Genomic DNA, 66,047 nt, shown 5'->3' with positions numbered 1-66,047 from the left:
AATTGCTATTCTGTTGCCTTTGTTTCTGTGTGTGTGCATGCCCACTTAGGGTACAGCATGTTTCAAAGGTTCCCAAGGAACAAAATCAGAGCTCATCAGGCTTGGGGCAAATGCTTCTACCTCCTGAGACATCTCTCACTGACCCACAGATTCGTAGATTTTAAGATTTATTTTATTTGTGCCTGTGTGTGCATGCCCATGACTAAATCCATGAGTGCAGTGCCTGGGATGAGCAAAAGGGGGCGTCAGTCAGATCTCCTGGAACTGGAGTTATGCCCGGTTGTGAAATGCCATGAGAGTGCTGGGAATTGAATCCCAGTCCTCTGCAAAAGCAGCCAGTGCTCTAACCACTGAGCTGTTTCTTCAGCCCCTTGGGCTCTTTTTCTTCCTTCCTCCATCTTTCTGACCTGAGAACCCAAGTTCCAGCCCTCCAGGTGACCCTGCTCTGATGACAGTAACAAAACGGGGCAGGGCTGAGGGCCAGGAGCAGCTGGGGATTAGGGAGGTAGCTGGAGTTCGTGTGCACAGAAGATGGGTATCAGGACCTCCAGGAGTTGCTTCAGGCACTCAGGGTGCCCATACTTGGCTGCCAGGTGAAGGGCATTGTAACCTAGGGGGGAAGAGAAGGGCAGATGTCCTCCAGCTGTGACCAGCTCGCTCCGCAGCCTGAACTTTCAGACTTGGCTGCTTTTTAAACCATTCTGTTTCCAAAGACCTTTTTACTGCTGTATTTGTTTGCTATCTTTGTTTTTGAGACAGTGTCCCAAGTAGCCCAGACTGGTCTGGAACTCACAGGGATCGACTGGCCTGTCTCTGCCACCCGGATGTTGCAATCAAAGGTTTTATTTTATTTTATTTTATTTTATTTTATTTTATTTTATTTTATTTTTTAGCACAGTCTCATATACCTCAGGTTGGTCTCTAGTTCATAAGTATCTGAGAATCACCTTGAACTCCCAATCCTCCTGCCTCCACACCAGTGCCAGACGACAGGCGTGTGCCAGTGGTATGGAGGACAGACCTCAGGGCTTCCCTCTTATTCGGTGAATGTCCAACCTACAGCGCAGTGTGGACAGCCACACTTGTGGTCCCTGCCCTAGACAGCCCTGCCGCCCACCCAGGGGCGTGTCTGGAAGTACCTGCTCCGTCCGTGCTCATGACGTCGGCACCCTGAGCCAGCATCACCTCCAGGCAGCCCGCCGAACCCCTCATGGCTGCTAAGTGGAATCTGGAGGCAGGAGTCAGGGGTCAGACCCAGAAGTGTCCAAAGCCACCCCAGCCCAGGCTTGGACACTCACGCAGACTTGCCCTCGGGGTCCAGTTTTGTGGGCACCAGCCCCTTGTGGGCGATCAACGAGGCCACTCTGGCGACATCGTTGTTCTCCACAGCCTGAAGCAGGCGCTGGTCGCTTTTGCCCCAGTCTTGGCCCTGCAGCGGCACACCCAGAAGTGCGAGGGACCGAGTGGGCCACTCTCCCCTCCCCACCGAGGAACAGCTGCTCCGGGCTCTCACCCACCCACCCCTGGGCACTTGCCTGACGCCTGCCTCTGGCTGCGGGTTTCGGGATAGGGCACGGGCCACAGGGCGGGCAGGAGCCGAGGTCGGTGGGGCTGAGCCGGAGCTGTGGGGTAGGTGGTCCTGGGCTGGGGGCTTCGAGACGGCGTCTCTGAAACCTGCATCCCCCAGCATGTATCTCCAGGCCCACCACCAGAGCGGCTTCCAAACACCAACCCTCAAACCACCTCCCCTCAGTGTGCCTTAATCCTAAATTGCTTTTGTTCTCAACGGGGTTTCTCTGTCCTGGACTCGCTTTGTAGACCAGGCTGGCCTCGAAGTCACAGAGATCTGCCTGTCTCTGCCTCCCCCAGTGCTGCGGTCACAGGCATGCCTCAGAGCGCCTGGCTCCAGCATTTCTTCTGTGGACCAGGCTAGTTCAAAACTCACAGAGATAGGCCTGCCTCTGCCCCAAAGTGCTGGGATTAAAGGTGAGGTCCTCAATGCCCCAGCTCTGGTTTCGGTTTTAGAGTAACAGTCGGGTGTCATGTAGCCCAGGCTGGCCTCAAATTCCCTGTGAGTCAAGGATCACCTTGAATTCCTGATGCTCCTGCTTTTCCCTCCCCAGGGCTAGGATAAAAGGTGTGGACCGTGGGATGGAAACCAGGGCTGGGTGGCTACTAAACTCTGCCCGCTGGGCCGTCGCAAAGCCGTTCACATGTATTTTACTGTTGTTTAGTTTTTTGAGACAGGGTGTCACTATGTCACTCAAAGATCCCTGCCTCAACCTCCGAATGCTTCTGCAAACCATCCTCCAGTGCCCCCTGAGCCCACGACCTCGCCCCCGCCCTTCACAGCTGCTTTGCCAAAGCTCCATCATGCCCCAGCAGCACGGACAGTTCCCAAGTCACTGTCCGCAGTGTCCTCCAAGCCGGGCATCCCGCAATGCCCTGCAGACCCCAAGTCCGCACAGATTCCCAGGGCGCCGCCCTCCGCGTCCTGCCGGGGGACCCCAGGTGCCCCGCCAGGCCGAGCATCTTCCCAGGAGTAAGGGGAAGGCGCAGAGGGACCCAAACGCCTACCGCGGAGGACGTAGCAGCGCACAGGCACAGCTGCTTCATGGCAAACGGGAGAACGGCGGGGCCAGGACAGGCCGCTCCTACCTCCCCAGGCTCGTGGCCCCGCCCTCATCCTCCAGCACGGGACCCTCCCCCCTCCTCTCAAGGTTCAGCACCTTCTCCACCTCTGACCGCCTCGCCAGGCACAGGCCCCGCCCAGCTCCTCCCCCACCCCACACGCCACACCAGCTCAGGCCCCGCCCACATCCTTTCCATCTTCCAGGCTGCTTCCCCTTTCCCCAAGAATTCCCACCCCTGGTGTGGCCCGCTCTCCCTCATCCCACCTGCAGGCCCCGCCCCCTCTCCTACCGCTCGGTTCCTGTTGGGTGCCAGCCCGCTAGCGCCTCACCTTGCGCTTCTTCCTGGCAGGTGGCCCATTATCTTCCATTCATTCATACATTCACGCCTATCTTTCATTCATTCGTTCACCCATCATTCCACACACTCATTCATACATTTGTTAATGTTTTCATACACCCATTCACTCGTTCATTTCCTCACCACCCATTCACTAACCCATCTTTTCATTGGCAGATGCATTGGCTCACTCATTCCTTCACCCACTTACACATCCTCTCTCACCCATTCACTTCTTCCCTGGCCTACCGGTCCATCCATGACTCCTTCATCCTTGGCTCCCGTCCAGCGGCCCTCGAGACACTTGAACCCCAAGCCTGCCCCGCTGGTATTCACCTATGGGATTGACCTAGACCTCACCCGCCCTCTTCACATGCGCAACGGGTTTCACATAGACTTGCCAGACAGCTCTGGAGACCGAGTGGAGCCTGGGCCAGACGCGCCTCCCTGCACAGGCCCGTTTCTCAGTGAGCATACAACAAAAGCTTCACGTCGCTCAGCAGGCACGCGGAACCGGCCCTGAGCACAGCTCCCAGGCTGGGCCGTGGGAATCAGTGCATGTATCATTAGATCAACTGAAAGAGAGGAACGTGCAGCCCCCATTTCTGCTCCAGGGTCTTTGAGCACTTCTCCCGCCTTGTCTGGAATTAGAGCCCTCCACAAAAGACCCACAGAGGCATCCCTGGCCCACAGCCTGACACCCAGAGGAAGGGCAGGGGAAGTTGGCACCATGTTATTGAGTGATTGCTGAATGCCTTTGGGGACAAGGGAACAGGCAGCAACACAAGAGAGGAGCTGTGGAATGGAAGTTGCCAGAGGGGCAGAACTTGGAGTGAAGTGAGGAGCTTACTCGGTTGCCTTGCACACACACACACCACCTTTTTTCTAAGAGAATACTGAGCACACCTTTAATCCCAGCATTTGAGAGGCAGAGGCAGGAGGATCTCTGAGTTTGAGGCCAGCCTGGTCTACAGAGTGAGTTCCAGGACAGCCAGGGCTACACAACCACCACCTTTAAAAGTATCTGTCATTGCACTGGAGGGATTTTCCTCAAATAAGGTCCAAAGATCAAAGAGGGTGCCCCCATAATTCCCACTGTATGCAAGGGAAACTGAGGCCTAGAGCCCACTGCACCCTTGCAGAAGTCTTGGAGGACAGCATGGGAACTGGGGCCCAAGCTAACATTTGCTGGGCTGCAGCCTGGCATTTGGCCACCACAGGAGGGGACCCCAAGGCCCAGGGCGGCTCCCAGGCAGCCGTGGGTGTTCGCTTTCTTCCCTAGGGGCTGCAGTGACAAAAGCCGGGCTTCATTCTGGCTGCCCAGTGGAAACCGGAGAAGGGCGGGCAGAGGTGGTGCAAGCTGGTGCAGGCTGGGAGGGGAGGTCCAGACCTGCCATCTGCTGCCCAGGCTGGCCCAGTGCCAACACCCCTGCCCCTCCCTACCTTGACACTGCCCCTTCAGTGCCCCACAGAGACAAACACTCGTCTCAAACTAGGTGTCTCTTGCCAGAGGTGGGATGCAAGGTTTTGAAATAATTAAGCTTTTTAAATAGATGGATCTTTTTCGAGACAGTTTTTCTGTATAGCCCTGGCTGTTCTGGAACTCACTCTGTAGCCCAGGCTGGCCTCGAACTCAGAGATCAGCCTGTCTCTGCCTCCGAGTGCTGGGATTAAAGGCGTGCGCCATCACAGCTGGCCTAATTCAGCTTTTCAGAAAATAGGTTTTTACTAATTTAAAATGACAGCAACGCGTGTGCACACACGCACGGAGGCAGAGGGCGGGGGCCATTTTGTGGAGTCATCTTCTCCTTCCACCATATGGGTTCTGAGGACTAAACTCAGGAGAGACGGCTCAGCTGTCAGAGCACTGGCTGCTCCGCAGAGGATCCGGTTTGGTTCCCAGCACCCACATGGCGCCTCACAACCACCTGTGACTCCAACTCCTTAGTGACCCGCCGCCCCTTCTGGCTTCTGGGGGAATTGCACCCGCGTGCACAGACGGACATTCGGGCAACACTGCCCCCACACAAAATAACAAACTATACTTCTAAAACCCTCAGGTCTGCATGATCGGCTGCAAGCACCTTTCCCCGCTGAGCCATCTTGCCAGCCTTTTGCAATGACTTGGTTTCCAACTGACTGTGATAACCAGAGATTCTAAAAAAAAAAAAAAAACTTACCTGAGGCAATGAGGGACCAGGTGGAAAATATTAGGGACCAATCCAGCCTTACTGTGTAGGAAAGCATCTGCTCACTCTCTCTCTCTCAACAAACCCTTCCACCGCCATTCCCCCTGCAGGTCACACCCACTGGCACTCAGCTCCCACAGGAGGCAGGCGTGTCGCTTTCTAGCTGTGTGACTTTGGAGGCTTCCACACCCTCCCTGAGGCTCCCTGCATGTTTCAAATGCTGACGATATAAGTTCATTCCTTGAAGACTCAGTGTGAGTGGGCGGCCAGGGCTCACAGCGCAGAGCACTTAAATTCAGACCAATTAAAATGAAAACGGCTGGAGAGAGTTGGCTGTCTATCAGCGACTCCTTGCCAGGATGTGCAAAGGCCCTGCTTCCACCTGGGGGGGGGGGCGGCAGGGGAGGGAGGGAACGAGGCCACGGTGGCCACTATGACCTGGAGTTGGGGTGGGAGAGCAGAATTGGGCCGTCGGTGGGCCCAAGTGCGAGGTCTGGATTTGGCTCTGAGAAACTGGACCACGAGGCTGGGGCCAAGGAGGTGGGGAGAAGAAGGTAGAGCCTAGAGACAGAGCCGTGGGCCCGCGGGTTCTGAGCCAGAGTCGGGGCTCGAGCAGGAGGTCAGACTGGTGGACTCATGCCCTCCACCAGGCCTGCAGACTCACCTCTGTCTTCTTGAACCGCGCACGGAGGGTCTTCATCACGCCGGCTGGGGCCTCTAGTCCTGGAGCTGAGGAATACGTGGGTGGGTGAGGGATGCCGTGCCTGCGTGGTTAGCCACAACACAGCCTGGGCAGATCGCCTGTCTGCTGTGTATCGTGCAGTTACTCGCCCTCTCTGAGCAACCTGTCCTCAGCTGTAAACAGAGACAATGACTCCTCCGTGGCTGGGCAGCTGTGAGTACTCTCTGCAGCCCCCGGAAGCAGGCTGACGGACAGTAATGCTCACGCATCACCACAACCACCAGCAGCTCATACTACTCTGCTGCCTGGTATTTGTGCAATGCCATGAACTAACACACACACACACTTCTCTGTGTAACTCCTGTTCATAGAAGCCCACGGGCTGACCAGTGCTGTCTGTCTCTCCCAGATGGAACCAACTCTACCTTCCAAAATGGAGCATCCTGCGCTCTCCCTGTCTGGGTCTCTTCCTCTACCTCTAACCTGGCTTCTCAGGTAATGGCGCTGCAGGGGAGGGGACACTGCACAGTCAGTCCTTGCAGGAAAGTCCAGTCCCAACTGTCACGGCTCTTGGTAAGCGAGAGCCGTCTATTCCGGGCAGATCCTCCCACCCCACCCCACCCACCCATCATCCACCCATCATCCACCCATCATCCATCCACCCATCCATCCATCCACCCACCCATCCTCCCACAACACCCCCACCCATCCACCCATCCATCCATCCACCCACCCATCCTCCCACAACACCCCCACCCATCCATCCACCCACCCACCCACCCACCCATCCATCCACCCACCCACCCATCCATCCATCCACCCACCCACCCATCCATCCATCCACCCACCCACCCATCTACCCACCCATCCATCCACCCACCCACCCACCCATCCACCCTACCATCCATCCACTCACCCACCCATCCATCCACCCTACCATCCATCCGTCCATCCATCCACCCATCCACCCATCCATCCATGCATCCATCCATCTGTTCTTCCACCCATCCACCCACTGATCCTGCCTCCTCTACTAATCAGTGTGACGGTTCATTGTCACCCCACACTGTAAAGTTCAATCACACCCAAGGGTGGGGAACAGGACACCCAATAGAGTCGTCTACATGTTTCCAGTCGGGAGGGAATGTGTCATGGCGTTGAAGAAAGCCTGTGAATTAGGGTCTCCCTCCTGGAAGAGGTGACCGCAGCCCAGGTCCAGTGGCCTGTGGGTTCACACAGTGGTTCAAGGAGGAGACTGCACACTGCGCCAGGGCCGCGACTGGCGGGTGGGGTGTGTGTACCTGTCACGAGCGTGCAGGTGGATGTGTTCGGAGTGTCGCAGGTAGCACCCCACGGCACAACACCAGGACCCAGGCCTCCCCTTCCTCGGGACCCAGGGCAAGGTCTGCCTTGGCCTCCCTCACCCTCATGCCCCTACCTCAGGGCACTCCAGGCTGGAACCCAGAGTCCACCGCAGCCTCTCTGGTTACCCGCTCCAGCTGCAAGCTGCCAGCAGTAGAGTCGGGGTGACACCCGATCAGGTTGGGGGGGAGGGTGGAGCGTCTGTCCCGGGGGACGGGATGAGCAGGGGAGGAGACAGCTGCTGTTGGCCAGCGTGCTCAGGTGGGCACGGCCTCTCCCATTGGTCTGTGCGCTCCTGCGTCCTGGAAGCCTTTCTGGGGGTCCCCACAGGGCGGTCAGGAGGCTCCTGTAGTCACGTAGTGCCCTTCACCCGGGGCCCTACGCACCATCACCATGACCTAGTGCTGTATCTGTGACCACCAACAGGCACAGGGGTCAGGAGGGTGCCTCCCAGTCTTTAGATGGCTACAGATTTGTGCGCCCTCGGTCTCCCCTCTTCATCTCTTTCCCTGTAAGTCTGGGCACCTCTGTGTGGCTCGGTTCTGGGGATCTGACCCCCAGGATGCTGTGTGCCATCGCAGGAAGCGCACCGCAGAAACTAAACGGGAAATGTTAGCAGGAGTCCAGGGATCACCCCTCATTTTAGCCTAAGGCGCAGAGTCCCACGGCAGAGCCCCAAAGCCTAGGGTCTCATGTCGCCTAGAGTGGCTTCGAACTTGCTGTCCCTCCCACCAGCACGCGGGCGGGACTCTGCCCACGGATTTCAGCCCTAGGGGGATTTGCTTTGGCTTGGTTTCAGAGTTTTGTTGCCGATTTTGTTTCTGTTTTTGAAACAGGGTCTCACTACACAGCAGTGGTGGGAGCGGGGACTCCCAATCCACCTGCCTCAGCCCCATCAACTTCCCGGCCCTGGTCCCCTACAGCCCGCGCCCAGGCCTGAGAAAAGCACAGCAGTCAGCGAGGCGCATGCGTCCTAGGGAGGACGCTTCTTTCCCCAGCCTACATCCCACCCCGGCTCGGAACTAGAGAGGGCGGCGCCTCTTTCCCTGCCCCACTTCCGGCGGAAAGCGGCCTCAACAAGGGAAACTTTATTGTTCCCGTGCGGCGGCGCTTGCGACGATGTCGGTGAATTATGCAGCGGGGCTGTCGCCGTACGCGGATAAGGGCAAGTGCGGGCTGCCCGAGGTGAGGGCCGGGGGGTCCGCGTCTCCGGAAGACCCTAGGCGGGCAGCGGCCGGGCAGAGCGGGGCATTGTGGGAACAGCAAGAAGCGCAGAGTCTAGACAACGAGAGGGACTTCCCCGGAAGGAGGGGGCGGGAAGTGACGCCCCCTGCTTGTCCCGGGTGACACAGAGAGACCTGGGACAGGGAAGGAGTGAGGGGACAAGACCCAAACGCCAGGCCGGGCAGTGGGCACTGTAATACAATGAGGGTGGTGGGGAAGCGACCAAGTGGGCTTGTCAGGGAGAACTTGGAGCTGTGGGAAGGGCAGAATTCTGCGGGACCGGAATTCCGCACCCGCTTCTGGGGGGCATCCCTGTACCCCACCTCTGGCTCTCCTCGCTGAGGCTGGGTCAGAGGGACTCCGAGGGTGGGACTATCAGTCTTTATTGTTTCTGAGACGGGGATGTGTCCGGAGGGTCTCTTTGTAGCTCAGGCCGGCCTCGAACACACAGAGATCCTCATGCCTCTGCCTCCTGAGTGCAGGTATTAAAGGCCTGTGCCACCGTGCCCTGCTAAGAGCCTGTAGACAAATGAGGCCGCATCTTGATGTAAGGGAGAGAGACAGGAGTTATCTAAAGTCAGGGGTCAGGGATGACGTCACTGGGGTCATGTGAACCACCACCTGATGGAGGCCAAGGAGAGCGGTGCCTTCTGGAACAGCAGGCTGGGAAGCAGGCTCAGCACGTGCTGAGGCCCTGGGGTAGGACAGAGCCACGGGCCTTTTCGGCTGGAACTGAGGGATGTTGGGGGGTATGGGGCGACAGAGCGTTGACCCCTGCCACTTGGGAGGCACATGTTGACCGCTCCTGCCCTCTAATCCCCCAGATCTTCGACCCCCCAGAGGAGCTGGAGCGCAAAGTGTGGGAGCTGGCTCGGCTGATGTGGCAGTCCTCCAGCGTGGTCTTCCACACAGGCGCCGGCATCAGCACCGCCTCTGGCATCCCCGACTTCAGGTCGGTGAACAAGGAGGGGAAACTGAGGCAGGGCTCTTGCTGATACCTCTGGGGACTAAGGTGAGGTGGGAGAGGGACCTTTCCGTTTTCCTATGCCTCTGGAAGGCCCAGCAGAAACTCCACTTGCCTAATAGCTGCAAGGGATCCTGGAAAATGTACTCTTCGTGTGGCTCAGGCCAGCCCCTGGGTTTTGTAGGGACGGAGTGGCTTTGTTGTCCATAACCTTCTGTGGCTCCCTATGACCACTGCAGAGCATCCTGGGATACCAAAGCCAGTCCAGACTGGTCCTCAGCCGCAGCTCCCTGAGCTCCCTGCCTTTGTTTACCTCCAGGCCCTGAGCCTCTCAGCCTCCTTCATGAAGACTTCCTCCTCTTTCCATAGAGCCCTTTCCTACCTGGCTGCCAGTGTCTCCCCCACAGATTCCATAACTGACGATCAAGCAGAGCTGTGGGCCGCTGGGACCCCAACATCACCCAGCCTGGGCTGTCGTCAGCACTAATGGGGAGAGTCCGGAAAATCAATTTTTAACCTCTGTGCCCTTTTCTCTTCCTCCATCTGCTCGCTGTCCTCAGGGGTCCCCATGGCGTGTGGACCATGGAGGAGCGTGGCCTGGCGCCCAAGTTTGACACCACCTTCGAGAGTGCGCGGCCCTCGAAGACCCACATGGCCCTGGTGCAGCTGGAACGCGTGGGCTTCCTCAGCTTCCTGGTCAGCCAGAACGTGGATGGGCTGCACGTGCGCTCTGGCTTCCCCAGGTCAGACGGGGGCGGACCGAGGAGTGTGGCGCTGTTGCCTCCCCCTCGAGGAACAGGGTGCCTGAACTCACAAGCACTGGAAAGAGTTGGGAAGGCCAGAGCCCAGAGCAGGGCAGCACTTGGTCAGCTGGGGGGTTCTAGGCAGAGATCCATCTTCCCAGCCACACCCCAGCCCCTCACTGGGGGCTTCTAGGCAGGTGCTCTAAGGCCAAAAGATTTTTTGAGGGGATGGGGTTTCCAGACAGGGTTTCTCTGTGTAGCCCTGGCTGTCCCTGGAACTCACTCTGTAGACCAGCCTGACCTCAAACTCACAGAGAGCCGCCTGCCACTGCGTCCCAAGTGCCCAGCTGGCCAACAGGTTTTTGTGGTGGGGAGCAGGTGTTTGTGGGTTGGGGAAGATAGGATCAGCTGTGCCTGCAGCTGTTCCTCTGGCTGGGACAGGCTGGGGCAGCCTCCCCTGAGGTGAGGCTCCAGGATGGAGAAGCCCTTGGACCTTGTGGGTGAGCAGCCTAGGAAGGCTTTCTGGAGGAGGAGACTGAGCAGCTGGGCCAAGCCTCCGGATGTAGGGTCCTCACTCACGTCCTCTTGAGCAGGGACAAGCTGGCGGAGCTTCATGGAAACATGTTTGTAGAGGAGTGTCCCAAGTGTAAGACGTGAGTGTCGAATATCGAGGTTGGGGGGCGGGGCTTTGCCCAGCTTTCCCAGGGTGGGCACCCCTCCCCATCCTCATCCGAGCCAGCTCAGGGAAGGCCAGATGTCCCGGTATCCCGGGACAGGCAAATAAAAACAGAGCAACAAGGGTTGGTAGGCCAGCAGGCAAACCCTTCCTCCGCAGCCCCCCAAGCGAGGAGCTACTAAATGGGGAGACGCAAGTCATGCCCTTGGAAATGAGGGGTTCTCCTAGCCCTGCCCCTGCTGTGGCTCCCTGTTACGTGACAACGTGCTGTGCACAGCAGAGCCTCAGGGTGTTAGGCAAGAGCTAAGGCCCCTGAGCTTTGTTCTGGGGCAGGTCTCCCAGAACCTGTGCTTAGCTCCCGGGTCCCCACGTCAACCTCACTGTGCGGGGTAACAGGCCTGCCCCACCGTGCCCTCCTTGTTACAAGGTTCTGGTGACTGAACTCAGAGCCCACACTAGCATGCCCAGCACTCTGTCTGTCTGTCCCTCGGCTGTTTGGCTTGCTCTGGGGTTCGGGGGTTGAGCCTGGTTAGGTTACACCACGCCAGTGCCTCGAGAGACATTAGAAGCCCACACTCTTCCTCCTGTACAGGCAGTACGTGAGGGACACAGTTGTGGGCACCATGGGCCTCAAGGCCACAGGCCGGCTCTGCACCGTGGCCAAGGCGAGGGGCCTTCGGGCCTGTAGGTGAGTGACTCTCCTCACAGCCTACACCGGTCGGGAGGTGAGGGCCCCCTGACTAACTTCCCTGACCTTCCACAGGGGGGAGCTGAGGGACACCATTCTGGACTGGGAGGACTCACTGCCCGACCGCGACCTGACGCTCGCTGACGAGGCCAGCAGGTGGGACTGGGTGGGGACCGGGACGGCTGCATAGACTTCACAGGAGGTCCGGACTCGGGGTGCCCCCCATCACCCACCTCCGTGGGCGGGATGGGTTCAGAGGAAACCCTGAGACACAGGGCGGTGGGAAGGTTTGTTTGCGTTCCTGTTTTCGGGGGTTTTGTGCTAGTGGGGAGAGTACTGAGCTGAGCCTCCTGTGCACTAAGCGAGTCCTCTGCACGGCGCCAGCGCCTTGTTGGGTTCCGGTGGTTCTAGGCGAGGCTCCACCCTGACCATGCCCCAGCCCTCGCTGGGGAATTCTGGGCGGGGCTCCACCCCGGCCACGCCCCAGCCCGCAGTGGGGGGGTTCTGGGCGGGGCTCCACCCTGGCCACGCCTCAGCTTTGAACCCTCCAAGCGGCCGGCCGGACCCTTTGCCTTTCTTTTTTGAGATGTCTCAGTGTGGAGGGGGTGGGGGCGTAAGCTCACTAGAGATCTACCTGCCTTTGCCTCCCGAGCGCTTCTAGACCTGACTGAAAGCGTGGAACTGCTGAACCTCCTGCCTCGGCCTATGGAATACCCAGGACAACAGGCCTGTGCCACCCAGCCTGGTTGCCATTATTTTTTAAAACACTGGATAGTGGTTCAGAGTGGACACGAAGACTGAATCTCGGCTCCCAGATACTTCCGATCCCTGCTGGGTGCGCCGAGGGCTGGAGCCTGAGGTGGGCCTGAGCCCGCTTTCTGCTTCCCGCTGCAGGGCCGCAGACCTGTCCGTCACCCTGGGCACCTCGCTGCAGATCCGCCCCAGCGGGAACCTGCCCCTCGCCACCAAGCGCCGCGGGGGCCGTCTGGTCATTGTCAACCTGCAGCCCACGAAACACGTAGGTGCCAGCGCCCCGCCCCGCGCCCCTGCACCTCCTGCAGTGTCCCCCGCCCGGCAGGCCTGACCGGCCTTCACTCCACGCAGGACCGCCAGGCCGACCTGCGCATCCACGGCTACGTGGACGAGGTGATGAGCAGGCTCATGAAACACCTGGGGCTAGAGATCCCCGCCTGGAGCGGGCCCTGCGTGCTGCACAAAGCCCTGCCGCCCCTGCCGCGCCCGGCGGCGCCCGAGCCCCCCGCACACCTCAACGGCTCCTACAAGCCCGACCCCGACAGCCCCGGACCCCACAAGCCGCCCAAAAGAGTGAAGACGGAGGTCGCCCCCAGCTGACCCGGGCGTGGGGGCGGGAGGTGCGTGGATGATCACACGTGTAGACGGTTTTAAGTTTATAACCTGGGGACCTGGGCCCCGGGCTTGCACGGGCCATGCCCCGGCCTTTTTCAGATTTTTCTTTGAGACCAGGGCTCCCGAGGTTGCTCCGGCTGGCCTCAAACTCACGACTGTAGCCCAGGCTAGTCTAGAGCCGTGCCTGCCTCAGCCTCCACAGCAGACGGGACGGCAGGTGGCACCACCATGTCCTGCACAACGCCTTCCTTCCCAGTCTCACTGTGCCCATGTCCAGGTTTCTCGGGGCACGGGGAGTCCCACACTTGGAAGAGGCCGTGTCCCAGGATCCACGTGCCTCTCCATGAGCCACACCCCGCTGTGACTCAGGATGTGCCGGGAGCGGCAGCCACACACTCCGCACCCCCCTTTTCTCCCCTCCCACCCGCCCCTCACCCTGACCCCACCTGGACACAGAGCCGCCAGGGACCCATCTATGCATAGAGAGACAAGGGCCCTGGGTTTCTGAGAGCACCCTTGCAATAAATAGAGAATTCCTTCCATTTCTTTTCAGTTTTGTTACATTTAGTTACTTCATTTGTGCATGCGTGTGTTCGCGGCATAGGGTCATGTGTGGAGCTCAGTGGACACTTTGAAGGGGTCAGTTCTCTTCTACCGTATGGCTCCTGGGAATGGAGCTTAGGGCATCAGGCGTGGCCACACCTGACCAGCTGAGTGCTCTCGCAGCCCCACCTGAAAGCGTTAGGCTGCGCACCCGGCCCCCACACGGAGTTCTGGAGGACCTGAGCGCTCAGTCTTTGGGGCAGGACCCGGAGAAATGGCCAGGTGCTGGGGATGGGAGCTCTTAGTTGAGATATCCGCTGACCGCTAGTGAGGTGGGACCGGGCGCGCGCCCAATCAGGAGCACCGACATCGGCTCTGTCCAGTCAGCGCAGAGCACAGAATCATGATTCTGCCCCGAGAGTGGCAGTGGGCGCCACTCACTCCCCACCCCCACTTTCCCACTTGTAGTGGCAGCTGTATGGTGCAGAGACGCCTCAGAGATCTTGTTCACTATGAAGGCATCTTCATAATCAGTCCAAATCCTCACCTGGACCGGAAAGTCCCCTCCGCAGTCCTGAGAGACAGTGTGAACCCAGCAAAGTCTGCATGCAGCTGTTATCTTTCACGGCACACCCTGGACACAGCCATCGGTGCCAGGGCAGAGGTCAGGTTTGCAGGTCATGCTTCCTGGGCCTCTGGGTCCTCTCCCGGAAGCTCGGGCCCCACCAGGTGCCCAACCCTGTTTCCACATCTCCCGCTGCCGCCCAGCGGGAAATTCGCTGTTCTTCCTTGGGAAAAGCTGGGCAGGCCAGGCTGAATCCGGGTCAAACGTTCTGCTTCCCTCTGGAACAGCTAGACCCGCAGAGGGAGGGCCGCGAGCCGGACTCCCAATCTTAGCTGGGGTTTGGAGGAGTTTTCCATTGTGTAACAAGTGGCAAAGCCCGCGGTGATACCGCGGTGTCACAGCCCTTCAGCTACGCCGCTGTGCCAGGATGGAGGCCCTTAGGTCTAGCGGCTGCTTGTGGGGGTCAGTGGAGCGGGCTTCAGCAGTGACAGAGGCAACGAAGCTAAAACCGGGTCCAGGGGAGGCTCCTTTAGGGAGGAGGGGAGCCCTTCTTTCCTCAGACGCCCGTGGTGGAAGGCTGAAGAGAGAAGGTTTATTTCCTGAATCGGGGACGTTATAAGCCGTGGGCAGTGGGAGGTTTCCGGGGAGAGTGTGTCTGATTGGCTGGGGCGAGGGGTGCCAGGCACACTTCATCTACACGGGGCAGCACAGTCCTACCATAGCGGAAGGCAGCACTTCCTTATCCTGTGGGCGTGGGGGTTGGGAGAACTGCTACAGCAGTTAGAGGTATGGGAAAAGGTCATTAGTTGAAAGTTAAGATCTCATTAGCATATCGTGGAATCCCAGGAATTCCAGATGATTGCTGAACAGGGTCTACTGGAAGAAAGGGAGTTGAGCCTGTTTTTTCCCTAAGGACAAGTGACAGCAGGCTTTCCCGACGTCAGGCCAAACACACTGGAGAGAAGCCTTCCGGGTCACCACTCCACAGACACGGGCTATCACACACAATGTAAGGAGTGTGGGAGGCCATTCATCAGCCATCCCTCAACTTCTCCAAGACAGGATAGTATGCGCTGAATGTCAACAGTGCAGGAAAGCCTGCATTCATGTGCAGTCTTTACCAAGACAGGAAAGGGCACCAGAGAGAAACACAGATGTCAGCTGTGTGAGAAAGCCTTCAGGTGAAGTCCACACAGGAAAGCAGCCGTGTGAGTGTCAGCAACGTGGGGAAAGGTTCAGTTAGCCAGTATCCTGTAACTGGTCTTTGATACTTTGTGTGAGAGAGAGACCCCTGAATCTAATTTCTTCTCTTATTGTTTCTTCTTTGAGCATGACTACTAACAGACCACAACCAATGGCCGCTGTTCTGGGACCACCAACCCCACCTCCAGAGGGTATGCATTTATATACCCTCTGAAAAGTTCCCAGAATTGCAAATGTCACACAGTCGAAGAAACTATCTGCAGCTGGCAAAACCACCCCTTGCTAGAGTCCGAGGCAAATCATAGTCAGCTGCTACCGTCAAAGAAGCCCCATATCCCCACACTTGGGATTTAAATGAAAACACCTTCTTAGAATATGTGTTTTTTTAAAGTAACCAAAAAAGTATTTCCTTTATGTGTGGGGGTGTTTTACTGTATCTGTTAACGCCTCATGTTAACAGGGCCAGAAAGGGGCATCAGATCCTCTGGAACTGGAGTTACACATGGCTGTGAGCCCCCATGTGGTGCTGGGAACTGAACCCAAGGCCTCCGCAAAAGCAACAAGTAACTGGTGAACCATCTCTCCTGTGTGCACACACCACCACCATTTTTCAGATAGGGTCTCGTGTAGTCCAGGCTGGCCTTTGCTACATAGTGAGATACATGAGAATTTGTCTAAATCGTAGAATAATAGTCAGAGCTGTGTAGATGTTTCGGTGGGCAAAGTTCTGTGCAAGCATGGGAACATGAGCTCTGATCCCCAGCAACTAAGTAAAAGCCAGCTGAGGCTGTGAGCGTCTGTAACCCCAGTGCCGGCTGGACAGAGATAGGAGGATTCCCTGAGGCTCAGTGGACAGTCAGCCTGAGGGAAGCCATGACATCCAGGTTCAGGCAAAGACCCGGTCTCAGAAACTGAAGAGGGGCTACGGAGATGGCTCAGTGGGTAAGGGGGCTTGCTACACAAGTGTGAGGACCCCGCACCACATGTGGCCTTGTGGCCTTTGACCCCAGCGCTGTGGGAGTGGAGACAGGAGGATTGCTGGGACTTGCTGGCTGCCAGCTTACCCTAGGTGCATCAAAGGAATAAGGCTGGGTGGACCGATCAGGACGCCAGCGTCCTTCTCTGCTCTCCATGCATGCACAAGTGCAGGCCCCTCTAGTGCACATGTGTGAGCATACATGAACACACAAAAGGTGAAGGATAGACCAGAGCACCGTTGTTGGCTCTGGTCTCCGTGTGTTCACACATGCACGCCCTCACAGGAACACATGACTGGGGCTGGGATTTCCCCTCCCGGGGCCCCCTCCTCAGATGCTTATGAAGTCCCCCTGTGTCTATGAGCACAGTGACTGCAGGGCGGGATCCAGAGCAAGATGTTTGGGACTTTGTCCAGACTGTGCCGTTATGTAAGCACTTGAACAGATGCTGTGTAGTCAGTGTTAGGATACATGCATGGGCTGGGGAGATTGCCCAATGGTTAGAGCACACAGATCCAAAGCCCTCTTCCAGCCTCAGTGGGCAATAGGCATACAAGTGGCACACAGACATTCATGCAGGCAAAACTCCCATGCACATAAGATAAAATAAAATAACAAATAAACTGTCATTAAAAGAAACAACCACTGGGGGCTGGAGAGACAGCTCAGCAGTTAAGAGCACCGGCTGCTCTTCCAGAGGTCCTGAGTTCAACTCTCTGTCTGTAGCTTCAGTTCCAGAGGGTCTGACACCCTCACACAAACACACATGCAGGCAAAATACCAACGTACCTGAATTGAAAATAAATTTTTATAAAACAACAACTATTAAGAGAAAATTTTAGTTTTTTTTAAGAATAATGTACTTTTTTAAAGACTATTAAATTTGTCTACATCAACACACACATAAACCACACTGACCTTATAGTCCAAAATATAAAGTAAACACAGTATAGCTGATAGCTGGCATAGTACAGGACAGGATGTTTATTAACTTTTTCATCAGAAGCTTAACAAGAGATTAAAGCCCTCTGACTCTGTACTGTGGCTCTGGCACGGGAGAGGCAACAGCAGGGTTGAGCTGGGTTGGGCTTGCTGGCAGAACAGTCATCCAGCAAGTGTGACAAGGCCCTGGCTTTGATCCACAGCGCCCCCAAAATGAAAGAACAAGAGAAAATGAAGATGGTGCCATAGTCATAATTGAAAAGAGCTGGAGAGATGGCCCAGAGGGAAAGGGTGACCACTGCTCTTATGGTGGACCTAGAGCATTCCCAGCAGCCACAGGAGGTGGCTCACACCCATCAGGTCTATGAGCTCTGACCCCTCTGGCCTCCAAAGGCAATGACACTCATGTGCACAAACCCAAACAGACACACATATAACTACAAATGAAATAAAACTTTATATATATATATATATATATATATATATATATATATATATATATATTGAGAAGGCCAGGTGTGTTTTGTGCACGTGCATAATCCCAGAACTTGGGAGGCAGAGGTATGGGGATGGATGGGGCTGGGGGTGGACTGAAGCTTGAGTCTCCTTCAGCTACATAGTGGGATCCTCCCTCAAGGAGCTTGTAGGGATTTCTGCCTCCTCAGAGGGCTCACAAAGAAAATAGATGAGGTGACACAGCTAAGGTTTTTCCAGGTCCTCCAAGGAAGAGGGATGTGCTTTTTTCCCACTCACCAGAGGATGCTTCTTATGAGCATGATGTTCTATGTGGGTTGAGGCCACGGTCCGAGGCTTTGCTTGTCCAGCACCCCACCACCATTTCACACTCCAGCAGTGGTCCCTTGCAGGTGCTTTCTATCATGATTTTTCACATCCTCGAAGGGATGGAATAGAATGAGGGCTTTGCCACACTGCTGGCATTCATAGGCTCTCTCCCCGGTGCGTGTCCTCATGTGGATGCTGAGGGATTTGGAAAAGCCAAAAGCCCTCCCCCACCATGCACATGTGTGTGGCTTTGCGAGCGGTACATCTTCAGGTGCCTTTGGAAGTAGGCATGAGAGCTGAAGGTTTTCCCACACTGCTCACATAGCAGGGACTGGTGCCCAGTGTGCGTCATCAAGGACTCGGGATACCTGAAGGCTCTGCCGCACTCCTTGTATCCATAGGGCTTCTCCTTACTGTGTGGTCTTCCATGCTCCCTGAGGGATGAGTAGCAAGAGAAGGCTTGCCCACAGTGTGGACAACACAGTATGGCTCCTCTCCAGTGTGTGTCCTTGTGTGATTACAGAAGTGGGAGGGGGACCTCAAGGCTTTCCCACACACCTCACATGTGAGAGACCAAAGAATTAAAAATTAGTGGGTATTGGTTTATAAGCCTGAACAAAGGCCAGCCAAATGGAGACATGTCCAGCCACTTCGGGGACATGTCCAGCCTTACTGCATTCTTTTCCTGACCACTAGAGATAGTTACTAGGAAACCAGCCCAGATGATCTTGATGCCTAAAGTAAACCAATCATTTCAAATGTCAATTTCCCTTACCCAATCATGTAACGCCAAGGCATGTAACTCCCTGCTTGTGGTTTTGCCCTTTAAAAACCTTGTTCCCCTAGACCGAGGGACTGCACTCCTCCTATCAACCAGGGAGAATGCTTCAACCCAGGCTTGACATTGTAATAAAAAGATCCTGATGTGTTTTGCAGTGGAGTCCATTCCTGGTGGGTTTTGGGGGTCTCAGGAACTGGGTATAATACATGCATGGCTTTTCTCTCCTCTGTGTTCCTTCATGGAGGAGGAACAAGAGAAAAACATCCCATGTAGAATCTGTCCTACTAGAACTCTGTATGCTTTTCTCGGGTTCCTTCCCAGAGTCTTCACACTTGTGGGCACTCTCCACAATGCCAGTCTCCACCTGAGGGCATTGGCATGAGGGAGAGAGCAGGCTCTCCACAGTTCTCACCAGGATGTGACCTGTGTCTTTCGAGGGGCATTTTCTGGTTCTCAGAGGCCCTCCAGAGCTTTGTGCCATCACTGGCTCCACCTTTAGTTGGGACACTACAGAACACAGCAGGACCCTCCCTGGCCAGAGCCACCTTCATCTTCACACTCTGTCTACCACAGGATTGCCATTCAAAGCAGGAAGAACGGTTAAGGAGTCATTAGAGATCACAAACGACTTTAATTCAATGAATAGCCCCCCCCCCCCACATAGTCATGTGTTTGAATGCTTGACCATAGGGAGTGGCACTACTAGGTGTGGCCTTGTGGGAGGAAGTGTGTCACTGGAGGTGGGTTGAGGTCTCCAATGCTCAAGCTAGGCCTAGTGTGACAGTCTTTTCTGTTGCCTGCCGGTCAAGATGTAGAACTCTCAGCTCCTCCAGCACCATGTCGGCCTGCATGCTTCCATTTTCCTGCCATGATGCTAATGCACTAAACCTCTGAAACTGTAAGCCATCCCCAATTAAATGTTTCCCTGTATAAGAGTTGTCGTACTGGGGCTGGAGAGATGGCTCAGAGGTTAAGAGCACTATCTACACTTCCAGAGGTCCTGAGTTCAGTTCCCAGTAACCATATGGTGGCTCACAACCATCTATACTGGGCTCTGATGCCCTCTTCTGGCCTGCAGGTGTACATGCAGATAGATACATAAAATAAATAAATAAATCTAAAAAAATAGTTGCTATAGTCATGGTGTCTCTTCACAGCAATAAAACTGAGACATTGTGTCTCAGGGAAAAAAACAAAATTTGCATTGTGTGGCGAAGACTTAGTGGGTAAAGACACTTACTGCCTATCCTGCTGGCTGATGTGAGTTCAATACTTGAAGACACATATATAGTTAGTTAGTTAGTTAGTTAGTTAGTTAGTTAGTTAGTTAGTTAGTTAGTGAGTTAGTTAGTTAGTTAGTGTGCTGAAACAGAATCTCACTCTATAGACTGGCCTCAAACTCTCAGACATCTTCCTGCCTCAGCTTCTTTGAGCATTGGGGTTAGGGGAGGGTATAGCATGCCTGGCCTCTGGCATTCACTTGTGTCCACATGATCTGGTGCTGTAGAACCACGCCCACAGATACACCCAGAAATGAGTTTTAGAGATGTCTAGTTGTGACTTAATCTGATCAGCTTGACAGCACTAACCATAACATCTGCACTAACCATCAAGCCCACACTTGCCCTCACATCTGGAGTTCACTCAGTTCTACTAAGATTATATGAATCTGCACGTGTGGAGGGGAGAGATCGGCTGGAGTCTTCCTCAGCCACACTCCACTTCCCCACCTCTGCCTGGGGTGCCCTCACCTCAGATGCCTCTGCTTGCCCTGACACCAGTCTGCAGAGCATTCACCATCACCGATTGAGAGTCTGATGGTGTCGCCGTTGGTTCTTTTGTTCCCTAGGAGATACTGTGGAGGGCTAGGCAGACTGCTGCTGTCACCTCGGCTGCAGGGATCTGAAATAGTGCCAATGCCATCTTGACCAAAAATGGCAAAATGAGTAAAGACGGATGATAGGAAAGCCCTTGACTAGCACAGCATGTGTGGGGCTCTCAGTTCAATCTCTAGTACAGAAAGCAAGGAAGAAAAAGATGGGAAGGAAAGGAAGGAAAGAACAAGGGGAAGAGAGGAGACGATGGATGTAGCTTGATTTGGCTACTTTGTGGGTCCTTCTTTTTCCCACCCTTTATCCTCCCTGGTTTCACCCCCTTTTACTAGATAGGAGAGGAAGAAGAATAGAGGGAAGACAGACACACAGAGAGAGATTCTTGAATCTAATTTCTTTCTTCCTGCTCCTTCTTTGGGCACGACTCCTAACAAACCAAAATCAACCCTCCTGGAATGAACAACCATCCATTTATTGGCGCCCTCACATTTATATACCCTCAGAAAAGGTCTCAGAATTTCAGATGTCACACAATTGCAGAAACTATCTACAGCTGCCAAAACCACGCCTCTGCTACAGCACCAGGTAAATCATAGTCAGCTGCTGTGAGCAATCTGAAGCAGCTCATATCCCACACCTGAGATTTAAAAAAATATAATAATATTTCTGTGTTTTTTTCTAAAGATTTATTTATTGGTTTATTACGTATACCTGCATGTACACCTTCACACCAGAAGAGGGCACCAGATCTCATTACAGATGGCTGTGAGCCAGGACCTCTGGAAGAGCAGCCAGTGTTCTTAACCTCTGAGCCATCTCTCTGGCCCCCTATTTCTGTGGTTGTTTTTTTTTTTTTTTAAAAAAAAAAAAAAAAAAAAAAAAAACAAAGTTCCAGAATTCTCACTACAGATAGGGAGAGAAAGGGTGTGGCCAGCAAGGGACCTTGCATTGGTACAGTGCACACACAGGCAAAACCTAGCGAACATGGAGAACGATCAAGTGTTCTTGATCAGATGAAGAAAGATCAAGTGTTGGGCCTGGGAAGGGAAAGCAACCTGTAAGGTGCTTGTCCCTCCACCATGAGGGCCTGAGTTCAGTTCCAGCACGAGGAAAGGGCACAGGAGTAGCCCTGGGGATTGCTGGCCCTGCCCCAGAAACAAGGTGGGGAACATTAAGAAAAGCATTGCTGTTGCTCATTAGGGGCTCAGCGGTGTGGGCTGGGGATCAGGGAGGATGAGGGGTGAAAACAGCCAGAGCACAGTATAGGCCTGCACAGAGATGGGATGGAGGAAGACAGAATCCTGACCTATGGCCTCCACACGCACATACACAAAACACACATTAATCATTTACTTCAGTCAGACTTGCCACACCTTTAATCCCTGCACTCAGGCAGATCTCTGTGAGTTCAAGGCCAGCCTGGTTTATATAGAGGGACCCTGTCTCAAAAAAAAACAAATAGTATCCATTTAAAAAGCACAGTAAAACGTCCCCCGGTCCTTATTTCTTTCTTTCTTCTTGTTTATTTATTATTTATACAGCCTACAAGCCAGAAGACAGGACCAGATCTCACTATAGATGGTTGTGAGCCACCATGTGGTTGCTGGGAATTGAACTCAGGACCATCTAGAAGAACAGCCAGTGCTCTTAACCACTGAGCCACTCTCTAACCCTGGTCCTTTATCTTAAGAGAGCCTTTGCACTCTGTGCTGTAGGGTGCTGGCCAGACTCTTTTCAAATGGATTCCAAATTTTAAAAAAAGATTAATTGAAGTATGCGCGAGTGTGTGTATGTGTGTGCGCGCACGTGAAAACGGACGCGGGTGGCTATGGAGGGCAGAAGATGTCGCTGGATCTCGAACTGGAGTTCCAAGAAGCCATGGCCACCTGTGGTTTCTGGAAACTAAACTCAGCTCCTGTGAAGAACAGTCAGTGTCATCCCCGCACTCAGGAGGTGGAGGCAGAGGAATCAGTGTTTGGACCCTATGAGCTACACAGTAGGACCCTTCCAAGACTCGAAGGCCACACCGCGCACTATTTGGCTTTTAGGGTAATTTAAACCGCAGGGGAGCTGGAGCCTGGGCCAATGGGTGAGCCACTCTGGGTTTTCGGGGCTCGGTCGATACGCATGGGCCCGAGGTTCGCTGAGCACAAAGCCGGGGTCGCATCTGTGATGCCTGCCCTGGGTCGCCAGAGACCGCAGGGTCCCTGGTGCTCGCTGACCCGCCAGCCTTAGCAGCAACTGGCAGGTCGCGGCGAGACAATGTCTCAAGGGGGAAAGGAAAGTGGTGGTAAAGGGCTACCGAGGACGGACACCCGGGGTTCCCTCTGTCTCCACACACGCACACTAGGCATAGTTAAGGTCTTGTGTCTGTGCAGAATTGGCACCTGGACCACGGGAGAGCCCCAAATCCAGAGGCTCACGGGCTCTCCGATGTGGTGACAAACCGTTTTTGCAGAATTCGCCCACATCCTGCCCTTGAACCTCGCTACACCTTTACTCTGAGGGGCACGTAAAAAAACGTGACTCCAGAGGTCTCTCCTTCCCTGTGGGTGTCGGGGCCCGAACTCAGTTCATCACGCTTGGCGGCAAATCCACCGTCATCCACCGAGCCCTTCTGCAGGCCTTTAGTTTTCTATATTTACTTATTTGCATGCTTCCTGAGGGAGCACACCTCCAGCCCTTCCTTACAACCTTCCAACACCGACTGCCTGGGCATCTGCGGCCCAGGTGCAGCGCTGACGCGCACGCGCAGCTTAGTGGGCTCCTGGTTCCCAGGGAAACAGCACCGCGTCGCGTCCCTCGTAGCTCGGCGGAGGCCCACACAGCTTGTCCTCCGCGGCGGCTAATCCTACCTAGTACCCTAACCAAGCTCACCACCTCCCGCAGGCTCAAATAACCACGCTTTATACCCAAACCCGCCTGACCCACTCCCTCCCCAAACTACCGGAAACCCTTTCCTGCCCTTTGACCTCGCCATCGACCTTTAACTTTTTGGACCACAGGCGACGCCATCTTGACACAGTGGTAGCCGCGCGTTCACGGCTCAGGGCACGTGGGGAGGAAGAGGATTGTTTAGGGGTCAAAAGCCCGGTTGCGACAGCGACGAAGGCTGAGGCGGCCAAGCACTACGTTTCCGCTCCCAGCTCTCTTCTGGTCGAAGTTCACAACCAGTTCCGGTCATCCTCCCCATCCTGTTCCGGTTCCAGCCGACTTCCAGTTTTCCGTACAAAGGACTTCCGTTTCGCAAACGGAAGTCAAGATTGGTCTGGGCTATGGGACTGGTGGACGGCTGGAGGTGGGCAGGCCCGTTCGGCCCGCCGCTCGCCGACCCCAGCACCGCTAGGGCCCGCCTCTGCTCCAAGCTGATTGGATAGGGACGCTCCTTTGACAGCTCATCCAAGCAAAATGGCCTGGTGGGCGGGGCTTCTCCTTTGCCCCGCCCCGGGGCGCGGCTACGACAGATGGGCCCCGTGAGGCCTTTTCCAGTTGCCGGAATGCCCTAGTCGCCGAGACCGCTGAGGTGCCTGTGCTCAGGCCCGGCTCGGCAAGGGGCTCAGCGTGTTGGGGTGCTTGCAGCCGAGGCTGACGACCCGGGTTGGAGTCCCGGGTGGTGGGAGGTTGAGCATTGAGCCCCGCGGGGGTTCAGACTGACTTCAGGTCCTGCGGCTCTCGTGGCCACACACAAAATAGACTGAGGCTGGCGAGAGGCTCAGCGGTTAGAGCGCTGCCTGCCCTTGCGGAGGACCGGGGTTCGATTCTCCGCACCCAGGTGACTCACACGCGCCTGTAACTGCAGCTCCAGGGATCTGAGCTCCCTTCTGGCCGACACGAGCACCGCATGCACGCGGTGCGCAGACACAAACAAAGCTTTTACCTAGCCCTCCCTTGCTACGACCTTCCCTTGAAAGCACACATTACGATCAACGCGGGGCATCGTTCCTCCTTAGTTTTCACTTTGTTTCCTCATTTTAATTTTATTTTTTGTTCTTTTGAGACCAAGGAGGTAGACCAAGCAGGCCTCGAACTCAGGGAGTCCCTGTCTGGAGCGTGACCAGCAACGCCAGCCGCCTCCTCGCCCCCCGCCCACCCTCCAGCCGGCGCCAGGCACCCCACTCTTCTCCTCCCACGTCCGCAAGCCTGTGGGGCCCGGCTCCGCCCAGCAGATGGCGCCCGCGCTCGCCCGTGCGCGCTGGCCAGAGCTCGGGAGGAGCTCTGCATGGCTTCCAGAAGGAAAAGCCTCTACCTCCTGTCGGTGACAACTGGGGTCACCCTGCACCAGACGCCCCAACGTGCTCGCGTGTCTCCAGCAAATATTCTATCAACGTCTGCGCCCCAGACTGACCCCAGGGGGTCAGGAAGGAGGGAACAGAGCACGGAAAATTGTGAGTGTGTGTGTGTGTGTGTCCTGCTCTCCTGCCTTTTGGGAACCCAGGTTCAGTTATTCCCAGAAGCTGACTCCTGAGGATCACAAAGTCCACGCGCATTTGTATATAAAAATAAATTTTAAAATAAAAAGGGCTGGGCATGGTGGTGCAGAGGCAAGAGGATCTCTGTGAATTAATACCCGGCTGGGCTGCAAACAGAGCGAGTTCCAGGACGTCCAGGACTACACAGAGAAAAGCCGTTAGGAAAAAAACCAACCAAACCAAACCAAATCAAAACCTCGAATAAGTAAGTAAAGAAATAACACAAATTAAAAAAGAAAGAAAGAGAGAGAGAGAGAGAAAGAAAAAAAAAGGAAGACAGGAAGGAAGAATACAGTGGGGGTGGAAGCTGGAGAGATGGCTCAGCGGTTAAGAGCATTGGCTGCTTTTCCAGAGGTCCTGAGTTCAAGTCCCAGTACCCACACAGTGGCTCACAGCCATCTATAGTGAGATCTCATGCTTGCCTCTGTCCTGTGGATGTACATGCAGACAGGACACTATGCATAATAAGTAAATATATCTTTTTTTAAAAAAAAAAGAATACAATGAAATTAAATAAGTAAAATAAATGAAGTAAAATCAATAAAAGAAAACACAATAGATAATAATTAATAATAACAAAGGTTCTGGAGAGAACCAGAGCACTTCGGTGCGCTTCTGGCTCTGGAGCATGCAGTGCGGTTCCCAGCACTCCGGTTTCCAGCTGCACAGCGTTAGATGCTCTTCTGGCCTCGGCAGACAGCTGCACTCAGGCTCACACCCCGTGCAAACACACACACAATTAAAAATGGTTAAATCAACATTTAAAAGTAAGATATAGGAGGCGGTGCCGCACTCCTTTAACTCCAGCACTCAGGAGGCAGAGGCAGAAAAATCCCTGAGTTTGAAGCCGGTCTGATCTACAGAGTAAGTTCCAGGACACTCAAGGCTACACAGAGAAAAGAGAGAGAAAATTTAAAGTAAAACAATAACAAAGCAAATAAAACAAATTAATTGTACATCATGTACAAGGCCCTGACTCTGTAGGACGAAAAAAAATGGGAGTTTTAAAAATTTTGTTATTATCATTGTGGATGATTTGAGACAGGAGTTCACTATGTAGTCCAGGTTGGACCTGAACTCACAGAGATTGCCCAGGCTCTGCCTCCCAAGAGTGTGGGGATTAAAGGCCTCGCCACCAAAACTGGCAAAGGAAACCTTAATTTTCAGACATGGATGGTAGCCATGATTGAATATTGTTGTATCCTGAGCTGAGGTGGTGACATCATCTCAAGTAAATTACTTGTCAAGCTCGTAATACGTATGGCCACCAGAGGGCGCGAGAGACCGCCTCCTTCAGCTTACAGACCCGGACCTGGCCTCTGGGAATGAAGATCTAGTCCCACTGATCCCATGCCGTCACAGTCCTGGCTGAAATAAATAGTGATGTCTTGCGCACAGACCTACCTAGCATGTAAAAGTCCTGGCTTCAGAAGCAGAGCAGGACCAGGAAAGAAACTGAAATATAAATGTCACTGGGTGCGGTGGCGGACGCCTGTAATCCGGCACTCAGGACGGCAGAGGCAGGCGGATCTCTGTGAGCTTGAGGCCAGCCTGGTCTACAAAGGATGTCCAGGAGAGCCAGGGCTACACAGAGGAACTGTGTCTCGAAGACCAAAGGGGCTGGAATATATGTGTGTGCGCCTATGTGTTTATGTGTATATATGTGTGTGTGTGCGCGCATATATATATACATTCATACATATGTAGCCTTTTTTCATCCTTTTTGGTTATTTTCTTAGATATATATTTATTTATTATGTATACAGTATTCTCCCTGCCTGTGTGCTTGAGAACTGGAAGGGGGCTCCAGATCTCGCTGTAGACGGTTGTGAGCCACCATGTGGGTGCTGGGAAGTGAACCTCCGGAAGAGCAGCCGGTGCTCTTAACCTCTGAGCCGTCTCTTCAGGCCCCTCTCTTAGGCTCGTGGCAGCTCTGTAGTTGCTAGTGCCAAGCGCCCGTCGCCATGCCTCAGGAAACTGAGGAAACCCAGGACTTTCTGCTCACAGGCCTGCGGAAGGGTGCCAAATCTGCCAAGATCAAGAAGAACGAGGATGGTGAAGTTCAAGGTTCGCCGCAGCAGGCACACCTGCTCATCTCAGCCGAGAAGGCGGAGAAGCTGAAGCGGTCCCTGCCCCTGGTTTGACAGTGAAGGAGCTGAAATGAGCCAATCGTCTGGAAAGGGGGGAGGGGGCGGGGCTAACAGTACTTGATGCTCCCACAGAGGACCCAGGCTCCAGTCCCAGCACCCACATGCCACCTCCAGTTACAGGGAATCCAATACCGTCTTCTGGCTTGATTCCAGGCACACATGGTGACATGCGTGCAAAGCAAACATTTACACACATAACTTTTTTTCCAGACAGGGTTCCTCTGTGTAGCCCTGGCTGTCCCGGAACTCATCTATAGCCCAGGCTGGCCTCAAACTCACAGAGATCCATCACCTCCACTTGGTTTTAAAATATATATTTTTTAAGCTGACAGTGGTGGTGCATTCCTTTAATCCCAGCACTGGGGGGGGGGGGGGGGGGGGGGGGCGGGGGAAGGAAAGCTCTGGGGGGTGAGGGGGGGGGGGGGGGGGGTGCAGGGGTGGAGGGGGGGGGGTGGGGGGGGGGGGGGGGGGGGGGGGCAGAGGCAAGCAGATCTCTGTGAGTTCAAGGCCATGTGGAGTGAGTTCCAGGACAGCCAAGGCTAAAACAGAGAAACCCTGTTTTGAAAAACAAAACAAAAATTAAATTAAAATATTGTTTAAGGATTGATTGATTGATTTTAAGAGTGCTCTAGCTGCATGTACACCTGCAGGCCAGAAGGGGGCATCAGATCACATCATAGATAGTTGTGAGCAACCATGTTGGTCCTGGGAATTGAATCCAGGTCCCCTGGAAGGACAGCCAGTGTTCCTAACTGCTGAGCCATCTTTCTAGCCCCTTAAAATATTTTCTTAATGAGGGGAACATTACTGTGACAGAGGCCTAATTGAGGTACAATTATTTATTCACATGGTTGGGGGTCAGGGCCCACCTCCTAGGAATGAAAATGCATTCTCACTTACACTGTGTGGGATTCAGAGATCAAGGTCAAGCCATCCAGCTTGGCAGAAATCGCCTTCATCCACTGACCCCTCTCACGGCCCTCTCTTCCCTACAGAAACCAGGCTAGCCCCAAACTCACAATTATCTCCCGCCTGTGTCCAGAGGGCTGAGATCACAGACCCCGTGTTTTCATTCTCCATCCCACATGCAGGCTGGGAGGCCGCGGTGCTGTGGGTAAGGCGGTCCAGAGATGCCACGCCAACCTGGGCCACCCTCAGCTCACTCCAGGAATTAGCTGTGTAGCCCAGGATGACCTTGACTCTTAACTCTCCTGCCCCCCCACCCCGTACTGGGGTGATATGTTTGACCACATCAGGTTCAATCGGTGCTGAGGATAGAGCTCAGAGCACGTGCATGCCAGCAGGGCTGAGTCCTGGCCCTCCCGCCTCGGCTTGCAGAGGAGCCAGGCCTAGCCTGGATCACATAGGAGGTCATTGTCACCTCACGGGAGGCTCATTTCTCACAGGGAACTTTTGGGGTTCTCAAGTTCCTGCCCCCAGTTTGTCTGCGCACCCAGACATGAGTTGTTGATTCCAAAGCTGAGCACCCAGATTTTATTTATTATTTTTGAATTAATATTTTTAAAGAGTTATTTATTATGTATATAATAGTGTATGTATACAATGTTGTGTCTGCATGTCCACCTGCACCCCAGCAGAGGGCACCAGATCTCACTATAGATGTTTGTGGGCCACCGTGTGCTGGGAATTGAACTCAGGTCGTCTGGAAGAGCAGCCAGTGCTCTTAACCTCGGAGCCATCTCTCCAGCCCCTGAATTAAAATTATGCATTTTATTTTATGCGGTCTGACGTTTTGCCTGCAGGTATGTGTGTGCACAGTGAGGCCAGACCTGGGAGCGACGGATCCCCTGGAACTGGAGTTACAGGGAGGTGTGAGCCAAATGCGGGTGCTGGGGCTCGAACCCAGGTTCTCTGAAACGGCAGCGGGTACTCCCTCCATCTCAACCAGATTTGAAAGATAATTATCTGGTGTGCGTGTGTCTGCGTCTGTGTGTATGAACACCGCGCGTGGGAACGAGTGGGTTCGCCGCGCACCCTGCAGGTTCCAAGGATCAAAAGGCTAGGCCGCAATCACCTCCACCTGCTGACCCCGCTCGGGCCGCCCCAGTCCTCCCAGCTCCCAAACCACCGCACCGGGAACTCGCGGGTTAAGCCGGGGCCTGGAACTCGGTGATTGACAACCGCGCCGCAAGCTGAGCAATGAGCATCCGGGCTCGCCGTCCACGTGGGCTCCCGGCGTCCTGATTGGCCAGCGCCGGCAGGGGGCGGCTGGCGGAGTCCTGAGCCCACGTGCACCTGTGGCTCGGTTCCGGACGAGCGTCCCCGAGTGGGCGCGGGTGGGGCGGGTCCAGAGGCGGGGCCGGGGCAGGCGGGGCGGGGCCGGGGCGGGGCCGGAGGGGTCAAATGGCCCGGGGCCCCGCAGGAGGGGCTTCCTCCCGGCCTGAACTTGGCTGACCTCCGCGGCTTCCTCTGGGAGCCTCCGGGCCTCCCCATCCTCGGAGGTGGAGGGTGAGGGCGGGCGGTTTGCGCGGGTGGGGGCGGGAGAAGGAGGCGGAGGGGGTGTTGACCCGCACAGAACCGACTGCAGCGGGGAGTTTACCCAGGAGGAGTGATTTGGGAGCAAACCAAGGGTCGTTTCTCTTGTCTCCTACTTTTTTTTTTTTTAATTGTCTTGGGTTTTCGAGACAGGGTTTCTCTGTGTAGCCCTGGCTGTCCTGGTCTCGCTCTGTAGACCAGGCTGGCCTTGAATTCCCAGAGACCCGCCTGCCTCTGCCTCCCGAGTGCTGGACTAAAGGCGCGCGCCACCCCTGCCCGGCTCTGAATTTGAACTGTTTTAAGTGTGAGCACCCCTTGCACGCTTAATGACTACGCCGGGCAAAATCTTACTAATTCACTGAGACCCTCGCCGACTGGCCACACTGCTGAGTGCTCCCGCCGGGCAGTGGAGGTGCCTGGGACTCTAGTCTCGGTGTCTGAAGGGATGAGGCCCCGGTGCTCAGCTCGGGTTTTCTGAGAGCGCCGCCCCCGTAGGCGGCTAGTAAAGCCGGGGCTTAGGGAACGCAGAGGCCGCGGGGATGGGGAAGGGGCCTCCTCGGCAGCGGGCTCCTGACGGTGGAGAGGCTGCAGGGATGGGTGGGGGTCGGCTTTTTTTGTCTTCCGAAAACCCGTATCTGCTCCCTGTAGGACTTACCTGACTCGTGACCTCGAGAATCCTCGAGATGGCTTCCCAGAGCCAGGGCCGTGGCGACTTGGGCGGAACGTTGGTAAGAGAGGGTGGTGAGGGGCGCAGTCGGTTCCTCTCCTCACGGGCCTCTGTGGGGTTTCGGAGATTGGGTCTCCCTGTCCCAGCCTGGCCTCGCTAGGATGACAGCCCAGCACCCCAGCCCGACCCCCTTGCAGCCTCTGCACCTGTGACCCTGCCTGTGCAGGTGAAAACAATAGAAGGGGCCACACTTTCCCAGTGTCAATCACCTAGTGATTAACCCTAGGGTTTCACCTGGTCCCGAGTGCGCGGTGAGGGTCCGCCCGCTGGGGGCGTGGTCATGGTGACCCCGTGATGGACAGGGGTCGTGGCCAGGGGAGTACTAAAGGGTAGCGGAGTTAGGAAGGTGGGGAACCAGCGCTCCAGGATCTAGAAGGTTCTGCCGTGCCCTCTGCACATCCAGTCTTCTACCCAAAGAGCCCCCGGGCTTGGAGTTGGGCTTCGCACCTTGTAGTATAGGGGTGTCTGGGAGTTGGGGTGGGGGCTGCAGACTTTATGGTTCTGACCTTTGACCTTTCCAGCCTTCCAACTTCTTGAACCAGTTTTTGTCTGCTGTGGAACAGCTGAGGGAGGACTTCAACAGGTGAGGGCTTCCCTCAGGGCCCACAGCTGCGGGTTGCTGATCCCAGACAGCCAGAAGTACAGCCTGGGTTCCAGTGAACTGTTCATTTTGCTTTGTTTTTAAGCCAGGGGGGTGATTTTTATAGTAGTTCAGGCCGAGACGGGAGGATGGCAAGTTCCAGACCTGCCTGGGCCACACAGCCACCAAAACCTGTCTTCAGAGAAGCACTGAAAAACACTTGTCCAGCTTGTGCAAAGGCCTGGGTCAGCCTTAAGGGTTTGGATGGCATCTTCCCCTCCATTTGCAGATTAGATTAGGTGGCTCATCCTTGTAAGGATTCTGCCCTAGAGCAGATGCATGAGTTTTTTCTAAAGGATCCTCAATTGCTTCCCCCCCCCCCCCCAGGGGCTTCTCTGAAATCATGGTCCGGCTAGACAGCAACACAAGCCTGGTGAGCCTGAGCGGAGGCTAGGCCCATGAGGGTGCCCAGCTCTTCTCCCACCCTACCCCCCACCCAAGCCAAGGCACCTGTGTCCCCATCCGACTTTCCTCTTGCCACCTGGCCCTTTCTCAAGGGCAGTGACAGGAAGGAGGCGCTGCCGAGGGCCAGATGTCGCTGGCCAGAAGCCAGAGCCAAGACTGCATCTCAGCAGGAGGAGGGGGCATGGGCAGCAAGGGGGGGGGACAGGAAGCCCCAAGAACATGGTTGTTCATTCAGGACACTCAGCAGCAGCCATTTGCCAGCCAGCAGAGGTAGCAGGGAAAGAGCCAGGACTGGGCGCTGAAGGGGCCCAAGGTGGGAACCAAGAGCTCCAAGGCGGGGACTGCGCTGTGGGCTGCAGCTGAAGGCTGCAGCTGAAGGGGGGTCAGGAAGATGCACTCAGTAGGTCAGCAGAGGCAGAAAGGATGTTCTGGGAGAAGGGTGTTTTTGGGCAGGAGGGACCAGGCATCTGCAAAGGCTCAGGGCCAGTCTGGGCAGGGACGGGAGGCTGGAGGACACAGGGGTGTGACAGAGAGTTTGGGCGTTGACCCTGTGGTTGGTGGGAGTCCTGGAAAGCTTCAGTGGCCTCAGGGGCAACAGCGGTCACTCAGGGGATGATTGGCAGATTTGCAGGACCAGCTGCTGCCTGAGATATCCTGGGAAGTTTCCGGCAGCTCCCGGCTTCTCCCCCACCCAACCCCTGCTCTATGGGGCTTTCAACCCCACCCCCTTCAAGCCTCACTCTCCAGTCCCTGCTGTGCCAGCGCACACGCCGCCCCCCCCCCATCCCCTGGGAGCAGCAGGAGGGAGCAACAGCTCTCCCTTCATTCACACTGAGCTCCAGGCACACTAAAGTGCCAGTAAATTGCACATTAATGAGCCAGGGGGAATAGGGAGGGCTCCCCTGGGCCCTGGAATCCATCATCCCCTCCCTGGGTCTCCCCTGCTCCCCTACACCCACCCCATCCATTCCAGGGGCTTCTCCCCACCCTCCCCAAGGGCTCCACTCCCTCCATCCCCCCCCACACACACACACTCTGGCTCCAACCCTGGTGTTCTCCCAAAGCTCAGGGGAGGAGCAAAGCTGCTGAACAAATGTCCCCTAGCTGCTGCTGCTGCTGTTGTTGCTGCTATTTTGAGTCTCCAGGCCTCAGTTTACCTGTGTGCAAAGTAATACTAAAGCTTTGAGTCTTGCTGTGGAGGGGACCAAGGGCTTTGTGCATCAAGGGCTGTACCCCAAGCCCTTAATTGTGTTGTTACTGTTTTATTTTTTTTCTTTAGTTGAAGTTTTTGTTATGAGACACAATCTCAAACTCGGTATGTTGCCAAGGATGACCTTGAACTCCTGATCCCCTGCCTCAGCCTTTGCAGGGATCAGGTGTACACCACCGTGCTTGGATGAATAGGTGTGGCTTAGCCCTGAGTGCAGAGAGCTCGCCTCTATCCAGCTCGCTCCCCTTCCCCACATTCGGTTAAGTCCAACCCTAACTTTTCCTAGATGGAAAATTTATCCCAGATGATGGAGACCTTCAGTAGGTCCCAGGGTGTGCTGGAGAAGGTCAAGGTGAGTGTCCATCCTGGGGCTGGAGGGGGCAGGCCGTGTCCTGTGTCTCAAGAGGCTTCACGGTCTCTGTCCAGACCACCCAGGGCTCAGCTAAGGAAGAAACCAAGCAAGTCCCACAGGACCCCAAGTTAAAAGCCACCCCAAGGCCTCAGCCTTGCACCAGAATTCGGTTCCTCTCAGATGCTGATGAGCAACAGGAACAACAGCCCGTCTGGGACAGGGAGCCCCAGTTCTGGCGAGACAGCCTGACCCAGGAACTCTGGGAACTTTACAAGAACCAACAGGGAAACGGGGGTGAGGGTCCCTCAAAGGTGAGGGGGAACGAACGCCTTGGTGTCCCAGCCACAAACCTCACCTCTCTCTCTCTCCCTCCCTCCTCCTTGCCTGTTGTCATGGCACCAGAGAAGCTGCTGGGATTGGTAAGTACCCTTGACGGGGACCCCTGGGCTTTGCCCCAGTGTTCCCCTGCCCTACCCCTGTACCCTCCCACCTCACCCCTGCATTCTGACCCTCCACCCCTGCCCCCGGTGATGTGTCCCCCAGCTCACCCAGCTCTGGCCCCCAGGAAAGTAAAGATTCAGGCCTGCATGACTCTAAACTGGACCGCAAGCTCAGGCACAGGAGCAGTTTGAGTGACTCTGGTAGGAAGGCTTGGCCACAAAGGGGCGGTGCCCCCAGGGGTGAGGGTCCTAAATCCTGCCGTCTCACAGCTCCCTCCATCCTGACCACATCTCCCTCAGACCTGCTTGATGTTCCCCAGAAGGACATCAGCCAGTTGCAGTGTGAGACCCAGGTGAGCGGGAGACCTGGACAGAGGCGGGGAGGGGAGTCACAAGCCAGCAGGGTCAGTTTCTTTCTTTGCACCACAGGAATCTTCTGGAAGGGCTGACACATTTCTGATGCCCCTGTGAGTATGGGTTCTATTGGCCTCTGCAGGGAGAAAGCAGGCTGCCCTGTCGCCCCTAACTCCCAGCCCTGCCTTCCACTCCTGCCTCCCGGTCACTCTCCCCTGTCCTGCTTACTGGCGGTAGAAGGTGAGGGGCCAGTGAAAGGACTCAGCAGGTGATGGTGCTTGCTTCCAAGCCTGGACTTGGGTTTGATCCCTGGGACCCACCTGGTTGGAAGTGAAAAATGACTCCCACAAGTTACCCTGCCTGCCTTCACATGCACAAATTAATGAGTAAACATAAGAACAACTTTTAAAGGGTTGGAGAAGGAATGTCTGCTTAAAACTCAGCACAGATTCTCCCAATCTTGAAGAAAGACAACTTGGAGAAGGGAGTCTAATAATCAGGGTCCTAAGGAGTAGGTAGGAGTTTAGTCTAATTGGGTAAAGCATTTTTAAAATAACATATACAAGTGTTCTGCCTGCACACCAGCAGAGGGCGCCAGATCTCATTATAGATGGTTATGAGGCACGTGTGGGTGCTGGGAATCAAACTCGGGACCTCTGGAGGAGCAGCCAGTGCTCTTACCCTCTGAGCCATCTCTCCAGCCGAGGCAAAGCATTTTAAACAGAGTGGGGGAGCACAAGCGACTATGGCAAGAATTGAAGAGTCTGGTTGGAGCCCGGGGTGCCGGCACAAGGCACGAGTTTGGCTCCTAGCGCTCAAGAGGAGGCGGGAGAATTCAGAGCCAGCCTTAGCTGCATAGTTGGAATAGAACCTGGACTAAGTGGCACCCTGTCTTGAAAACTTCATGCCCTGTGCCCCCCACCCCCAGGTCATGGGACTCCGAGGACTTGGAACACAGCTGTCAAAGGCCTGACGACTTGCTCTGGCAATCAGGTGGTGTCCCACAGGCCCTGCAGAAGGTGCGTGTGCTGAAACACCAGGACCTGCTGTTCTCGATGGCCGTGAGCTGCCTGACGCAGCACGTCTTCACCTGCAGCCGCCGTGGCATCAAGGTGTGGAGCCTCACGAGCGAGGTGGCCGAGGACAGATTCCCCGAAAGCTACTTGCAGTGCAGCGGCCAGGTAAGGGGCAGGGAAGGTGCCTGGCAGGGGGAGGATGCCGGGAGAGCTGCTGGTGAGGCTGGCCCTCCACTCACGGGGACTGTCTTTCGCAGGCCAGTGGGGCCTACCTGCGCACCTGCCTGCTGTCCGCCAATAACAGGAGCCTGTTCGCGGGTGGACACAACCTGGCCTGTGTGACAGTGTGGGATCTGACTGCCCCATCCCTGTACGAGAAGTGCCAGCTGCCCTGCCAGGGTCTGTCCTGCCAGGCGCTGGCCAACACGGAGAGCAGCGTGGCCTTTGGTGGCTTCACAGACGGCACGATCAGGATATGGGACCTACGAAGCCAGGGAGTGGTCAGGTGGGGGACACGGGGCCAGAAGCACAGTGAGCTGAGGCCCCGCCTCCTGACCATGCCCCTGGTCCTCCTTTTATCTTTTGTTTAGGAGAAGTGTCTCCTGTAGCCTAAGCACAGAGGCTAACCTTAAACTCCTGATCCTCCTGCCTTCACCTCCCAAGTTGAGAGAGTGCCTGGCTTATTCATCGTATTACTTGTGGGATGGGGCTCAGGGCAACCTGCCATTTACCAAGTAGATCCTAGAAATGGAGCTCAGGTTTCCTTACCCACAAAGTCACCTGGCCAACACTTTTATTCAGGTTACCTCACCCGGGTCTCAACGTGTAGGCCAGGCTAGCCTGGAACTCAGAGATCCCCCTAGCTCCAGAGTGCTAGGCTGACAGGCTTGCGCTGGCGAGACCTGCTCAGTTTTTAACTTGAGGTCAGATCCTAAACTCACTCTGTAGGATGGCTCTAACTTGCCTCCTGAGTAGCTGGGATGACAGGTTTCAGTCACCATAGCCAGTGTCGGGTCCCATCCCCCATTTTTGAGGCAGGGTCTCACTGTGTATCCCAAGGCAGCCTGGAACTCATGGCAAGCCTCCCCCCTCAGCTGCCTCAGTGCTGGATTTGTAGGTGTGTCCCACCACACCCATGTTGGTGTGGAGCATACACTCCCCTTTAGGGGCAGGGACTTGGGGCTGACCTCGCTGTCCCTTCTGGCCAGAGGCGGAAAACTGCCTGGGGGTTGGGTTGGTAGCAGGGCTTTGGGGGACCTCGGACAGATTCCCAAGCCTAGGCTTACGCCTTTGCTGTCTCTCTGGCCAGGGACTTAGAAGGCCCTGTCAGTGCAGCCAAGAACCTCATGGTCAAAGATAACAAACTCTGGACAGGGGGTCTGGACGCCTCTCTGCGGTGCTGGGACCTGCGGACGGCCAAGGTGGTGGTGGAGTGCACATTCCAGTCCCAGGTGCACGGGCTGGGCTGGGCAGGCGCGGGCCTGTGGGTGGACTCATCGTGGGGAAAGGGGGCATCCCCAGATCAGCTCGATTGACTTTGAGAAGTCGCTAGGGTCTGTGAAACGCCTTGTGCCATGCTGCATATGGTGGTAGAGGCTGTCATCCCAGTACTCAAGCCGAGGCAGGGGGGTGAAAAAGTGAGTCCGTCCCGAGCTACACAGTGAGAATTCTGGCTCACACAAAAAAGGGAAGGGGGCAGGGCTCAGTGGTAGAATGCGTTTCCACCATGCCTGCAGCTCTGGGTTCCATCTGCAGCATCGTGTCAGCTTTGTCACCCAGCACTGGGAAGCTGGAGGTCAGGGTCAGGAGGTTGAGCTCATCTCCAGCTACACAGTGCCCTGAAGGACAGCCTGGCTACATGAAACCCTGTCCCACAGACTGTCATTGCAAATGTTTTATGCTGGACTTCAAGGCTAGCCTAGGCTACAGAGTAAGACCTTGTCTCAGTAAAACTGGAAAAGGGAAACAGACTCTTCCCTCTTTTGTTTTTGTTTTGTTTGTTTTTTGAGACAGGGTTTCTCTGTATAGCCCTAGTTGTCTTGGAACTGGCTATGTAGACTAGGCTGGCCTTGAACTCAGCAGAAATCTGTTTCTACCTTCTGAGTGCTGGGATTAAAGGAGTGTGCCACCTACTACCCAGCTCTTCACAGTCCTATTTTAACCCTGTAAAGTTTGTGGCCTTGTGCCTCTTTTACAGATCAGCAAAGGGGCAAATGGGGACTGACTGTGTGACAGGAAGCAGCGAGGTGGTAGCCAGGCTGTTGAGTCCTGGGGTCCTTGCCACCTGGCAGGCTGGGGTCTGATCTCTGCCTCTGCCCCATTGGTCCTAGATCATGAGCCTGTTGCACAGTCCGACGGAAGACTGGCTGCTGCTGGGCCTGGCCAGTGGCCAACACTGCTTGTTCAACAGCAAGACAAGCCAGGTGCAAACTGCGAGCACCAAGGACAAGACCATCTTAGGCCTCAAGTTCTCCCCAAACGGTGAGAAGGCCACTGAGGCTGGGCGGTAGTGGTGCACACCTTTGATCCCAGCACTCGGGGAGGCAGAGGCTGGCGGGTCTGAGTTCCAGGGCAGCTGAGTCTACAAAGTGAGTCCAGAACAGCCAGGGCTACATAGAGAAACCCTGTCTCAAAAGCAAAAATAAGTGGCCACCCACTGCTCTGACACTCCCTCACCCTAACACCTTTTGTTGCCATAACCTACCTGCAGGGATCAGGCATTTGGGCTCATCTCTGGCTACTTGGGGAGTTTGAAGCTATCCTGGGCTGTGTCATGTCGTAAAACAGCAAAACATAACAAAAGACAAAACAGGGAAGCTTTTATTTGTTTTGCCTTTTTGTTTTCTGAGGTAGAGTCTCATGTAGCCCAGGCTAATCCTCTTCTCACACTGTCAGCCTGCCTGCCTCAGCCTCCCGGGTGCTGGGATGACAGGCACCCAGCGGCCAGATAGTGGGTGGGTGGGGTCACCTGTAAGCTCACTGTCCCCTCTGCCTCCCAGGCCAGTGGTGGGTGAGCGTGGGGATGGACAACCTCATCACTATCCACAGAATGCCCACAGGAGCGAAACTCTTGCAGGTACTTGGGGGGGGGGGGAGGTGCCTGAAGCTCTGGGTGGAGAGGAACTGGCCTCTGTGGGTCCCCTGGGCTCACCCAGCATGCTGTCACACAGGTCCGGGAGGCTGGCTCTGTCACATGCTGTGACGTGATAGACAATGGCAAGCTGGTTGTCACAGGATGTGGGGACTGTGCCTCGGTGTACCAGATCAAGTACTGACAGCTTCAGCCCCCTCCCCCGTCTCTTTCCCCAACTGCACAGTGGTGGGTGGCGGTGGGTGTGAAGGGTTTACAATGATCCTGGAGAGTCCCATGGGCTGTGAAGACCCCTCATCACACCTAATAAACCAATTGAGAAGGCACAGATGGCCTGTCTGTCCTCTGAAGGGATACTGGTCTGTCCATCCCTTCTTTACCCAGGTTTTGGACAGACTTTATGGCTCTGAGCCTTCCAACTTCTTAGTTCTCTATTAATCCCAGCACTCTGGAGGCAGAAGCAGGTGATCTGATCTCTGGGGGGCAAACCAGACCCCCACCCCGCTTTTTGTTTCTAAAGAGAGCTAGGAAGATCACTCAGTTGGTAATGTATTACCAGGCAAGCAGAAGGACCTGAGTTCGAATCCCTGATCCAGCTTTGAGTGGCGGTGGAGGGAGTCTGGAGCTCGCTGACCTGCCTGCCAGGCCACGTTAGGAGGTCTGGATGCTGTTTGAATATCGGCGTAAGAGAGCAATAGAGGCCGGCACCCAGCGGGTCCCTTGCCTCTGAAAGCTTGATGCACACACAGAGGAAGGCGGGTTGATGAATAGGTTATATTTCCCCAGCCAGGAGGGAGGGAGCCAAGGTGTGAGCTGAGGGAACTGTGTCCCGAGTGGCCGTCCAGGACAGGTGACCTGGAGATGCAGGCCGATGGGCTCAGTACACCACCTCATACACAGTGGCCTTCTTGTCCCCCGAGCCTGTCACGATGTATTTGTTGTTCCTGGAGATGTCGCAGCTCAACACAGAAGAACACTCTTTGGACTGAGAGAGAGGGGAGAGGTGAGGGGCAGCCGCGCTTGGCCAGAAGCGACCAGGGCCTTCCAGCAGGGGACCTAGCTAGTGTGACAGGTGACTTAGAGATGTGCCCAACCCATTCCTTCAGATGGCTTCACAGCAGAGCGCCGCCCTGCTCCCACCCTTCCAAGTGCTGGGATCAAAGATCTGGGTCACCGGATCCAGGGCGACGCTGGTACCGTCACATGTGAGGGGTTGACATAAAGAGATTCCACATCACTAAAAGGGTCTAACTCAGAACAGTGCTACCCTGGATTGGAGGCTCCGGGGCAGATGTGAAATTTGAAAGACCACTGTGGGTACCACAGAAGGTTTAAGGGACTTGGCAGAAGTTGCCCTGGAAGCCTGGGACTGAGCGGGGAGAGCTTGCCCAGCACTCGTGCGGCCCTGGCTCCATCTACAGCACCCCCACGCCTACCATCCCACGCTCAGGCAGCCGAGGCAGGAAGGTGAGGTCCAGGCCCCTCTCCAAATTTCGCTTTGTCTACGCTAGAGAAATGAAAATCCAGAGGGAAACGCAGCTGTGCGCTGCAGCAGCTGTCGCACTGGCTGAAGGGAATAAAAGGCCCCAGCACACACGGCGTGGCTAGCCATGAACACGAGCATGGCCCTGACACCGACAACATGGGGGGACCCTGGACATTGTGCTCAGCAAGAAACCCGAAGTGCGGGGCTCCATGACAGGAACCGTCTAGGACAGGAGACTGCAGAGACAGCGGCAGTTGGGGGAGGCAGTACCTGGAAAATGCTGGCCCCATACGGTGTCCTCCAGGCGTTCAGCAGGTTGTCCTTGCCCGTGCTCACGAACCAGCGTCCTGGGGAGGGGACAGAGAGGAGGGAGGAAGGGAGGGCCCAGGATGGGCTCAGCTACCCCTGGGTGCCCCAGTGCTTCCCACCCCAAGCCTGCTACTCTGCAGTGTCAAAAAGCCGAGCGCTGCCCGTCAAGCCCAGAGAACTGGCTACATTTCTCTATGGGTGCCATGGATGGGGGGAGGCTGAGGCAGAAGGATTGCTGCGAGTTCGAAGGCAGCCTGGGCTTCCCAGCAGACACCGTGTCTCAAAATTCAAAGTTGTCTGCTCGTATGAGGAAAACATTGTGTTTTTGAAACTGTTTTATCTTTGGTGTGTGGGGGCCAGAGGTCAACACGGGGTGTCTTCAACAGTTCTGTTTTTGAAATGGTCTCTCTGTGCAGCCCTGGCTGTGCTGGAACCCACTCTGTAGACCAGGCTGGCCTCAGAGATCCGCCTGTGCCTCCCCAGCGCTGGGCTTAAAGGTGTGCGCCACCTCACTTGGTCCATTTTCTTTCTGTGACATCCATGTGTCTGGGCGTTAGACTGGCTTTGACCTCAGTAAGCGGCTGGGTGGACAACCCTGGCTAAATCGTCTAACGAGAGCCTTCGGGACACCCCAGCCTTCCTTACAGCCTTCCCGTCCTGCCCCACGGGGTCCCCTGGCCTGTACCACAGGAAGCAAACTTGAGCGACAGCACGCAGCTCTCGTGCAGGCGGAGCTGGTACTTCTCCGGCTTGCGCACATGCAGGACCTCCACATGACTGCTCTCCATCCCCACGGCCAGCCAGTCCTGGTTGGGACAGTGGCCCAGCGAGAAAATCTAGGGCAAGAAAGACGGTGCTGAGACCTCCGGGCCACTCGTGACGCTGGAGACCCAGGGGTGCCCCACGTGAGCATGAGAAGGTGGCCAATGGTGGCTGTCGCACTTTAGCACTAACGGGAGATGTGCATAACGGCAGGATGCTGGGCAGAGGGCGCCACACAGGCGGCTCAGGGGCCAGGGCTGAGCCTGGCTTCGGACTGATGGTGGTTGGGGGAAGAAAGGGAAAAGAGGCTGAGCACTGAGTCACTCTTCCCTTGGTGGTGGTCATTGTTATTTTGTATTTTTGAGACGTTCTCACTATGGCTCTGGCCAGCTTGGAACTCGGCATGTAGCTTTCAGGCTGAATTCTCAAAGATCCACCTGCCCGCCTCCCCAGCTGCCCGCCTCCCCGCCCTGCCCGCCTCCCCGCCCTGCCCGCCTCCCCGAGCTGTGTCATCACACCCAGCTCCTCCACCTTGTGTTTGAGGCAGAGGCTCTCCCTGACCGTGGAGCTCATTCAGTGGACTGATCTGGCCCTCCCCTGCCTCCACAAGCCTGGGGTCACAGGCCGGTTCTTTATGCCTGTAACTGCCCAGCTTCTTATGCAGATTCTGGGGACTTGAACTCAAGTCCTTGTGCTCGCTGGGCACCTTTGCCCATGAGGCCATCTCCACAGACCCGGTGTCCTGTCGTGGTTCAGGCTGGGGAGGGGCAGGCTGGGTGAGGCCCAGGATGGTGGGGGCACCTGGGAGCTGAAGTCATGCTGCTGAAGCTGGCGCCCCTCACGTAGGTCCCAGCAGCGCACCGTGTTGTCCAGGCCGCCGGTCCACAGCCGGGTCCCATAGTCCGATATGTCAATGCAGCTGGCCCCGTCTGTGTGGCCCTGGAACTGTCTGCGGAGGGAGGGCAGGCGTCCAGGTCTGCAGCCAGCTGCGACCCCCCACTCCCGGGCCGCCACACGCACCTGACCATGGCCTGGTTCTGCAGGTCCCAGACTACAATGTTGCCGTCGCTGCAGCAGGAGAAGCAGACCTTGGCGTCGGGGCTGACGGCCAGCGCGTAGCAGGCCGGGGCGGAGGAGGTCAGCTCTGCCTTGATGCGCGGCGTGGGTGCTGCCAGGTCCCAGATGGACAGGGTGCTGGCCTCGCCGCCTACGATGAGGCTCTGGCCGTCGGGGAGCAGCTTACAGGAACGGATGTAGTTGTCGCGGTTCTGCCAGGGCCAGAAGCAGGCCAGGGGGTTGGCGCTCTGCCAGGTCTCCACAGCCCCGTCCCCCCGCCCCGCTCGGCCCCGCCCATACCGGCCCCGCCCTCACCAGGCAGTCCAGCTGGGCCACGGGTGTCTTGCTGCCCGGCTGGCCCACGTCCCACACCTTCACGCAGCCCTTGCCGCCCGTGTACACGTGCTGCGTGGAGCCGCTGATGGTGACGGCACACACCACCTCGCCGTGGGCCAGCGTGTGCAGCTGCCGGGCGTGGCGAGGGATGCCGGTGCCCACCAGGGCGTCAGACGGGAAGGGCACTGGCTGCATCTGGCCATCCGCGGACACGTGGAAGGAGTAAGCCCTGTGGAGGCCGCGGGGACCGGAGGGTGGGCGGCCCGGCCTGGCCCAGCCCTGCACAGGGGCCCCGGATGGCAGGGACAGGTACTCAGGGTGAAACACAGGCATGTTCCCAGGGACCCTTGCCTCCCACACGCCTTGGGGACGGCGCGGCCCTGTGGTACTCACGGCTTAGCCCCGGGGATGCCAGGCAAGGAGATGGACGAGCCTCTAAGATGTGGGTGTGACTCGAATGCCATCTGCCGGAGGCCAGAGACGTGTCCCGGGGCAGGGCGTGCAGCACCCTTCACCCAGGTTCCAGCCCACACCCCTCCCCAGTCAAGCAGAACCCCTGCGGAATGACTACTTGGGCTTTTTAAATAGCCTCCTGGGCAGGCTCTTGAACCCAGCCTTAGCCCCTCGAGTGAGGGGCTGGGAGCTCAGCTTCCCACATGGACGCTGGACGGGGCCTCCTCTTTCCCCATTCTTTTCTGAAGTGGGGGTTTATGTGGGGGCTGGCCTTGAACTCCTGATCTGCCTGCCTCCGCCTCCTGAGTGCCGGGGGGGTGACAAAGCGGCACCACACGCCCAGTTCAGACGGTGCTGGGATGGCGCCCCAGGCTTTGTGCGGGCCAGGAAAGCACGCTTCTTACTTATCCTGGCTTCTCCCTCTCCCCCCCCCCCCCAGCTCTGCTGACCATCCTTGGTGGTCTGGACCCTGAGGACTCACCAGGGGTGAGCGTCCATATGCGACAGAGCTGCTGACCTGGGGGGACAGGTGGAGGCTGACGTAGGAGCTGGGCACGGACAGGTCCCCGTTGAGGGTGCTGTGGGCCAGGCTGAAGGATGAGGTGAAGGGGCTGGACAGGGTCAGGGGGCTCCTCAGGGCTGAGAAGGGCCGGGATACACGTTCAGACACTCAAATCCCGCTTTCCCTGCCCTCCAGCTGGTGAACTCCTACACGGTCTTCAAAACCCCAGACCCACAGAGAGGATGAAACCAAGGAGCAGAGAGCTTGGGCCACTAGCTTGAGGTCACAGAGCTGGTGAAGGCACACACTTGTCTCACAATCAATCGGGCAAGTCGCTTTGACTCTAGGACTCAGTTTCCTTTCCTAAGCAGTGGCAACAAGGAAACCCAGGCCCAGAGCAACATCTGGCTGGGGGTTAAAAGAAGTTGTAGGTAGGAAATTAGGGGCCTGAGGCCCAAGCCACGAGCCTCTCTCACCCTTTGTTTGATTTACTTTATTTTTTTCAGGCAGGGTCTCGTTATGTAGCCCAGGCTGGCCTTGAACCCTCCCCCACCCAATTAAATGCGTATGCCACCCCAGCCTCTCTCCCCCTTTGTACCTGGTACACTGGGCAGGCAGGGACTCACCGATGCCATCTGAAGACGGAGCTGCCTGAGCCGCTACCTGGCAGAGGTGACTGGCGGAGCTGGGCCCCGGGGTGGATGAGTCCTGGGGTGGGGAGGGGCCACAGGACCTGGAGGCAGAAGTGCCCGTGGGAAGATCCGTCTGTGGAGAAAGAAAGGCTCCTGTCACTGCAGAGCCCACTCTGAGGCCAGCAGAGGAGAGCGAGGGTGCGTGCACACGCACACACACAGACAGAGAGACACAGACCCACAGACACAGACCCACACCCACAGACCCACACCCACAGACACACACAGACCCACAGACACACACACAGACAGAGACACAGACCCACACTCACAGACACAGACAGACACAGACCCACACCCACAGACACACACCCTCAGACACACACAGACAGACACAGACCCACACCCACAGACACACACACAGAGACACAGACCCATACCCACAGACACATAATCTGTGTTCAGTCCCAAACCCCCCACACAAAGAGACACACACACACTCAGACACAGACATACACAGGCACAACACATAGACACACAGACACACAAACACACACACAGACACATGTACATACACACAGAGAGAGACACAAACACAGACACAATCTGTGTTCAATCCCAAAATCCCACATGGTAAAAGGAGAACAGACTCCCTAGAGTTGACCTCTGACCTCCATACGCACATACAACACTTGTGTTCACACAAACACACACAGAGACATACACAGTTTTTAAAATGTTTTTTATTTGTTTTTTGGGTTTTTTTTTTCAGGTGGGGGGGTCTCTCTGTGTAGCCCTGGCTGCTCTGGAACTCACTCTGTAGACCAGGCTGGCCTCGAACTCAGGGATCTGCCTCTGTCTCCCGACTGGAACTAAAGACGGGCCACTACCACCTGGCTTTAAAAAAAGGTTTTAATTTAGAGACAGCCTTCAATCCCAGCACCTCAGAGCAGAGGGAGGTGGATCTCTGTGAGCTCCAGGCCAGCCTGGTCTACAGAGTGAGACCCTGTCTCAAAAACAATTGAAGAAAATCACAGGCTGCCAGAGCAATGGGGCCTTTGGCTCAAGCGGGGTCTTCAGCCCCAGGCGGGGTGCATCACCCACCTCTGTCCCTCCCCAGGGGGAGACTTGATAAATCGGGCGCTAGCCAGGCCTCTGGCTTTCGGAGACATATTTTGTGAGGCAAGGACTCAGGCAGCCGAGGCTAGCCCTAAGCTGACTTTGGATTCTGGATCCTGCAGCCTCCAGCTCCTTGGTGCTGGCTGGCCTGCTGCACCCCGGGGGACTCCCCTCACCATCTGGCCTGGCTGACTCCCACACAGGTCCACACTCTGAGGTGACCCTGGTGGTCTGAGGGACGCCTTGGGGGCTTCTCCAGAGGGCTAGCACGGCCCTGCACCCCCAAGGTCTCTCTGGGTAGGGAGGGGATTAGATAAAATGGGAGCACACTATGGCTGGTGGTTGCCATGGCAACCTGCAGTGGCGGAGGCCTAGAAACAGATCATCTCTCTCCCCCGGTAAAGCGGAGGGCAGAGGGTCTGGGCAAGACCCCGGGAGGGAGTGGGCTTCTGGGCCATCTCTGCAGGGTGCCAGGAGTACCTAACACTGGGGACAGAGCCTCACACCAGCCAGGGGCCGGCGCTGGGGATCCGGCCATTGTGGAAAGTGAGTGACCCCACTCGGGTCCTATTTCCTTGCCCAGCTTGGTCACTAAGTTGCTTTTAAAATGGTTCCTGAGGCTCATCAGAGTCTTCTGGGGGGGGAAAATGGGCCCAAAGAGTCAAGAGAAAAAAGTCATTAGTCACTCAGAACTGGGGAGGTAGAAGCAGGAGGTTTAGGATTCAATGCCATCCGAGACCATACGAAGAGTCGGAGGCTGAGATACTGTCTCCAAATAAAACAAAACGAAAACAAGCGGACGACGCTGTGAGAGCCCACACTGCCCTAGCCTGGTTGCTTTGTCCTGTGTCTGTTTCCAGGCCACCCTGCGGTGAATAAAGTGAGTTTCACACCCCCCACCCTCTTCCTTACCAGGGCCAGGTCTTTGCTTCTCGGGAGCGGTGAGCCCAAACTGGAGGCCAGGGAGGCCGGACTGTCTGCAAGGTCCCTGCGAGCAGACATGCAGACGGGCCCCTTTCCACAGGGGGTGGTCTCAGGGCTGGGGGGCTCTGAGGGTTGGTCCTGAATTTGAGAAGGTGTCATTGAGGGGAAGCTTGAAGAGGGACAGGCTCCCACAGCCGCCACGTGGCCCTCCACTCCGCGGGAAACTGGGAGCCTCCACGGTGGGGCTTGGCCTCACGACTTCCACAGTCCCTCGGGCCTCAGTTTCCCCACCTGTGCTGTAACTGGCATTCCTCCAGAGTCCTCCAAACAGCCTGCTCCACACTCCCCAGTCTAAGTGTGCCAGACACAGCCAGGAATTCCGTCCCTCCCTTGCCCAGCCAGGACCCACTGTCTCACCTCGTCCACGACCAGGTTGTAATCACTCTTGTCTTCATCACTTTCCTAGGGGAGGACAGAGAGTGCTCAGCCTCGGTCATGCCCCTGCCTCCACACCCATGCGCAGCCCTCTCCCCGCCTCAACTCAGCACAACTAACCTCTCATGCAGGCTTGTGGGTCCATCTCCGACCCACTCCCAAGCCGCCCCCCTCCCCCGGCCTCGCTGCCTTCAAGGAGCTGGCCCTCGCTTGCCCGGGAGGCTCCCTTCGACCTTGCGACCTCTGTTCTATAACCCTCTCCGGCTCCCACTGCCCTCTGGAGGAACACTGAGTTCCAGCTTCACTCCCAGATGCTGGACCTGATTCCGGACCCAGACAGCAAGACAGACCACACCTGGAGGGGCCTGAATTCTGAATTCTGCAGAATTGCTGTCTCCCACTTTCCTCCCAAGCACACCTTCCTTTGAGCTGCTGAGGATGGCGCCCAGGGTCTCCTGGAAGCTCTCTGTCCCTAAGCCATGTCCCCAGACTCTCACTGGGGGATTGTAGGCGGGGCTCCACCCCTGAACACGCCCCCAGCCCCTCACTGGGGGATTGTAGGGGGGCTCCACCCTGACCACGCCCCCAGCCCTTTCACTTGGGGATTCTAGGTGGGGCTTAGCCGTGACCACGCCCCCAGCCCCTCACTGGGGATTTCTAGGCAGGTGCTCTCCCTCTGAGCACTGCCAGCACCTCAGCCCACAGTGGAAATATATCAGGACAGCTGCATGGCCCATAGGCTACAGACACTTAGCAGTGAAGCCTAGTAGGACGAAGCGTTTTTTGATTGGCAGGTGCTCCACAAACTATGTGAGGCTACAGAGGGCTATAGAGTGAGCATCACGAGTTCCCATGGATCTGACCAGGAGCCAGTCTGGGTCCATCTCAGTCCACCCCAGTTCTCTGCTTCTCTGTCCCGAGCTCACATAAGGCCCTGACAGATCCTTGTCTTCTCTCTGCTGCTTGCCATTGCCACCACGACTGCTAGGGTGCTCCTCTTCCACCAGACTCTCAGGAGGGGAGGGTGAAGCACTCTACAGGGGGACAGGAGGGGGAACAGTGTAGGTGGGTTCTCAGACTATTCTCAGCCGACAATGAGTGACCCTCACTGGGGAATTCTAGGCAGGGCTCCACCCTGACCACGCCCCCAGCCCCTCACTGGGGGATTCTAGGCAGGGGTTCTCTCTCAGTCTCAGTGCTTAATTCTCTGCCTCTGTAAGCTAATGCAGCAATAGATAATCCTATTGGACATGTGGGGAAACGGAGTCCCATGAAAATGCATTACAGTGGGACTCTTAACCCACCAAACACCGATAGCCACCCCTTGAGAGGGATGGGAACTCTCAGCAGAGCCAGACCAAGGCCGAGGAGAGCCTGCATGAGGACCCAGGAGGGTCTTGCTGAGGCACTCCAGTATAGCAAAACTTAAGAGACTGAGGCAGAAGGATTGCCATGAGTCCAACGAAGCGTGGACTACAAGCAAGACCATGCCCCAAATTAATAACCATAGCTGGCTTGGTGGTGTACAATTCTAATCCCAGAACCCAAAAAGCAGAGGCAGGGGGGTCTCTGAGCTGGAGGCTGGCTAGGGCTGCATAGTGAGACCCTGTTTTGGAATAACGGCGCTTGCACCTCGTCCACCAGGCCCAGCACCACGTGCACAGGGTGTGGTGGCACAGGGATCATCCAGCCCCAGGCGGTGAAGGCCTGGGGACTTGCCGAGCAACCCCCCCCAACCACATGAACATAGGCAAATTGTCACAGATGTCACTCACCCTGCTCACAGCTCTGTCCACTGGCGAACGGCAGGAAGCCAAGAGAAAACAGACAATTAAGGGTTGGTACAGGGCTTCAGAGTACAGAACAGCCCCTTCCCGGTCAGAACGCGCTGCCGGCCTCCCACATCCCGGGGAGACGCCCAGAGACAGCCAGAGGTGTTCCCAAGGAGACCCCCACAGATGCAGCCTCCACTAGCCATTCTCCTCCCCTCCAGGGTCGCCCTGGCCACCCACTCACCTCTGGACCCTTCGGGGTCCGAACCCACGCGGTCTTCCTTGGCGGCAGCCGCCAGCTGAGCCTGTGCAGCCAGCGCCCCGGACAGGGCCAGCAGCCCCGTGGCCCCGGCACCCACCAGGCCGGCCGGGCGAGGGGTGAGCGGCGCAGGGGGAGCGTGGGAGAGCGGCTGGAGCTGGTTCTGCTGCTGAAGGGGGAGAGGACAGCGGCGGGGGGCGGGGGCAGGGGCAGGGGTGCAAGGAGGGCAAACGGGCATGAATGCAGGTTAGCACCCATAGGGTGCCCGGGCTGGGCGCAGGGCGTCCCCGAGGAGGGGCAGGAACTCACCCCCAGGAGGCTGTTCAGTTCCCCCACGGTCACCTGCTTGGCTCGGTCCACGGCCTGGAGGACCTGCTGCTGGTGCTGCCGGGGTGGGAGGGGTGCTGAGTGGACAACAGGGCGGCCCAGCCTGCCTCTGTCCATCTGTCCGTCTGCCTGCCTCTCTCTGTGCATCTCAGTCTGTCTGTCTCTGTGTGTGTGTCTCCGTCTATCTGTCTCTTTCTGTGTCTCTGCTTATCTGTGTGTCTTTATCTCTCTTGTGTCTCTGTCTGTCTCTCTGCCTTTCTCTCTGTCCCTGTCTATCTGACTCTGTCTCTTTGTTTCTCTGTCTCTGTATGTTGAGGGCAGAAGCAGCTGCTGGCTGCCTTCCACCTTGTTTTGACATGGGGTCTCACAGCCCAGCTGGGGTCTGGCCAGCGGCCTCAGGGTCTGCTGTCCTGTCTCCCATGGTGAGAGCCACCATGCTTGTCTTCTTCCAGGTGCTGGGGATCTGAACTCAGCAAGAGCTTTACCCACTGGACCACCTTCCCAGCCCCTCTCTGGTTTTTGAGGCAGGATCTCACTCCCAGCCCAGTCTGATCTCAAGCTCCCAGCAATCCTCCTGCTTCAGCCTCCCAAGTGCTGGGATGACAGTTGGGATGATGGGAACTGACAGCTCAGAGTCCGGGCCTCTTCCCCAGGCTCTGGGGCAGAAGCCGCAGGCAGCGCTCTGTAGGACATCCTGAGGGCTGCTGGGCAGGGTCCCAGCCACTAAGCCCTTGCCAGGAGCTCAGCGTGATGCCCCGCTCCAGCCCTGTAAAAAGCTGTGTCATAAACAAGCACCCACTTTCCAAGTACTCACAGATGCCAAGCACCCACCCCAGGAGCAGCCCAGGGCTGGGCGCTCAGTGTGGGAGAGGGCCCACCCAGCACTAGCAGCATCAAACACAGATGATTTCAATAGACTGGAGCACACATGGCCCGTGGCCCTACGTGGGACGTGGGGTGGCGAGGTGTACCCCTGGCCTCACTGTGAGGTGATCTGTCGCCTACGCTCAGGGGTAGCGGGTTCCACAGAAGAACTCTGAGGTTGCTGGCTCTGTGGGGTACCCAGTGTGACCACCCTGAAGTGGGACCTGCGCATGTGCCTGGAGGAACATCTCCACACAGAAGAGGCAACGGCCAACACCAAGGTCCTGTGGCCAGCGGGAGTGAGGCATTGCTTCTACTGGCCACGGAAGCTTTCTGATGTTTCAACGAGCAGCTCACAGCAGCCCCCCTCTGTCCACAGTGACTCTGTGTTTTCAAAATCACTGGACTAACAACACCTGACAGAATTTACTCTTCTGAGCCACTTCAAGCCCACGGCTCTGAGGCATGATGCTCATTCACAGGGCTGCGCGGCCTTCCCCGACATCAGTCTCCAGAACCTTCCAACCACGTGCCTTGGAGCTCTGTCCCAGGCCCTGCTCACCTCTCCCACCCCACGGCCCTGGGTCTGATGACTTCAGGGTCCTCAGGCGTGAACCTGAGGAGAACCTGGTGTGTGGCCCATCCCCCAAGCACCTTCTGTAAGGATTAGCCCTGCGCTTGTTCACCTAACCCTCAGGACACGCTAACCAGGAGAGGGGCACGAGCCCTGCGTAAGGTCACCAGCCAGGACACACACCTGCAGGTGTGAGCAGTGAGGGGCAGGTGTCCCCCTAGCTAGCCATTCGGAGCAGAGAGCCAGGGTTGTGAGGAGAGGGAGCGTGTGAGCCTGAGGACCAGATTCCAGCTCCCAGAAGCCCCGAGGAAAGCCAGGCACGGTGGTACATGCCTGCATCCAGCATGGGTGAGGAGACAGAGCTGGCTAGACGGCATCCCCAGCCTGGCGAACTTTCAGGCCAGCCAAGAGTCTGGTCTATTAAAGGGCTGTGGTGTGGTGAGATGGCTCAGTAGGTGAAAATGACTGCGGCCAAGCCTGCTGACAACCTCAGTTCCATCCCTGAGAACCACAGAGCGGGAGGAGAGGACCCGCTCTGGCAAGCTGGCCCCTGGCCTCCACACGTGTGCTATGGCCCACTCATTCCCCCCCCCAAAAAAAAGTAAATAATGGGTTGGCTCAGTAGTTAAGAGCACTGGCTGCTCTCTCAGAGACCAGAGTTCCATTCCTGGCACCCACACAGTGGCTCACAAATCACTTGTGACTCCAACTCCAGAGAACCTGACGCCCTCTTCTGGCCCCTGAGGGTACTGCACACATGCAGCGCACAGCTCTGCAGGCAAAACACCCGTACAAATAAAATTAAATAAATACATAAAATTGTGCTAAAAGCAAATGAAGATGGATGGCACAGAAGAAGGACACCGAGACTGACCTCTGGCATCCTCAGGCATGCGCACACAGATATGTGAGGAGCAGAAAAGTCCCTGGTCCTCACCCTCAATCCACTTGGTCCCTTCAGTGCGGCAGCCATTGCACAGCATGTTCTGGGCCCAGGACACCCGCCCTGTCCCTTCCCTTCCCCACATGCTCCGCACAGGCACACTCACCTCCTGCGTGAGGAATGGGACTATCTGGGCGCAGATCGCGCTGAGGCGTTTCACGATCTCAGCCTGGCAGGGAAGCAACAAGTTGGATGGGTCCAGAGGAGACAGCCACCTCCATCACCCAGCCCCCGGGTGTCCCGGGCATTTGTGAGCTGACTGCCAGCGGAGTCGTGGCCTCCCTATGCTGCCAGCCAGAGACACCCCCTCCCCATTGCCCCAGGAAGCCCTCAGAGATGCCAGCTTAGACCAACAGCTTCTCAAGGCCGCACTGTGGCCATCTTCCAACGTCCTAGAGAAGCTGTGTGAAAGGGCGTGTGCCCAGCTGGCATGCCCTTTGGGGGTGCTCTGTGGTCTCCTCTGGTTCCCAACTGGACCCGTGTCCTCCACCAGGGAAGGGCAGTTACTGTATGGACGGGGGGGGGGGGCGGCCCTCCCACTGCTCACATCAGCACTGAGGCCCACGGAAACCCAGGGAAGCATATGGCAGGCCAGGCACGCCGGTACCCACAATCCCCATCCATTCTTCTTCTAACAGCAGGGAGCCCAACACTGGGCTCTGCCATGGGTCTCAGGGGCAGAGTCTATAAATCCATTCATCTGCAGGTCTCTGGGCCCTCAGGAACCCCTAGAGCTGCTGGCCACTTTGGGGACCCAGGGTTAGCTACAGACCTCTGGGGTCAATCTCTACAACCCAGAGTACATTTCAGAACCCCAGCACCACATGCTTAGAGCCTGGGACCAACTTTGTAACTTGGAATGCTATCTCAGAACCAACCTTCAGGGCTAGCTCAGAACCAACCTTCAGGGCTAGCTCAGAACCCTGAGTTCTCAGAACCTTCAGTTCTCAGAACCTTCAGGGCTATCTCAGAACCAGCCCTCAGAACCTTCAGGGCTATCTCAGAACCTTGAGTCCTCATGACCTTCTGGAATCCATCACAGGCTCCCAGGGTCCATCACAGGCTCCCAAGGTCTATCACACAGCTGCAGAGTGTCTGCACTGCAATGGAGCCCCTACTGGGACGGAAGTTGCCTCCAAGACCATCTTGGCCTAGGGCCCAGGCCCTCCTTTGTGGGGACCCTCCACTCCCCCTGCTCTTCCCACTCAGGCCGCCTTCCCTAAGTGCTGAGACTACTTCCTGTCACAGACTAAAATCTCCCGGCAGATGCCCGAGGAGGCCAGGCCCCCACGAGTGTGCTGAGCCCTCCCCCAGACGCCCCGCCCCCGCAGTCACCTGCTTATGCATCTCAATGTTGAGCCCGTAGGACATCTCGTAGTACTGCAAAGGAGACAGTCTTGGCCAGTGTGGACAGCCAGCCCACCCTGGGAGCCCTGAGGGGCCCAGCTGGGGGGGGGGGCAGGACACAGATGTCTCATGTGGACCCAGTTGGGGGATCATGGTTGGGCTCAGAGAGATGGGACAAGCAGGCAGTCCCTAAGACGGGGTGGGGGGTGGGGGGAGGGAGGGGTACACACAGAAGGGACAGGGTGGACCTTACCATCACGTAATGCCTTTGCATTTCTGTCTTCTCGCTGGCCAGCTTCTCACACTCCAGCTTGAGGCTGGGTGGGAAGATCAGACAGAAAAGGGGGAGCTCCCTTGCCACAGCCCACATGGGTCAGTTTCCACAGTGACAGGTGGGGGATGCCTGTTCCCCACTTTTTTGGACACTGTTCCCAGCCCTGGTGAGGTCAGGCCTACTCTCCCGGGATCAAACCCTTCCTCAGGGAAGGCTTTCCTAGAACCTACTCACCTCACCCTGGGAGAACCACCTCTACCAGGAAGCCCTCCGGTAGGCCCGGGGGTGAACTCCGCCCCTTGCCCCGGAGACCACACCCTCTCCAGGATGCCCCGCTCGAGCACACACATCCCTGGGGCCTCCCAGTGCCCAGAGCTGGGGCCCCCTCACCTGTGGTATTGAGCTTGGAGAAACTGGAATTCCTCTTTGATCCGGTCACAGATCTCCAGGACTGAGAACTTGAAAGGCTGGCCAGATTGCAGAGGGCTCTGAGAGGGGCAGAGGGGAAGGGCATGGGGTGAGTTCCAGGGCACCAGCAGGTAGGGGTTCCCTCCTTCGTCCCCACCTCCTGCAGCCTGGAGGTCTGCGTACTCACCGGGTGCCTTCCCTGGGGGTACATCCTGTTGATGGACGGGTGGGAGAAGGGTCCCCCCAGCTTCGCGGAGGCTTGAGATGTGGCAAAAGAAAAACTGGGGTGCAGAGCTAGAGCTGGGAGAGAAATTTAGGGTGCAGTGCTGGGGTTGGGAAGAGAATGTGAGATGCGCGGCAGGGCTGGGGATAGAATGTGGGGTGCGGGGGCGGAGCTGGTGGTAGAATTTGGGGTGCAAAGCTAGAGCTGGGGTGCAGAGAGACTGAGGCTGGAAAAGCCGGGAGAGAAGCCGGAGCTGGGGGAGGGATTTTTTTACGCAAAGAAAGAGCAGCCAGGGAGAGCCTACCGGGGCAAGGGACGCGGACCCCGCGCTGCGCCCCCACCTCCCGCCAGCGCGCCCCGGATCGTCCAGCCCGGGGGCAGCTGCAGTCTGCACCGCAGGTCCTTGGCCGCCGCCCGGGGTCGGCGCTGGTGGCCGCGGTGGCTGCGGAGCCGCCTCCCTCCGCGGGGCTCGGCTGGGAGCCGCGGGCGGGACCCGCCTTAAGGTGGCACCACCGCCCCCGCCTGCTTTGCTTCCTCGGCTCCCAAGACCCGCTGGGGAAACTGAGGCGTGGGTTGGAACCTAGTGTTCCCGCTCCACCCCCACTCGAAAGAGAGAGAGAGAGAGAAGTTAGGGGGAAAAAAAATCTCAGTGCGCGCTTTGGGGGCCCTGGGGCTGCCAGTGGCTTCTCTGACCCAGAGAGACACTGCGCCCATGAAGGATAAACACCCTCAGGCACGAGGTAGAGACACACACCTGTCCCAGAAGGGCAGACCCAGGCTACGCTTGCCAGCCAATGCTGCCCCGACTTTGGGGAGGACCAGGACGGAGCCCAGGGCAGCCTGGCCAGGCTCAGAGCCCAGGGCTGACCTGCATGCTGGTACCACTCCCAGACAATTGGGTGGCCTCCTCCGTGAGGCTGAGACCAGACACCTCAAACTTAGTACAGAAAACCAGAGCATCTTAGGCGGGGCTCCACCCTGACCACGCCCCCAGCCCTCACTGGGGCATTCTGGGCGGGGCCCCACCCTCGCCACGCCCCCAGCCCCTCACTGGAGAGTCTAGGCGGGGGCTCCGCCCCTTTTACTTTTGAAGACAAGGCCCTGATAAGTTGCCTCTCCAAAACCTGAGCTTGGAACCCTGTCTCAGCCCCTTTCTCAGCTGGGATGACAGGCCTGTGCATTTGGGCTCATTCAAGTCTGAATGAGCCCAACTGTGTCTCTCAGAGCTGAGAAGCCACTTGTCACCAGAGAACCCTTCCCAGGAACCAACCTTTGTTTCCAAATCTGGCAGAACCGGACAGCTCTTTACTCAATAGTTTTACACTGAAGAAACCCCAGAAGCAGGCGTTGGTGGTGCACGGCTTTAATCCCAGGACTCAGGAGGCAGAGGCAGGCGGGTCTCTGAGAGCGAGTTCCAGGATAGTCAAGGATACACAGAGAAACCCTGTCCCAAAACCAAAACCCTGGAACAGGCTGTGAAACAATTAAAAAAGTAAATAAATGGGGCGGGGGGGCGGGGAGGAAAAACAAAATAAAGAAAGGGAGGAAGAAACCTCATCGTTCTGTCATCAGTAAAATGTATTATGCCTGTATTATGCCTGTGGACTGCTATGCGCCGGGAAACAGTGGGTCACGATCATGGGGAAAAGACCTCACACCCAGACTAACATTTGGACTTCTGTTATCTACAGGGGACAAGGGCCTCTGCGGGACTCGTGGACAGTGCTCTGTAGCGGAAGGATATTAGCCGAAACCCAGGACTTCCAGCGTGAAAGGACAGATCGGAGCTCTCTCTGATCAAACCGGGAGATGAGCCACAAACCAGCCAAGATCACAGCTGTCTGGTCAGGAGCCGCGTGTCCACAGCAAGAATGTAGACAGGCGATGACAGAGGGTAACAAACACGAGCCGCTGGTGCCATATGTGTGAGGGAGGGCTCCGTGAAGCTGACGTCGTAGATGGAACCTTACAAAGTCCGTGGGCCCAGAAAGTGACAGTAAGAAAGACCCAAAGATTAGCCCTCTTGAGCGTTCACTAACTCCATGGAGAGCCACTACCACGTACAATCTCCGAGTGTGGGGGCTGAGGGCGTGGTCAGGGCGGAGCCCCGCCTAGAATTCCCCAGTGAGGGTGCCGGGGGCGTGGTCAGGTAGAGCCCCGCCTAGAATTCCCCAGTGAGGGGCTGGGGGCGTGGTCAGGGTGGAGCCCCGCCCAGAATCTCCAGTGAGGGGCTCGGGGCGTGGTCAGGGTGGAGCCCCGCCTAGAATCCCCAGTGAGGGGCTGGGGGCGTGGTCAGGTGGAGCCCCGCCTAGAATCCCCCAGTGGGGGCTGAGGGCGTGGTCAGGGTGGAGCCCCGCCTAGAATTCCCCAGTGAGGGCTGGGGGCGTGGTCAGGATGCAGCCCCGCCTAGAATCTCCCAGGGAGAGGCTGGGGGCGTGGTCAGGGTGGAGCCCCGCCTAGAGTGACCCAGCGAGGGGCGTGGTCAGGAGTGGAGTCAGTCTCTGGAGTGAGACCAGCCTGGTCCAGCCTCAAACCTTCGCAGATGCCGTACAGTGAGCGGTTCCTTCTCCGTGGAACATTCTCTCCCGGCTCCGACCACTCAGCTTCTCCCCTGCAAAGGCCTCTCCTGGTACACCTGAAGCATCTCCCAGCACCTGCTACCCGGAACTCACCTTTACTCCTCCGTCCTGGTTTCTGTGAGACTGGTCTACTCTCTAGTGATCGTTTTTCCTTGTAGGTCGTTCTGTCCCTGTGGCTGTCCAGGCCACAGACACCCCACCCCACCCCAGCAGGGCCTGGCTCAGAACTGAAGCGGGCAGTGGGGCGAGACCAAGGATCACACTGGCTCCCGGGGAGTCTGAGAAAACAGTACGTCCCACACGCCACCCCCAGGCGCCGCCGATTCCTGACTCCCAGCTCTTGGGGTCAGAGAACTTCTGATCCCCGGAGGCCCTGGAACCCCAGAATCTCCTCCCCCTGCGCCATCGCCTTGGCCAGCCCTCTCCGTCTCCCCAAATCAAGCTCTCAGTCTGGGGAGCCAGGACCGCAGGTGTGTGTCACCATGTCACTGGACAGTTCCGAGACCAGCCGCCCTCACGCCCCACGTATCCTTCCTGCTAGCGACGCTCGGTGCTCTAACCCTGCACAGCCTCCCCTGGCTCCCTGTTACCCGGAGGCCACAGTCCCTCTTTGCATTATTTGTGCTAGCCACACTCCGCGCCAGCACCCTATCCCGGATGACCTAAAGGACCTAATTTGAGTTCTGACTCTTGGGTTCTCATTTCCTGGAATCTCCCCCCGCCCCTCCACTGCTATCTCCATCTTACTAAGATCAGCCCAAGCCCACCCTCTGCAGCCTCTCCACAGAAGGCCAGCTATGAAGAAAAAGCCAAGGTTAAGAGGAACTCCCCCACCCCCACCCCAGAGAGGGTCAAGGCCTGAGTCTAGGACCCAAAGGGCTTCCTGGAGAAAGGGGGCCACTGCCTCTCTGTTGTGCGACCAGGGAAGCCACAGGCTCTGAGCCTCAGTGAAAGCGGAGGATATGATCTGGGGTTTCCCTTGGGACACCCCATCCGTGGGGTGCACAGCCATCACACCCAGCGAAGTGGGGAGCACCGGCGGAGCCTCCCACCCTCTGAGCCGCCTTTTCCCTGTCATCCTGGTCCCCGGGTTCCCCAGTGCGCCCCCTGCCTCGGTGCACGCAGGCTCCGCGGTTCTCCACGGTGCGGAGAAAAAGCAGAGAAAAGAGGGAAAAGGCTGCGACTCTGAGCCGGACGCGGGACTGCTCGGACCACCTTAAATCAGACTGGCCGCCCCGCGGCCGGGGATGGGCCTACCTCCGCCGTGGTTGGCCGGACGCGCCCACCAATCGCCTCCCGAAGCTCCCACATGGGTCTCTGACGTCACCCGGAGCCATGGCCAATGAGCTCCGGGTACTCGGCAGCCAATAGCAGAAGGCGGTGGGCTGGGCTGGGCCAATAGGAAAGCTCCCGGTGGGGCTGGGGAGTGCGGCTTTCCCCCACCCGGAGAGAGTGGGGACCCGCGTGGTGGTCCCTTAGCATCCCGGGTCCCTTTTAGAAATAAAAGCCCCTTGAAGCCGGCTGTGGCAGAGGATGTCTGCTATCCCAGCATTTGAGAAACTGAGGCAGGAGGATGATTGAGGTGGAGACCAAGGTGGGCTACTGTCTCAAAACATCTCATATTAAAAAAATATACATATCTATAAGTCCCTCACTTCAGTGACTACTTGCCAGGGCCCGGCAGCCACTGCGCCCTTCGGTCTGTTTTAGAGATAGGTAAACTGAGGCAAAGAATACCGAAGTCACCTTGGCCGCCTAGGGAATGGCTGAGATTTTCTTTTTATCCCGGTTCGCGTCCAAAGCTTGTGTCTTTTGACCCATTAAATCACAGGAGGGGGTGGAACGGGCTTACAGGAAGTTGGGAGTTTAGAGGTGCTGAGCGTGCCTCGGTTTACCAGCGAGGACATTGCAGCTGCTAGCAAGCGTTCTAGCTAGGGAGGGGGCAAAAACTACATATCCCAGAAGCTCCCGCGCGCCGCATCGGCTCAGGCTGTCAATCAAAGTAACGTGGGTCCGCTCGGCCCGCGCCCCCGCCCGCCGCGTCCCTCCTGCCAGCTCCCGCTCCCTCCCCGCCGGCTCCCGGCCCAGCGCGGTATAATTACAGCCCATTGATCCGACCCGGGCCGGGAAAGCGGCTCCCTCAGGGAGGCCAAAGCCTTTGGCTTCCGACAGCGCCAACCTCCCCCTCCCCGCGCCCCCAGCTGAGCCACTGGGCCACCAGCCAGGCCGGTCCCCTCCTGCTGGCCCATGGCTCGCGGGTGACCTCTGAGCCCTAGCTCCCTGCCTGGCTTGGCAGGAAAAAAAAAAAAAATCATGCACTCGCGCTCACATACATTCATTTTCTCCCCCAGAACATGGGGAGCTACCCCTACCCCAAACTTTGTGCCTGGTTTTCCCAGAGAGTTGCCCCCTGCTGTGGCCCGGGCTAGGCTAACAAGGGGACTCAGGAGGAGATAAACCCGGGAAGGCCGAGCCTGGAGTCACAAAGCTGCTTAGAAAAGTCCCAAGGCTTCCTAGATGTAGCGTTTTTTTATACTGGGGTTCTGCAGAGAGCATAGGAGTTGGCTCATTAGCAATCCCTCTAACTAAATGTTGGTCGAATTAAAGTGGGGAGCTCTGACGCCTGGCCTTGCTTGTGGGCCCCTGAGTCAGCTTCTGACTGTGACTGGGGGAAGTAGAGGGAGGGTGGGCTGCAGCTTTGGCACGCGGGGGAAGCACCAGGGTTGGCTGAGGATGTAGGGAGCCGCATTTTCTTGCTAGACAATAACTGAGCAGCTAGGTGGATGAAGGGGGCTTGTGAACCCTGGAACCCTGCTCTTAGGGGGCCGTTCCAGGCCTCCTCCTGAACTAGGAGGTTCCAAAAAAGACTTACAGTGAGGTTAGAAAATGCTTACCCACATGGCATGGGTAAGCATTGCACACCTTTAATCCCAGCACTCAGGGAAGCAGAAGCAGGTGGATCTCTGAGTTCCACAGAGTGAGTTCTAGGACAGCCAGGGCTACACAGAGACACCCAGCCTTGAAAATAAAGAGGGGGAGGAAGGAAAGAGAGAGAGAAAGAAAGGAGATGTCACTCTGCACCACGCAGAAAGGCTGTGACTTTATTTCCCAACATCTTTGATTACCCTCTAAAAGGTGAACCCTGTCTCAGTGTTCACCCCAAGCTCAAGGACATTCCATAGCTCCCAACTGTCCTCAGGAACATCTCTAAACTGCCCAGCTGTGTGACAGCAGGCTGGGACCTGGAGGCCCTTGCATCTGCTGCAGAATGCCAGACCTTGGCTAGTGAGAGGCAGGGTCCTGGTGAGGGTGGGGACCAGGCCTAAGCGGGCCGGCTCCCTCGGTTTCTGTAGCGGCCATGCCTATCCTGGTCGCCTTCTGTTCTTCCAGTCACCTCTTGCCACTGTGCAATCTGCCCCATTTCTTGCCTTCCTGCCCTCACCCCCATTTTATGGGTGTCCTGGGGGAGGAGGGCTGCCGGGGTCCCTGGCACACAGTCACAGCCTGCATATTGTGATGCCTAATAAATACTGAAGTTAGCCCCGTAGGAACAGGTTTGGTTGGTTCTGAGGGTTTGTGTTTTGGGGGGGCCTCCTTTTCTGGGGCTGAGGATGAACCCAGGACCTGGTCCATGCTAGCCGGGAAAGCTCCCCTACTGCACCTACTAGGCCTTGTTTCTCTTTTATCCATCTGGGTTGCAGGACAGTAAAACTGACCCAGAGAGGGCTGGGGACCAGCCTGGGGCCAAACAGCAAAGCGAAATAGCTCTTTTCATGAGCCAGGATTGGGGGCCACCAACCCACATCTAAGGCCAAATACAGGCCACCTCTACCCCTGCTCCGGGACCTTAGCCACAGCAGAGAGACCAGAGGGCCACCTGCAGGCCTGGATGGGGAGCTGGGAGGAGGAGGGGAAGAGATATGAAGCTGGAGGGGGAGGAGGAAAAGGAGAGCAGAGAGAAGAGGAGGAGGAGCAGGGGAGGGGAGGAGGGAAGGCTGCAGCAAGAGGCGGTCAAGGTTGTCTGGGGCTTGGCTGGCAGCCAGCAGCCGGGCCCAGGGAGCCGGGTGGTGGAGCGGTTTGTAGGGGAGGGTGAGGAGGACACACGTGGGAAGAGGAGGAGGGACTCAGCAGGAACAGCAAAGGATAAAGAGCTTCACAGCCTGAGGGAACAGAGAAAGGGGGTGCAAATCAGAGGCAGAGCTGCAGGAGGACCCCAAGAGGCAGCAGCAGCATGAGGTCTCCCTCTCTGGAGTCTAGCCTCAGTTTCCCTCTTCATCCTGGTCCCAGCTGATCTTGTACTACTCACATCTGCTCCACTCTCCTGCTCAAACACCCACCAAGGCTCCTGTGGCCTCTGGCACCCCAGCAGGACCGAGGTGCCCCTCTCCATGAGCTTTTGAGCAGTTTTCTCTCCCGGAGCTCAGAGCATCTGCGGGGGGGGGGGCGGGAGGGGAGGGACACTGGGTCCTGGAGACGCAGTGCTGCCACAGTGGCCTGTCCCGGGGTCAGAAACTGGCAGGAAAAAGACCAGGAAAGGAGGTCACTCCCTGTCCACCACTTGGGTCTAGTCTGGTCTGGCTGTTCCCCCCCCCCGTCCCTCCCTTCCCCACATCACTATTGTAAACTTCTCTTTTCTCCTCTTACACTAAAACAGGTTTTGAAAAAGTTGGATTTTAGCTGGGTGGTGGTGACAGATGCCTTTAATCCCAGCACTGGGGAGGCAGAGACAGGTAGAGCTCTGTGAGTTCGAGGCCAGCCTGGTCTACAGAAAGCGTTCCAGGACAACCAGGGAAACTCTGCCTTGGAAAAAACAAAAAAAAAAAAGCATGCTTGGCTATGGACCTGATCCTGTTGCTTCCGTCTCTGGGCTTCTCTCCTGTTCAGGTGTCAGCTGAAGCCAGGTAATGCCCAGCAAGCTTCGGTGCTGGTTTGGGGATACTGTCTTGGTCTCCCCCACTGGCTGTCTTTATAGGGGTCCCCAACAAAAAGACTAGCCGCCCAGAGGGGACTAGCCTTCTTTTGTAGCCTTCCTGTGCTTCATGGGCCTCAGTTTCCCCATCTGCACAACAGGAAAGTGGGGCATATCTGAGACCCACTTCACCATCGTCACCCCAGGATGAGCCTTAGGGTGCAGTCTCTCAGGCCAGGTGGAGGGGGACAGTCGTTGCCTGAGGTGTCCTCTCCTTGCTGGGGACAGGGTAGGACAGGGTAGGGTCTGTGTGAGCCCTGGGCCCCCAGCCTCCATGAAGCCTGTGGGAAGTGGCCTGGCCCTGTGGGGACTTATAGTCCCAAGAGTTTCCAAGCCACAGGCTGACCCCAAAATTAAAGATGTCAGAGCCACAGAGTGGATGGGGCCACAGAGCCAGAGTAGTGGAAGATCCCCTGGAGGACTCCAGAAAATCAGCAAAATCCCTGAGGAAGGGACATCAGGAAGGGGGTCACTGGTCCCTGACGCTGCCTGTTGGGCTCCAGTCTTGGGCATGAGTTGGGAACCTCATCCCTCTCCCCGCCCCTCCTCCCTTCATCAGCCACCAACAGCCCTTCAGCTGATCAATTTCCCAAGGTCAGGCTGCTCAGTGCTTCCTGGGAACGCCCCCCCCCCCCAGCCCAGCTGCTGGCAGGACTCTCCCACAGGAGCCCTGGGGACAAAGGGACCCCGATTCCGACTCCTCCAATTGCTTGCCCAGAAGCACAGGTTGGAGAAGCCTTGGTCACTCTCGACGCTCTGACTCTTTAGCTTAAGAACCCAAGTAGGCACAGTACCCCAAGATCCAGGGTGAACTCCAGGCTTCATGGGGCTTGGGCCTGGGCTCTAGCGAGAACCTGCACCAAACACAAATGTAGTCTGGGTATCTCTATGAGGCCAGCCTGGTCTACACAGTGAGTCCATGTCTCAAAAAACAACGAAAACTAGGCCAGTGAGACAGCTTCGCTGGTAGAGGAGATTGCTGTGAAGTCTGGCAGCCGGAGTTTGCTCCCCAGGCCACAGGGTACTCCTCGCTGCACGGTGTCCTCAGACCAGACACGCACACAACAAACCAGTAAATGTGAAAAAGTAAAACGAGAAACAAAAAAAAAAAAAACAAAAAAAAAAAAAAAAGGCCCCAAACAGATAGGCATGCTGAGGCTTCCCAGTTGAGAGCACTCAGGCTCTCTCTCAGATAACCAAGGCACTCTGGAACAACACTGAGCTTGTGCTGTGCGACCCCGGTCGCCAGCTCATCCTCTCTGGGCCTTTGCTTGCTCCAGGGAGGTCTTGTTGTGGGACCCGGGGTGCCCTGAAATAAAGGGGTCCCCACCCCACAAGACAGAGGCAGGGACACAGCAGCCAACCTTTTCATGTTTTTATTTTAAAGGCACAGCTAGACCCCCACCCTTAGGACAGCGACCCTCCACCTCTCTCGGCGGAGGCCAAGACGACGCACCAAAGCTAACTATATACACAGACACGCATGGGGCTTCCGTGTTTTCAACGTCTTTATCTTTTTTCTTTCTCAGAAGACAAGCTATAGAATACTGGGACGACAAAAGAATACTGAAGAAACCGACTTCAGAACCCTCACGTTTATTGGGGGAGGGGGGAAGGGAAGTTTGCGGGGTGCCCGCCCCACTGCAGTCCCCGCGCCATCGCTTCCTCTGTCCCCTTCTTTCGTGGGTGAGGGAACGGGGCTGGGTGAGCTGGGGCGGATCTGGACCTAGCGGGTGTGCAGTGCGGGAAGCAGAGAAGGGGGACGGGAGCCAAGTTCAGGGCGCACAGGGCTGGAAGGGGCAGCTAGCATTGCGCTGTGTACATTCTGGGCCAAGGCTGGTGGCTGTGGCCCGGGGAATTGTTGCAGGTGGGGGATTCCTCCCGGCTCCCTGTAGTCTGAGGTGTCCCTTTGGGGTCCCCTAGGCCCAGGGTGCAGAGCGAGAAGGCCGAACCAGGACTGGGGTTGGAAGCTTGCTTAGTGACCCAGCTGTGTGCTGTGTGGCCCTTGGAACGCTGCGCCCTCTCTGTGCCTGTCTCCCCGGTGTCCCCCCTCCCCCGCCCCCCTCCCCAGGAGCTAATCCGACTTCTCGCCGTCATCCTCCTGGTGGGTGTCCCCATCGTGTCCGTTCTTGTCCTCCTTGGAGAGGTGGGTCTGAGAGCCCAGCGCAGACAGTGACAGCAGGCCCGTGCCAGCGCTGACGGCAGGGAGCGATGGTGGCTGCAGCCCCACGGGCAGCGGAGTCAGGGGCAGGGCCAGCGCCTGCAGCTGAGACAGCTGGTGAGCTTGGAGCTGCTGCTGCGGGGCGAAGGGGAAAGGTCAGCCCAGGGTCCCGACACCTGCCCACCCAGCTCGCCCGTCAGTCCCCTGCACCCCTGGGTCCCCATGATCTGTCTCCTGACCATCCTGGTCACCTGTCCCCCTGTCCACCCTGGACACCTGTCAATCACCTGTCCGTCCAAGTCATCTTTCCCCTGCCCGACCAGGTCACCCACCAGTGACCTGTCTTGCATGGGCTCACACTTACTCGAATGATGGAGTTCAGCTCGGGAGCCGTGACCTGCTTGGCCCTCTCGATGGCTCCCAGGACCTGCTGCTGATGCTGGAACAGGCAAAGTAGGGTCAGAGGCAGTTCCCTCGGATAACGAGGCAGGCGAGCCAGAAAGGGATTGGTACACAGAAATCAAAGGGGGTGACAGCCTGAACAGTAACTGGCCTGAGTGCGCAAGAGAAGTCCCGTGCTATGGGCCCCGGGGGCTGGTGGTGATGGTGGGGGCTGTCCAGGGGCTTTCCTCTGAAAGCTGGGCTGCAGGAGTCATCTACTTTTACTTGTCAGTCACCCGCCTACTCGAGTCCCTCTCCCCCGTGCCCTGCCCACCGAGGGGGCCCTACTTTCTGCCTTGGATGCAAGGAAGACTCTGCCACAGGGGTCTGACTCCAGCTCCCGCTCTTCTCACCCCTGCTAAGTTCACAGAGGGCGGGCTTGTGCCCCCAGGCGAACCCCACTGCCCCCTGCTGGTGGCTTGCTTACCTCCTGTGACAAATAGGGCAGAACCTGGGCGCAGATGCCATTCAGCCTCTTCACGATTTCAGCCTGGAACACACAGGATCCCCCCTCAGTACCCGGGGGCAATTAGAGGGGACAGAAGGGCCCACTTCTGGGGGTGACAGGAGTGTCCTCAATGCGCAGGGCGGGACTCGAAGGGCACTGGGGTAATGGCGGGGGAAACTGAAGCTTACCTGTTTGTGCATCTCGATGTTCAAGCCGTAAGACATCTCGTAGTACTGTGGGTGGAGAGGGGCGTCAGGGACCGAAAGGGCCTTCTGAGTGGCCTGGCTCTCCCTGCACGGTCCAGCCACGCCACGCCAACCCACCCTGTCCACTGAGCTCCTGTTCTTCAAGACCCCAGCAACCTCCCCTGCTGGGAACTGTGGGTGGGGGTGGGGTGGGCTCTGGTCCTGGAAGGGTTAAGGGATGCCTGGCAGGATGGCCTGCAGGGAGGGGACCATTGCTTCTCTGGCTGTGGCTGGCTTCCACACCACCTCCTCCTCCTGCCACCAAGGACAGCGGGGACCTGGCAGGCCCGGGCTGCGAGCCGATGGGTTGGCACCTCAGCCACTACCTGGGCTGGCGGCCAGGCCGCCCTCGGTCCACAGGGACTCAGTAGCCGGCACCTGCGGTGTGTGGGGAGTCTGGGGTCACCCCGCCCCGAGCCCCCAGGTCCCAGAGGGGGCTTTACCATGACGTAATGCCTTTGCATCTCTGACTTCTCGCTGGCCAGCTTGTCGCACTCCAGCTTGAGGCTGAGGACACAAGGGAGCCAGCTGAGGTCCCCTTCAGGGGCCCGCCTTCTGGAGGGTCAAGCTAGAAACTTTTTGGTTTGTTTGTTGATTCAGGGTCTTATGTAGCCTGGGCTGGCCTTGAACTCAAAATGTAGCTGAGCATGACTTTGAACTCCTGATCCTCCTGCCTCCACCCACTGATGCTGGGATGACAGGCACGTGCCACCAACAGGGTCGCAGCCCTAAGCTGCAAACTGAGAAGGGGCCAAACACCACACCTGGCTGCACCCCTGGGTTTCCTGCAATCCTGGCAGGCAGGTTGCCTCAGTTTTCCCCACTGTGAAATTACAAAAGCAGTCTCAAGGTGGTGCCTTCCTGAGGGACTGATGAGGCCTGCAGAACTTATCATCTGTCTGTTTCATCTTAATGTGTAACTTACTGGACACCCAGAGAGGGCGAGTGAGTGCTTCAAGGTCACACAACCATCAGTAGCCCAAAAACCCAGAGAGAATTCTCCACACACAGATACCTGGCCCAGAGCTACGACGAACAGAGCTAGGGGCACCCCAAGGGGTCCTGGCATCAAGAACTTTCTTCACACCCAGCCTGCTGCCTCTCTGGGCAAGGCACTGCCTTGCCTCCCCCTGCTGTGTGATTGTAGGCCAAGGCCAGCTGCTGTGTCTGTGTAGGCCCTAGTTGCTTCCTCCTTGTAGTAACAACTTTCCTGGCCAGGAGCGTGAGGGTGAGGGATCAGTCCATCAAAGGGCTGGGCCTGCTCACGGTGGTGAGGTGCCTCCCACCAAGCCTGGCAGTGATCCCCAAAGCTGTTCCCTGACCTCACCATGGGGCCACCCCTCAATGTTTTTTGTTTGTCCGTTTGTTTGTTTTTGAGACAGGGTTTCTGTGTAGCCCTGGCTGTCCTGGATTCCCTTTGTAGATCAGGCTGGCCTCGAACTCTGAGATCCACCTGCCTCTGCCTCCCCGAGTGCTGGGATCACAGAGATGTGCCATCACCACTCATCAAAATAGGAGAGACCAACAAACCAACACACCCCTCAGAACTTGGGAGGGTAAGACAGGAGGAGCTCTGTGAGTTTGAGGCCAGCCTGGTCTACAGAGTAATTAAGAGCCTGTCCTGAAAAAAAGTCAAAAGTAAATAAAAATAAAGCCAGGCGAGCATCATTGGGCTGGACCCTGAGCCACCTAGCCGCATAGTGAGTCCCTGTTTTCACAAACCAACAAGTGAGTGGCCGTGCACATGGGTCAGCCACTCAAGGGCCTGCAGCTCAATCACAAGGACAGGAGTTCGAATCCCAGCACCATGAAAAGCCAGCTCCTGGGAGTGGTTGTAACCCGAGCCCCCAGCCTCGGGAGACCCTGGGAGACCATGCACCCCGCAGATCCGGGACGGGTCACCCAGAGCCGTGGCAGGCACAGCAATGGTATCCTAAATTCCTCTTTAAAGTGGAAAAAGTCGGGGGTGCAGCCCCGTGGGCGGACTGCTGACCCAGCACCTGGCATCCGCTGTTAGCAGCTCAAGGGCAGCCTCGGCTACATAGGGAGCTGGGGAAAGCCTGGGCTACTCAAGACCCTGTCTCAAAATAAGTATCACTATTAGAAATAATAATTTTTTTTAAAAATAAAAGAACTCCAGGGCTGGAGAGATGGCTCAGCAGTTACCAGAGGACCTGCGTTCAATTCCCAGCACACACATGGCAGCTCACAACTGTCTGTAATTCTAATTCCAGGGGATCCGACACCATCAGAAACAGACATACTTGCAGGCAGAGCACTAATGTACATAAAATTAAATAACCATAAGTTTAAAAAATAAAATAAAAAAATAAAAACACTCCACAAAAACTATGTTC

At 56.8% G+C, this 66,047-nt stretch overlaps 6 protein-coding genes across 20 annotated transcripts in view; 3 read left to right on the top strand and 3 right to left on the bottom strand.

The window, feature by feature from the left end:
* LOC129677045 (ankyrin repeat domain-containing protein 24-like) overlaps window positions 1-7,308 on the bottom strand; it is an 18,108-nt gene extending 10,800 nt beyond the window's left edge. For 3 of the 6 annotated variants that reach the window (XM_055607610.1, XM_055607612.1, XM_055607614.1), the window contains exons 1-5: window positions 2,578-2,730; window positions 1,536-1,622; window positions 1,299-1,429; window positions 1,140-1,228; window positions 546-610 (exon numbers count right to left, since the gene is read on the bottom strand). In XM_055607610.1, coding sequence (XP_055463585.1) covers window positions 546-610; window positions 1,140-1,228; window positions 1,299-1,429; window positions 1,536-1,622; window positions 2,578-2,616 — 411 coding nt within the window. In that variant the 5' untranslated portion in view covers window positions 2,617-2,730. Of the gene's footprint in view, window positions 1-545; window positions 611-1,139; window positions 1,229-1,298; window positions 1,430-1,535; window positions 1,623-2,577; window positions 2,731-5,823; window positions 5,889-7,279 lie in introns of those variants that run through there. The other 3 variants (XM_055607611.1, XM_055607613.1, XM_055607615.1) reach the window with 3 other exon arrangements.
* Window positions 7,309-8,277: 969 nt separating this feature from the next.
* On the top strand, window positions 8,278-13,394 carry Sirt6 (sirtuin 6). 3 transcript variants are annotated; one of them, XM_055607608.1, is made up of 8 exons: window positions 8,278-8,368; window positions 9,252-9,379; window positions 9,952-10,134; window positions 10,728-10,787; window positions 11,403-11,498; window positions 11,574-11,654; window positions 12,393-12,516; window positions 12,603-13,394. In XM_055607608.1, the coding sequence occupies exons 1-8, from the start codon at window positions 8,336-8,338 to the stop codon at window positions 12,849-12,851; spliced, it is 954 nt and encodes a 317-aa protein (XP_055463583.1). In that variant the 5' UTR covers window positions 8,278-8,335; the 3' UTR covers window positions 12,852-13,394. The 3 variants fall into 3 exon arrangements, with proteins under 3 accessions (XP_055463583.1, XP_055463582.1, XP_055463584.1); XM_055607607.1 differs by having other exon boundaries at window positions 8,278-8,388; XM_055607609.1 differs by lacking the exon at window positions 8,278-8,368 and adding an exon at window positions 8,544-9,126.
* A 13,531-nt stretch (window positions 13,395-26,925) lies between these two features.
* LOC129677043 (60S ribosomal protein L38-like) lies at window positions 26,926-27,461 on the top strand. The gene has a single exon (XM_055607606.1). The coding sequence runs from the start codon at window positions 26,926-26,928 to the stop codon at window positions 27,103-27,105; it is 180 nt and encodes a 59-aa protein (XP_055463581.1). The 3' UTR covers window positions 27,106-27,461.
* Window positions 27,462-29,467: 2,006 nt separating this feature from the next.
* Window positions 29,468-38,168, top strand: Tle6 (TLE family member 6, subcortical maternal complex member). Of its 2 annotated transcripts, none has more exons than XM_055607602.1 (15): window positions 29,468-29,580; window positions 30,256-30,335; window positions 30,856-30,917; window positions 31,302-31,347; window positions 32,876-32,941; window positions 33,344-33,360; window positions 33,485-33,582; window positions 33,682-33,734; window positions 33,811-33,848; window positions 34,664-34,916; window positions 35,009-35,256; window positions 36,061-36,202; window positions 37,082-37,232; window positions 37,751-37,827; window positions 37,922-38,168. In XM_055607602.1, exons 2-15 carry the CDS (start codon window positions 30,291-30,293, stop codon window positions 38,024-38,026), a joined length of 1,401 nt encoding a protein of 466 aa, XP_055463577.1. In that variant the 5' UTR covers window positions 29,468-29,580; window positions 30,256-30,290; the 3' UTR covers window positions 38,027-38,168. The 2 variants fall into 2 exon arrangements, with proteins under 2 accessions (XP_055463577.1, XP_055463576.1); XM_055607601.1 differs by having other exon boundaries at window positions 33,016-33,360; window positions 33,507-33,582.
* A 429-nt stretch (window positions 38,169-38,597) lies between these two features.
* On the bottom strand, window positions 38,598-54,252 carry Tle2 (TLE family member 2, transcriptional corepressor). 6 transcript variants are annotated; one of them, XM_055607598.1, is made up of 21 exons: window positions 54,118-54,252; window positions 52,812-53,450; window positions 52,607-52,704; window positions 52,196-52,259; window positions 51,931-51,975; window positions 50,702-50,764; window positions 48,197-48,271; window positions 47,873-48,056; window positions 47,632-47,651; window positions 46,783-46,890; window positions 45,839-45,883; window positions 45,410-45,559; window positions 43,373-43,511; window positions 42,726-42,883; window positions 42,185-42,255; window positions 41,771-42,020; window positions 41,420-41,667; window positions 41,201-41,348; window positions 40,323-40,473; window positions 39,599-39,675; window positions 38,598-38,827 (listed from the first exon to the last, which is right to left on the bottom strand). In XM_055607598.1, the coding sequence occupies exons 2-21, from the start codon at window positions 52,833-52,835 to the stop codon at window positions 38,720-38,722; spliced, it is 2,226 nt and encodes a 741-aa protein (XP_055463573.1). In that variant the 5' UTR covers window positions 52,836-53,450; window positions 54,118-54,252; the 3' UTR covers window positions 38,598-38,719. The 6 variants fall into 6 exon arrangements, with proteins under 6 accessions (XP_055463573.1, XP_055463574.1, XP_055463575.1 ...); XM_055607599.1 differs by having other exon boundaries at window positions 52,812-52,924; XM_055607600.1 differs by lacking the exon at window positions 54,118-54,252 and having other exon boundaries at window positions 52,812-52,924; window positions 53,189-54,106.
* Window positions 54,253-61,755: 7,503 nt separating this feature from the next.
* The window catches only part of Tle5 (TLE family member 5, transcriptional modulator), a 6,875-nt gene continuing 2,583 nt past the window's right edge, over window positions 61,756-66,047 (bottom strand). Inside the window, exons 3-7 of one of the 2 annotated variants that reach the window (XM_055607603.1) lie at window positions 64,134-64,197; window positions 63,634-63,678; window positions 63,425-63,487; window positions 62,921-62,995; window positions 61,756-62,691 (exon numbers count right to left, since the gene is read on the bottom strand). In XM_055607603.1, coding sequence (XP_055463578.1) covers window positions 62,470-62,691; window positions 62,921-62,995; window positions 63,425-63,487; window positions 63,634-63,678; window positions 64,134-64,197 — 469 coding nt within the window. In that variant the 3' untranslated portion in view covers window positions 61,756-62,469. The remainder of the gene's footprint in view (window positions 62,692-62,920; window positions 62,996-63,424; window positions 63,488-63,633; window positions 63,679-64,133; window positions 64,198-66,047) is intronic. The other variant, XM_055607605.1, reaches the window with a different exon arrangement.

The sequence above is a fragment of the Psammomys obesus genome, unplaced genomic scaffold, assembly GCF_907164565.1.
Source record: "Psammomys obesus unplaced genomic scaffold, mPsaObe1.curated_primary_1811, whole genome shotgun sequence".
NCBI lineage: Eukaryota > Metazoa > Chordata > Mammalia > Rodentia > Muridae > Psammomys > Psammomys obesus.
The sequence above is the reverse complement of the archived record's forward strand: the minus strand, read 5'-3'. Positions and strand labels throughout refer to the sequence as shown.

What these genes read in the sequence shown, in the direction of transcription:
- Sirt6 (XM_055607607.1), top strand. Translation starts at nt 8,323, where the DNA reads ATGTCGGTGAATTATGCAGCGGGGCTGTCGCCGTACGCGGATAAGGGC. An exon ending in GTGCGCTCTGGCTTCCCCAG is followed by an intron (nt 10,135 to 10,727) that starts GTCAGACGGGGG and finishes CCTCTTGAGCAG; the next exon opens with GGACAAGCTGGCGGAGCTTC. An exon ending in CTCGCTGACGAGGCCAGCAG is followed by an intron (nt 11,655 to 12,392) that starts GTGGGACTGGGT and finishes TTCCCGCTGCAG; the next exon opens with GGCCGCAGACCTGTCCGTCA.
- LOC129677043 (XM_055607606.1), top strand. Translation starts at nt 26,926, where the DNA reads ATGCCTCAGGAAACTGAGGAAACCCAGGACTTTCTGCTCACAGGCCTG.
- Tle6 (XM_055607601.1), top strand. Translation starts at nt 30,291, where the DNA reads ATGGCTTCCCAGAGCCAGGGCCGTGGCGACTTGGGCGGAACGTTG. An exon ending in ACTTGCAGTGCAGCGGCCAG is followed by an intron (nt 34,917 to 35,008) that starts GTAAGGGGCAGG and finishes TGTCTTTCGCAG; the next exon opens with GCCAGTGGGGCCTACCTGCG. An exon ending in AGTGCACATTCCAGTCCCAG is followed by an intron (nt 36,203 to 37,081) that starts GTGCACGGGCTG and finishes CATTGGTCCTAG; the next exon opens with ATCATGAGCCTGTTGCACAG.
- Tle2 (XM_055607598.1), bottom strand. Translation starts at nt 52,835, where the DNA reads ATGTACCCCCAGGGAAGGCACCCG. An exon ending in TGCAAAGGCATTACGTGATG is followed by an intron (nt 51,976 to 52,195) that starts GTAAGGTCCACC and finishes TCTCCTTTGCAG; the next exon opens with TACTACGAGATGTCCTACGG. An exon ending in AGCATGACTTCAGCTCCCAG is followed by an intron (nt 40,474 to 41,200) that starts GTGCCCCCACCA and finishes TTCTTGCCCTAG; the next exon opens with ATTTTCTCGCTGGGCCACTG.